The 64,321-nt window shown below is 47.4% G+C and overlaps 2 protein-coding genes and 1 pseudogene across 2 annotated transcripts in view; 2 read left to right on the plus strand and 1 right to left on the minus strand.

The window, feature by feature from the left end:
- The first annotated feature begins 1,496 nt into the window (after positions 1 to 1,496).
- Positions 1,497 to 1,597, plus strand: LOC126007494 (uncharacterized; annotated as a pseudogene).
- Positions 1,598 to 17,804: 16,207 nt separating this feature from the next.
- Positions 17,805 to 38,746, plus strand: CSF2RB (colony stimulating factor 2 receptor subunit beta). The gene is made up of 14 exons (XM_049772462.1): positions 17,805 to 17,880; positions 20,411 to 20,588; positions 22,313 to 22,503; positions 24,381 to 24,520; positions 24,613 to 24,781; positions 25,135 to 25,270; positions 25,366 to 25,520; positions 27,450 to 27,586; positions 28,261 to 28,420; positions 30,873 to 30,963; positions 31,117 to 31,174; positions 31,429 to 31,532; positions 32,140 to 33,100; positions 38,696 to 38,746. The coding sequence occupies exons 1-14, from the start codon at positions 17,805 to 17,807 to the stop codon at positions 38,744 to 38,746; spliced, it is 2,607 nt and encodes an 868-aa protein (XP_049628419.1).
- Positions 38,747 to 63,725: 24,979 nt separating this feature from the next.
- TEX33 (testis expressed 33) overlaps positions 63,726 to 64,321 on the minus strand; it is a 20,902-nt gene continuing 20,306 nt past the window's right edge. The window contains exons 3-4 of the mRNA XM_049772463.1: positions 64,136 to 64,246; positions 63,726 to 63,987 (exon numbers count right to left, since the gene is read on the minus strand). Coding sequence (XP_049628420.1) covers positions 63,893 to 63,987; positions 64,136 to 64,246 — 206 coding nt within the window. The 3' untranslated portion in view covers positions 63,726 to 63,892. The remainder of the gene's footprint in view (positions 63,988 to 64,135; positions 64,247 to 64,321) is intronic.

Below are 64,321 nucleotides of genomic sequence, written 5' to 3' on the forward strand. Positions count from 1 at the left end.
CTCCTGAGTACAAAGTCCAGGAGTAACCCCTGAACATCACTGAGTGTGACTCCCCCAAAAAACAATAAAAAGAAACAAAACTGATATCCGATAGGGTCCCCCAAGCTCACCAGGATCAATTTCTGAGAAGTGATTCCTGAGCAGAGCCAGGAGTAATCCTGAGTAATACCATTGGGTTGTGGCTCAAGAAAAAAAATAACATAAAATAAAGTAAAGGAATTCTAAGATAAAACCAAAGAAGTATTCCAGACTATTATGCAAAGGGGAAGCAGTTGGAGAATATGCATATGAAGATCAGATATATAGATGTGAGAACCATTTTTTAAAATGATCAGAATCTCAGAAAAAAATAGAAAGAGGCAGAGGAAGCATTTAAATAGAAGGCAAATGCAATATCTGAAAACAGGGGAAGGAGTCAAATCTATAATAGAATAAAGAAAAAAGAATCCACAATGACTCTGGCATTTTCAAACTCCACAGTCTCCAAATTGAAGAGAAAAATTTCAGAAGCATCAAAGAATCAGAGAAACTGACATCACATGATGTCATGTTATAACATGACAAGTATAGTCCTTTTTTCTCTTTATGGGTGTACTCTCTGAGAGATAGTATAGTGAGCAGAGCAGTTGCCTTGCATCCAGATGAGCTGAGCTAACTTTCTGACACCCCCTTGGGTCTCCCAAGCCCTCCAGAAATGATCCTTGAGCATAGAATCAGGTAGAAACACTGAGTACTGGCAGATGTGGACCCCCAAACCAAAGTTTATCATCATAATTTTTGTCGTCATTGTTGTCATCATCTTCATCATTATTATTGCCATACAACAATAATAACAGATTTCTTACTAGAGCTCATGGAAGTTGAAGTCAATATAATTATAGCTTTAAATTAAAAAAAAAAATCCAGGAGCTGAAGTGGTGGCACATGCGGTAGGGCGTTTGCCTTGCATGCCCTAACCTAGAACGGACCACGGTTGGATTCCCGGCGTCCCATATGGTTCCCCCAAGGCAGGAGAGATTTCTGAGCTCATAGCCAGGAGTAACTCCTGAGCGGCACTGGGTATGGCCCCAAAACAAAACAAAACAAAAAATTAAAACTTTTACTCAGGAGTTACATGAGCCAAACAGCAGGTTTTTCCATGGTGGAAATAAAATTGGATATATGCCACTTAGATCCCTAAACTAGAAGTATTTTTTTTCTTTTCTTTTTGATTTTAGTTTTGGTTTCTGGGCCACACCCAGAGACGCTCAGGTTACTCCTGACTATGTGCTCAGAAATCGCTCCTGTCTTGGGAACCCTCTGGGATGCTGGGGATCGAACCAGGTCTGTCCTGGGTCAGCCTCATGCAAGACAAATGCCCTACTGCTGCTCTATCACTCCAACCTCTGGAACTATTTTCTAACTATGCTTTTTGTAGCTGCCTTTTAAGACAGGTTTAGGTGCAAGAACAAATGATAAGCACAAAAGTCCAAGACAACGTCTTCAGTCAGATGAATGCTTGCTTTGTCAGCACATATAAATTGGAAGGATACAGAGAAAATTAGCATGGCCCCTGCGCAAGGATGACATGCAAATTTGTAAAACTTTCCATATTAAAAAAAACAAAACAACAACAAAAACAAACCAAAAAAAGCCACATGAGATTAAAACCAACTAGACAGAGCAGCACCAGCAAAGCTGATTGTTAGGATCTAGAGTTCTTAGAAGGATGAGATCGCACAATTGAAATAAAGCAAAGCTTTATTCCATCTACCAACAAGCTACAAACTGATGGCAAGGGTCACCTCCCAGAGAGGTGACCCCCTGGGTGAGGGGAACTCCACAAATCAGGTTATATAGGACTAGAAGCAGGAAGTCTTGACCTTTAAGTTGACTGGCTATTGTCTAGGGTTTATCTAGGGTATTTCATCATGTCCTTTCATGACTAGATGTCTGTGGTGGTATATTGGGGTTTAGAGGGCCTTGGAGTATGTATTATTATTGTTGGGATAGAAACTTAGCCCTTAAATAGAAAACTTAGTCTCATTAGCCATAATGGAAACTTAACATTGGTTTGACAAAATGGAGTCCCTTCTGCTCTAGGATTCGCAATGTCCAGACATCTTGGTTACATACACAGCCAGGGCACAACTCCTGGAAATCACCTCCCCTGGGCCAGCAGTGTTGAGTGCCATAATCTAACACACCCGATTCTTCTGCAGGTTTCCTTCTAGGATACTGTGGGTGAGTGACATAGTGTCATCATGGCCTAGGGTTGAATTTATATAAGTGCATATACTTGCCCCACTTCTCCCACATCAAAGTGTCTTTTCTATTTATTTATTTGTTTATCTATCTATCTATCTATCTATCTATCTATCTATCTATCTATCTATCTATCTATTTATCTATTTAGGCTTGGGCCCATACTCAAAGTTGTTCAGAAGTTACTCCTGGCTCTGCATTTAGGAATCAATCCTGGTAGTGTTTCAAGAACCCTGTGTGATGCTGGGGATTGAACTCAGGTCAGCTACATCCAAGGCAAATGTTCTACCCACTGTGTGATAGCACACAGGGCCTTGGGGTCTGCATCTGCATCTGACACCACCCACTCTCTTTTAGTGCTGATTGCTTGGAAAACTTGAAGCAAATGCCATCTCACCACATAATAGAAAGAGGAAACAGCTCCACAACCTAGGAAGGTTGAACTTTCTAAATAACTTTCTCATTAGACTGGAGCCACAGTGCAGAAATTAAGACATTTGCCTGCAGCTGTGGCTGTAATAATTATTTGGATCTGTATATCCCCAGGTATGACCTCTGAGCACTGCCAGGTGTGGTATACACACACACACACACACACACACACACACACACACATGCAGACTAATAAAAGACAACAAAAACCCTCATTGTATGTTTCCGAATGATACCTCTTCTTTGATTGAAACCTGACTGCTATAAATTCAAATAACATTTCTCAGTATAAAGTAATAATGAGGTTTAACTTTCAGAGTTTCATAAAAAGATAGAGCTAGGGTGCTGTATGCATGTCAAGAGAGGTGGAAAAAAGTGTTTTGAGGTGCCTATGCTATTCATAAAGAAGTAAAAAAATGTTACAGTCAAGGGCCAGAGTCAGAGCACAATGGGTAGGGCATTTGCCTTCTACACAGTCAACCTGGGTTCAGTCCCTGACATCCCATGAGGTTCCCTAAGCCTGCCAGGAGTAATTCCTGAGCTTTGCCTGGTGTGGCCCCAAAACAAAACAAAACAAAAGGAATTGTTAAAAAGAGGGGAAAACTCACATTTGAAAGACAAGTTGGCAAGCATAAATTTCAATACATTAATAATTTTGACATTGTAAGTAGATTGAACTCAATGGCTAATTAATATTGTCAGGTGGATTTTAGATAAAATAAACTCCAGCCTGTATCCAAGACACGTGAGGTTTCCATCAAATGCAAACTATACGAAAATATTAAAAACACAGGAAAATTAATCTGGCTGGTGTCAGACTCACAACCTATTTTTTGAGTCAACTTGGTACATTGAACAAGATTTAGTGGCAAATCTTGACCCCTGGCGTAGCTATTGTTTCTTTATATTTTGTTGGGGGTGAGAAGTGATGGCATTTGATTTTTTGTCTAACAGCAGAAAGAACATGTCAAAAGCCAGAAGTTTGCAAATTAAAAGTAAGAAAACAAAACAAAACAAAACACTTCTGCTGATTGCAAAGTTCCTGAAAATGGCTTCCGTGGCCTTGCTGTATTATTGCCTGATGAAAATATTAACCCTGAGCTTGATTTAATAATAGATATCCAGCTGAAGAAGGTTGAGAGGGGACAGAAATTGGTCATCTCTCTTGACTGTTCTGGGCTTGATTGTTCTAAGTCCACGGGGGAACAGCTGAAAGTCAATGAGAAAGAAAAAAGTCAATATCTACCTCTTTGAGTGGCGGAAGTCTTATGCAAATAAGGCAGTTCCAGCCATCAGAAAAAATGACCACTGAGGCCAATGGGACAGACACCTGATTACCGTTATGGACTTGGAAAGGGCAATTTAAAGATGTTTTCCGCCTTTCTGTAAAACTACTGCCCACAGCTATTTCCTGAAGTTTTTGGGAAGGGTTGAATTGAATAGTTTTATAGCCCTAGTGGGATTGGGGTATGACAGCCTCTCATAATCATTGTAAAACAAAGGACCAACGTTTTTTTTTTTTTAGACTGCGTTCCTGTAGGGTCTGAGAATCCAAGATAGCAAGATGCCTTCAAGAACTTTTTGTTTGTTTGTTTGTTTGTTTTGGAAGATGCTGTTTACTTAAATGCCAGTCAAGGTTTGGAATGACTTGGATAAATTTGCCTTCACCAAGGCTTGACCCAGACTCTCTATTGTGGTGTTGAAAACAGAAACTTGCCCATATTATTTTGAAGATGCTTTGCTGATGAGTGAGATGATATTCAATTTTATTCTTTTGTCGGGGACCACATCTAGGAATGCTCAGGGGTTACTATTACTCCTGGCAGGCTAAGGGGTGCATAGACGCTATCACTCTGGTTCTTAAGATTTTTATTCTTGTGCCAAATCTTTGCCCACTGTGTCAGAGAGATAGATAGTAATAGCATGTAGGACACTTGCTTTGCATGCAACCCACCAAGGTTTGGTCCCCTTTATTTCTTAGGGTTTCTGAGCACCACAACGAGTGATTGCTGAGTGCAGAATCAGGAGTAATCCTTGAGCACGGCCAGGTGTGGCCCCAAAACAAAGAAAAAAGAATGAGAAAAAAATCAAGCCTCAAAAAATGTGCATCATTTTTAGTGTTTGTCTCAACGTCCCTTGTGAGGTGAGGTGACTTGAAGACAATGGCACTAACTTTCAGGACTTTGCTGAGCAAAAGTTTCACAACTTCTTCTCCACCAGTGTCCCATATCCCCCACAACTGCCCTTAAGTCACTTCAAGTCCGCCTCCTCCTTCCTTTTCTCCTACTTCCAGTCCTCATGCTCCTTATAAACTCTTTTGTTCTGAGATTACTCAAAACATCGGCAAAGGCTGGTCCTTATTTGATATTTTCTAGCCTCTTGTTTTCCTTCTCTATACATCATGAGATGTATGGGTGAGGGTGAGATCTGGTATTTATTTGTCCTTCTCCCTCTGATTCATGCCACTTATCAAGACACCCTCCAGTTCTACCCTGACTGCAGCAAACTGCAAGGTTTCCTCTTTTCTTACAGCTACTCAGATCCCATCACGTAAAAATACCACAAAGTCCTTATCCAAGCATCAGTTGTTGGATATTTGGCCTGTTTCCAAGGCCTGACTATTGTACTTGGTGCTGCTATTAAGTTGGGTTTGTCATATGTATGTAAAATTTGGAGTTAGTGTTTTTTGAGTTCTCAAAGATTAATGCCAAGAAGTGGATTTACTGGGTTCTGTGGAAACTTTAGTTTTTTGAGAAGTGTTCATACTGTTTTCCATAGAAACTTTTTTTTTCTTTTTTGGTTTTTGGGCCACACCCAGCGGTGCTCAGGGGTTACTCCTGGCTGTCTGCTCAGAAATAGCTCCTGGCAGGCACAGGGGACCATATGGGACACCAGGATTTGAACCAACCATCTTTGGTCCTGGATCGGCTGCTTGCAAGGCAAACGCCGCTGTGCTATCTCTCCATGCCCCCATAGAAACTTTTAAACTAGATGGCATTCCCACAAAGGCTCCTTTTCCTCACATCTCTGTTAATACTAGTTGTTTCCAGTCTTTTTGATCTCTACCATTCTCACTAGTGCGAGATGATATCTCATTGTTGTTTTGATTTGCATTTCCCTGTTAACAAGTGACAACAGATGCTTTTCATATTTCTTCTGGCTGACTCTACGTCATCTTTGGGGCATTGTCTGTCCATCTATCTCCTCTCTCCACTTTTCAAAGAGATCATTAGTTTTGTTGAGCATTGGGGGTGCTTTATATTTGTTGGATATTAGTCCTTTATCTGGTGGATGGTAAATATTTTATCTCCCACTCAGTAGGGTGACCTTTTATTTTAGTCCTCATTTCTTTTGTCATGCAAGAACACTTTTTGTTTGATACATTTTTCATTTTTAAAAACTCAAAACCTAAGAACAAAATAATAGCAATAATTGGGGGTCCAGAGCAATAGTACAGCTGAGAGGGTGCTTGTCTTGCATGCAGCTGACCCAGGCTTGATCCTGGCATCTCAAATGGTCTCATGAGCTCACCGGGAGTGATTCTTGAACTTAGAGCCAGTAGTAACCCTTAAGCATTGCTGAATATAACCCCAAAATTAAAAAAAAAAAAGTCTAAAATTCAGAGTAGAGTTTCCTTCTGGGAGGAGGAGGGAATGATGAGGGTAGAGAGGATGAGTTGACAAATGTTTCAGCTCTTGAATTTGGTGGCAGGTCCACACCCACCTCTCTGACTTTATTCTTTTCTAGGTATCAAATGTGACATTGCTGAAGTTGGTGTCCAGGGAAGATTCTTCCACTGACAGCCTTCCTATACATGAATTCTTGCACTGACGGTCTTCCCGTACATAAATTAGCTACCTTCCTCCCTTCTACAAAGAAGAAACATAGAGTCCCTCCTGGCTTGGAATCATTTTGCAGATTTAATGGATAGAAGGGGGTGCTCAGCGCTTTCTCCTGGCTCGGTGCTCAGAAATCTCTGCTGGCAGTGCTCAGGTGATCACACACACACACACACACACACACACACACACACACACACGCACACACGCACACGCACACGCATACTCACACACAAACACAAACACATAATGTCAGGGGTAAACCAGAGCTGCTCACATGCAAGGTCAGTGCCTTATCCCTACGTGATCTCTGGTTTTCTTGACTCTCTTTGACTACAGATGTGGTGGAAAGGGACTTTCCCGAAAGACGGGGTGATATGAAGTGTTGACTTATGAGTCCAAATGGAGAAGAAAGATTAACCAAGCAGGATCCAAGGTGGTGTGGCCTGGGGGAGAGGGGACCTGGGATCACTTTTTCTGGGCTAAAATCTTTGGGACTTTTGCCACCATTGGTTAATGCTTCTTTGTTCTACAACCAAGAGCAGTACACTGGCAGAAGAGCTTTGATTTGGGGGTTTGTCTGTAGGGTAAAGCAGGAAGAAGGGGTGTAGCTGGGCATGTAGTAGAGGAAACATGTGCTTACTAGACAGGAAAGGAGGTGTCTGTGAAGTTGGAGTAGCCATGGGGCCTTTGGCAGACTCTGGCACCCCATTTCATCAATGAATGCCCAGTGGGTTCACTTCAGGATAAAAGTAAATTTCCTTCTGCAAAATTGTAGATTAAAGAGAACAACAAGTTCCTTCCCCTCTAAGGCTCTGTTTGTTTGATGTGGGGCCTGGAGAACATACCACAGAGTGTTCAGGGGTTACTCCTGGCTCTGTGCTCAGGAATCACTCCTGGCAGTGCTTGGGGGAACCATTCACAGTGAGTGGATATAAATCGGAAACCCAGGCTCCAAAATGGAGGATCTGGTAAGACTCAGGTCTGGAAGCAAATGTTGATGCAGGAAATAATCCACATAGTGAAAGGGTACAAGAATGGGTTCAGAAAATTCAACACCTAAGCCAGGAATCCCATCACAAGAGCCTTCTGCTCTTAAGAAGGAAAGCAGCATAGTGGAGAAAGACCCAAAAATGAGCATCAGGCTTCCACAGACCCTGACTTTTATTGACAAGTACCAGGCCACACCCTAGGATGGAGGAGGAGTACCAAGGAGGGGAAATCCAGTAATCTTATATATAACCAGACCACATCCTAGGGTGGAGTATAAATATTGATTAAGGTAGGATCAGTAATCCAACAGGTGGGAATGGAATCCAGGTCAAGTGGACACAGGCATATGTCTCACCCTGATACTCTGTTACTTGTTCCTGCCATCAGGTTTTGTAAAAATTGGAAAGTGGACCTGGAACATTGACAAAGAGCATTTATCCCATAAACACGGGCTTTATAAAAGAAAAGAAAGCTGAAGAAATATCCTTGGCTTCCTCAAGAAGCAGATCCCCTGAGCTAGGGGTGTGGACGCTGAGAGTGAGGGCTGCCTGTGCATTTCCATCTAACTCTCTCTCTCTCTCTCTCTCTCTCTCTCTCTCTCTCTCTCTCTCTCTCTCTCTCTCTCTCTCTCTCTCTCTCTCTCTCTCCCTCTCTCCCTCCCACCCTCCCTCTCTGAAACCCCCAGGTGGTGGCAGCAGGCCTCGGGCACCATGAGGAATAAAAAATATACTTAGGGCTGGAGTGATAACACAGTCCTAGTAGGGTGTTTGCCTTGCACACAGCTGACCCTGGACAGACGGACAGACCTGGGTTTGATCCCCAGCATCCCACACGGTCCCAGAGCCTGTTAGGAGTGATTTCTGTGCTCAGAGCCAAGGAGTAACCTCTGAATGCTGCCCAAAACAAACAAACAGAAAACCAAATTTAGTATACTTAGTTTCTTCTCTTCTCTCTCCATCCCTGGTGGGCAGCTTCTATGTGTTAGCATCCCTGGGTGGGCACGAGGCCTCACCAGGCAACTGGGCCTCATGAGCCCCCGAGGGCCTGGCAGCCTTGGTTGGGCCTCTTCAGCCCGTAGTCCTGGAAGACTTGGACTTCTGCAGACAGGGAACTTTCAAGGTTGCAGTGAATCTTTAGGATGCAAGGCAATCGCTTCTTCTTGTCCCTGTCAGAGGGACATGCACCGTGGGTCAAGACCACTGTAGATACCAACAGATGCATTTTGGGTTCATGTGATTGTTTCCACGACCAGCCGGTCAACAAGTTGATTGTGCCTTACGGGAAAGCATTACCGAGTTCTTGTAAGGCAGAGAGGAAAAATCCACTGAGTTGCCATGACAGCGCAGTTCCTGGATGTTTCGTGACTTCGGGATCAGCTTTCTGCCTCGAAGAAATTGTGCCAGGATGGGGGCAGGCAGGATGGTTGAGCAGGGAGAAGGTCTGATCCAAGGTTCTGGCAGGCTCAGGGGACCATATGGGATAGCAGAGATTGAATCTGGGTCAGCTGCATGCAAGGCAAATGCTCTACCCACTGTACTATCACTTTGGTCCTGTCTTCTTTTCTTCCTTTCTTTCCTTCTTTTTTCCTTTTCTTTTCTTCTTTCTTTCTGTCCTTCCTTCCTCTTCTTCCTTTTTCTTCTTCCTTCTTTCTTTCTTTCTTTCTTTCTTTTTTCTCGTTTTTCTTTTTTCTTTTTCTTTCTTTCTTTCTTTCTCTCTTTTTTTCTCTCTCTCTTTCTTTCCTTCTTTCTTTCTTTCTCTTTCTTTCTTCTTTCTTTCTTTCTTTCTCTCTCTTTCTTTCCTTCCTTCCTTCTTTTTCTTTCTTTCTTTCTTTCTTTCTTTCTTTCTTTCTTTCTTTCTTTCTTTCTTTCTTTCTTTCTTTCTTTCTTTCTTTCTCTCCCTCTCTTTCTTTCTCTCCCTCTCTTTCTTTCTTTCTTTCTCTCTCTTTCTTTCTTTCTCTCCCTCTCTCTTTCTTTCTTTCTTTCTCTCTCTTTCTTTCTTTCTCTCTCTCCCTCCCTCCCTCCCTCCTTTCTTTCTCTTTCTTTTCTTTCTTTTCTTTCTTTTCTTTCTTTCTTTCTTTCTTTCTTTCTTCCTCTCTTTCTTTCTCTCTTTCTTTCTTTCTCTCTCTCTCTCTCTCTCTCTCTTTCTTTCTTTCTTTCTTTCTTTCTTTCTTTCTTTCTTTCTTTCTTTCTTTCTTTCTTTCTTTCTTTCTTTCTTTCTTTCTTTCTTTCTTTCTTTCTTTCTCTTTTTTTCTTTCTTTTTTTTTCTTTTTTCCAGCCCCTGAGTTTGGTCTCCTAGCCAGCTGGTACTAGCTGGGAAAGAATAATTCCGCCCCCCCCCAAAAGGCAGCTTCAGGAAACTGGTGGGAGGGAGAGGGTGTCCAGGAAAGGCACAAGACAGACTTCACAAGTACCTCCTGGAAAGGACAAGAACCAGGCGCTCCCCAAAATATGTTGCCAGTGTGCAGCACAGGGCTAAGAGGGACATGAGCAGCGTGGGTTGACCCCTGCGTCAGGGACGCCTACATCATCTCCTGCTTTCAGAAACAACATCACTCAGGGGGAAGCTTGCTCTGACGTGGCCTCTCCCGGTTCCCCTTCTTGGCCTCCCGTTCTTGGAAGGGAGCAAAAGAGCCCCTCTAAACTGGGAATTGAAGGCACGCGGTGGTGGGGGTGGAGAAAAGCACCTGGCAGGTCACAGCTGGTCTCAAGGATAGTCACACCCAAAGGTCAACACCCAGCCGATCATGGCAATCAGTCTGTCTGCGAAATGTGGCTCGTCTGTAACTTCTCCCAAGCTAGGGCTCCACAGGGGAGGGAGTGTTCAGGTGGCAAAGCCCCTCCTTCAGGGTTCAGGAGAGAGTGTGGGAAGTACTGGACAGCCTGGGGAACATTGCCAGGTCACTCCACCCACAGTGCAAAGCAGCTCAGACTCAGAGGCTTGGGGGTGCCCCAACACCATATCTGCAAGGCTTGGCGGCTGGTGATAGTAATGCTGAGACCCCAATGATGTAATATGTGTGCTTCAGCCCCTTGGAGACCCCACATACACACCACCTTTTTTTAAATTTTATTGTGGGGTTCACACGAGGTGGCATTCAGTTTGGTTTATGTAGTAGCAAGGATCAAATTCAGAGTCTTCTGGGACATGGGAGATAGTGCAGGGTTGAAAGCACTTTGTCCAGGACTGGAGCAATAGCACAGAGAGGAGGGCGTTTGCCTTGCACGTGGCTGACCCAGGTTTGATCCCTGGCATCCCATATGGTTCCCAGAGCTGGGAGTGATTCCTGAGCACCACCGATGTGGCCCCAAACAAAACAAAACAAAAAGTGGTTGGGGTGATAAGCACAGTGAGTAGGGCACTTGCCTTGCAAGCTGCTGACCCAAATTCGGTCCCTGGCATCCCATATGGCCCCCTGCATCCCACCAGGAGTGTGATTCCTGAGTGCAGAGACAAGAGTAATCTATGACAATTGCCAGGTTCGGGCCCCCCAAACCAAAAACTGAATAGCTAAAATAAATAGATAAATAATCAAAATGCTTTTCCTGCGCATGGTCCAGCCTATCTCTGATCCCCTGAGCACTACCGAGAATGACTCCTGAGCACTGAGCATGGAGCCAGGAGTAAGCCCTGAGCACCGGGGGTGGCCCCTAAACAAAAGAAACAAAACATACCCCCCTAAGCCACACAAGGCAGGTCATGTGGTTCCCACACTTGAATCAGATGCCTGCCCTGAACATCTTTCTGGGAGTTCTGGGGTTTACTTTGAACTGCGCTCTTCTAAGAAATGTGTCTCTAGCGTGTCTGCGGTGTTGCCTGTGTTCAGCCTATCTGCACCACAATGCCTCAGCTGACCAGGGACAGCTGCCCTTCTGCCCAGGGAGAGAAAGTTCTGGAACAGCCCCACCCCCTCCCAGGACAGTGATCAAGCTTCTCCTTTGAACAACAACCACGTCTCATCCAGGGACCACAAAAGAACAGCTTTGCAGGCACACTCCAGAACCTCACTGAAAAGCTTTCCCTGCACCCCACCAGACATTGCGAGGGGCTGCAAGTCAACCTGCAATCCTGGGGTACCACCTCTGGCAAGCCATGGAGAAGACAGGGGAACATTGCAGAGGTGCCATCAGCCCGCCCCTCTCTCCGCTATCAGAGACTCAACAGACAAAACCAATGAGGAAGTGGGGAGTGACGTGGAGAACTAGAGAAGATGTTTATCAGAAAGGGCCTGAGAGACCCCCACGATCAGAGGGGTAGCCCCTGCCTCCACGTCTTCTGCTATTTCTCCCCCACACACACAACCCCAGGACTCAGGCCTAAGACATCGGGATAAATGGTACAATCTCCCCCTTGCTCAGAGCTGAGTAATATTCCAGCATTTCTTTGTCTGCTCCCCCTGGGCATGGACAATTAGGGGGTCTCTCTCCCCCCCCTCTGCAGCATCTGATGGCACTGCATCTTAGGTCCTGGGATCCCCACCCTCTTTCTGTGTGGGAGCTCGTCTTTGCATGACGCTTTCTGGTGAGAAAATTAAGGAAAAATCTGAGGTTCTCCTGGCAGACAGAGTCACCCCTCAACACACACACACACACACACACACACACACACACACACACACACACACACATAGATACACCTTCAACTGATTGATTTCAGCACACCCTGGATCCTGAGAGTCACGGGGACACATCCAGAGTCCCGGACCCACATTGTTAGGAACCCAGATGTTTGGAACGACCGAGTCAGCCTCTGTTTGCACCCAGAGAACAGAAGGAATTCTGCAGCACCTGTTTGCCTGAGGCTCAGATGCCAGAACCTCATGTTTTGCTGATTTTCAGTTTGGGTTTCAGTTTAGTTTGTTTGTTTGCCTTTGTGTGTGTGTGTGTGTGTGTGTGTGTGTGTGTGTGTGTGTGTGTGTGTGTGTGTGTGTGTGGAGGGTTCCTTGACTTCTTCTTGAGCCCAATAATGTGTTCACAGACTCGTGGGGCTGGGGTTTCCCCGAGGAAAAAAGAAGGGACTCTCAGTATCTTAGCGCATCACCCATAAATGACGCCAGGGGTTCAAAAGAGCAGAAACTCATCCAGGTCTTGCAATAATACATAATGGTATGTACATGCTTCTATGGAGAACATCTGTAGATGTTTCCATGGGGTCCCATGTGTAGTTGCTTCCCTGGGGTCCCAAAGAGAAGCAGTATCAGGACTTTTGCCCCCACCCTGACCCCCAACCCTCTCTGAGCAGGGGTGGAGTTGGGGGTCCAGCACACTGACTGCCCTCATCCTCCCTCACCTCTCCAGACCCAGACAGGAGCAGAGAGAAGAAGGAACAGAGGGACCATGCGCAGAGCCGAGAGGAGCAATCTTCGGTGGAGGGCTGATGAACTTCTCAGTGTCCCCGGTTTTAAGTGTCCTGGCAGCTTCGTGAAATCTCTCTGAACAGAAATGAACCAGGTCGTGTCACTTCCTCTTCGCATTTCCCAAGAGGGGGTGCAGCGGCAGATATAGGAAGCAGCGGGGCTCCGCACCCCACACTCCTGCAGGAAAGTGGCAGCTTCGCACCAGAGAGGTGAGGCAGGGACAGGCCGGGGTGCGGTGGGAAGAATAGGGCATGTGGGGATCTTGTGGGATGTCGGGAGTGAAGTAGGTCAGGGGTGCCTCCAGGGAATCTGGGGGTTCAGGTCTGGCCTCTCAGGAGTAAAGGGAAGTGAAGGGAAGGACGGAGCATGAGTCCCCTGTGTCCAGACCAGAGTCCCCTTTATCCAGCTCAGCCCCTGCCTGAGGCTTCTGATTTCCAGAGTCAAAGGTCAAAGCAGAAAGAGTGTCAGAGGTGCTGGGGGAGAGAAAGAGAGAGAGTGAGAGAGAGAGAGTGAAAGAGAGAGAGACCACAGAACTAGAGAGAGAATGTGTATGTCTATGCACCTAGAATTACGTGTGTGTGTCTGTCCATAGGACCTGTAATTAGAGAAAGAAAGAGAACATGTCTTTGGAGTGCTAGGCCCAGTGGACAGGGACAGAGGGCCCCTAAGCCTCATGGGCACTTCGGGGTGTTTGGGAACAGAACACAAACAGTCCTGAGGCAGTTTGTCCTCCCTAGAAGAATGTTTCCTTCAGCTTCACTTTTGGCCTGTATTGGGGGTGCAGGCAGATATCACAGGTGTGCACAGGTGTTTGTGGAGAGGGCACTGGTGATAAGGACAGGAACAGGTGTGCGTGCTCTCCCCAGGGCGGAGGAGGCTGGTGTTTGGGGGGGGGGTCCACATTAGGGTACAGTGGGAGTCATAGGATAGACCTCCCTGGTACACTTCTGCCATTTTCCATCTCCAGGCCGGCTGTTCAGGTTCTGGGCATCAGAGATCTAGATCCTTTGGGCTTTTACTTCCCACCCCCGAGAGTTTCAAGCCTGCAGGGGTCCTCAAACTTTTTCAACAGGGGGCCAGTTCACTGTCCCTCAGACCATTGGAGGGTCTGACTATAGTAAAAACAAAACTTATGAACGAATTCTTATGCACACTGCATAGATCTTATTTTGCAATAAAGAAACAAAACAGATACAAATACAATATGTGGCCTGCGGGCCATAGTTTGAGGACCACTGGAAGGGGAGCAAAACTGTCCCTGGGGATGAAGGCATAGAACAATGGGGGAAGGTGTTTGCATGCACGTGGCCAACCGGGGTTTGGGTTCGACATCCCATATGGCCCCCAAGGACCACTGGGAGTAATTCCTGAGTGCAGAGCCAGGAGAAATCCCTGAGCATCGATGGATGTGACCCCCGAAAAATAAATACTAGTCTCTGTACTTTTCCCATCTCGGTGTTTGTTATGTTTGTTATGTTGAGCTCACCAGGGCTCTGGGCCTATTGAGGAACAGATCATATGATCCAGACGGATCCCTAGAGAGCACCCGGTCCAGATGTCACTCTCACTGGGGGGCCAACCACAATGCGCTCTCTCTCTCTCTCTCTCTCTCTCTCTCTCTGTCTCTGTCTCTCTCTCTGTCTCTCTGTCTCTGTCTCTCTCTGTCTCTCTCTGTCTCTGTCTCTCTCTGTCTCTGTCTCTCTCTGTCTCTCTCTCTCTCTCTCTCTCCCCCCATATTTGAACCATAACAGTCATTCTGGTTGCAGGGATAGGTCCCGGGTCTGTTCTGGGCATCAAGAAAGCGCAGCTAAAGGCCGAGCATCTGTCTCAGGGATCAGGACAGCCTTTCCGTCCTCAACCTGCCCTGTTCTCGGGTCTCAGCTGCTGGAGCCTTCATTATCCTTCCTCAGCCCCAGCTTACCTAGCTCTGGGCTTTCCTTCTCTGTCCGTTCATGTGCCTGCAGTCGATGCTGCCTCTTGATTATTCCATAATGAACCATTTTGTTTGATTTTGTTTATGGTTTAGTTTGGTTTGGGGGGGGGGGGACCATACCTGGTGGCACTCAGGAGTTACTCCTGGCTCTGAGCTCAGAAATTACTCCTGACAGGCTCAGAGGGACCATATGAAATACCAGGGATGAAACCTGGGTTAGCCAGGTACAAGGCAAATATTTGCCCTTGCCTTCGTGCCAGCACTCCGGCCCCAACGGCTTTTTGTTGTTGTTGTTGTTGTTGTTTGGTTGGTTGGTTTTGTTTTTAAACAATCTCCGACTTTCCCTGTGTTCTATTGACTTGTACCCTGCACTGTTCTTTCCCCAGGTGATAATACACCAGCCAGCTTCCAAGGCTGTCCTTTTGAGCTCAGAAATTACTCCTGGCAGGCTCAGGGATGCTGGAGAGCAGATACAGGTTGGCCATGTGCAAGGCAGACGCTGTGCTATCACTCTGGCCCACTTTCTGTGTATTTTATTTGTTTTTTATGCAGCCAGCAGTGCTCAGGACTCTGGGCACCTGGCTCTGTGCTAAGATCTCTACTGGCAGAGCTCAGGAGACCAGCTCTGGGGTGCCAGGATCAAACCAGGTTCTGCTGCATGCCAGGGCCAGCATTTTCCCCTGAGTCTATGTCTCCATTTAAAGCTGTGCCTAGTTCTTTCTGCATCTGTGCATACCTGTGTGAGTTGGATCTCATGTCAGATGTTCATGATGTCAAGGATCACCAAACACTGCCATGGGGGACAAAGTGGGGAAGAATGCAAACAGGAGAGGTCACTTGCTATGGGCGACCCTCTCTGCCAACCTGTCCCTTATGAGCCATGATACTGAGAAGTGAAAGGCTTGGGTCGAAGAGGGGGCACTGATGTTTTGCTCTCGGCAAAGCTTGTTGAACAAAGGGTTTCTGGGTGAGCATTTTGCCATCATCAAACACAAAAGCAAGCTTGAAGAGCTTGTGAATCATGAGGGTCCTTTAATGCCATTGTTTGCACCGTTTTCATGGAAAGACAATGATCTGTGGGGCCAGAGGGATAGCACAGCAGGAGGGTGTTTGCTTTGCACAAGACTAACTGACTAACCTGGATTCAATTCCCGGCATCCCATATGGTCCCCCAAGCCCACCAGGAGTAGTTTCTGAGCAGAGTCAGGAATAACCTCTGAGTGCCACTGGGTATGGCCTCAAAACAAAACAAAACAAAAAGACAGTGATCTGATTCTTAGAGATCTGGACACATACAGTTTGGGGGTTTGCTCCTACTCTGGTTATTCATTTCCTAATAAGCATGTAACTGTCTGCATCTGTCTGCTCTGTCTCAATTCTATTTCAGTCTTTTTCTCCTATGTATGCTCTTCCATAGCTTGTAGGTTGAAAGGGGCCTGGCTTCTTCCACTGACTTTTTATTTTTAAACCTGACATCTGGAAAATAGGGCATAATAGGGATTCGGGTTGGTGAGTTTTTGTGTTGTGGCTCTATTTATTAGCATTAAAAAAATTTTTTTTTGTGGTTTTTGGCCATGCCCAGTGATGCTCAGGGGTCACTCCTGGCTGAGCCTGCCAGGAACAATTTCTGAGCATAGAGCCAGGAGTAGCCCCTGAGCACTGCCGAATGTGACCCAAAAACAAAAAAGAAAAGAAAAGAAAAGAAAAGAAAAGAAAAAAGAAAAGAAAAGAAAAGAAAAGAAAAGAAAAGAAAAGAAAAGAAAAGAAAAGAAAAGAAAAGAAAAGAAAAAGAAAGTGCTCCTGGCTTGGGGGACTATCCCATATGATCAAATCGCTATCCTAGGTCAGCCTCGTTCGGCAAATGCCCTACCTCTTGCGCCACCACTCTGGCCACAATTTCTTAACATTTTCATGATTTCATCTTATTGATTCAAGATTCATCCATCTTATAGAGCATTCTGGGTAAAAGTTTACAGGGGCTGGAGAGGTGGCACAAGCAGTAGGGCGTTTGCCTTGCACACGCTAACCTAGGACAAACCAGGGTTCAATCCCCCGATGTCCCATATGGTCCCCCAAGCCAGAAGCGATTTCTGAGTGCATAGCCAGGAGTGACCCAGGGGTGTCACCAGGTGTGGCCCAAAAACCAAAAGAGAGAGAGAGAGAGAGAGAGAGAGAGAGAGAGAGATAGATTACAGGTTGGCATTGATCTGGTGTGTGTGTGTGTGTGTGTGTGTGTAGAGGTGTGCCACATCACATATGATTGTGAGTGTATAGATTTGTGAATGTGTGGACACATGCGACTGTAAGTATGTGAGTGTGCGTGACAGCATGAGCCTGTGCGAATATGAAAATGAGTGTGAGTAGATGAGTGTAAGAGTGAGCTCCTGAGCGTGTCTGTGTGCGTGTGTAAATGTGTCTAAGTTTGTATGAGTGTGGTTGTGTGTGAATGTGTGAGTTTCTCTGAGTGTGTCTGTTTATGTGTGTCTAAGTCTATGAGGTTGTGTCTGAATCTGTGTGTGTCTGTATGCATGTGTGAGAGTCTGTGTTTGTGTGTGTGTCTGAATGTGTGTGAGCGTGTGTCTGTGAGTGGTTTTTGTATGTGTTTGTCTCTGTGTGCTTGTGTGTGTGCTTGCGGGTACTTCCCAGGCCTGAGGAAGGAGGCTTTGGCTGCTCCAGAGAAACAGGAAGTGGAACTGGGGAAGGAGTCATCGTGCATTGTGCTGGCAGTACATGTGTTCAGCTCCCAAAGGATTCTGGGGTGCCCACTCCCCAGTTCTGCAGAGCACTCCTCCCCGGGCCAATCAGGACAGTCCCCTCCGGCTAAGGCCCCCCTCCTGGCCCCAAGGCCTGTTCTGGGGCTGCAGCTGACCTTTCTCTGTTTCTCTGACAGGCTGAGGAAGCGGGTACTAGGGCGATTCACAGCACCCCGACATGGCTCAGACCTGGCTCTCAGTGCTAGAGGAAGAGTGAGAACCCTACGACGCCCCCGTGTGACTCCTACTCACCTGAGATGACCCTGAGTGAGATGCTGCTGCTCTGCATCCTACTGGCCTGGTGCTGGGGGCCCAGACTGGCCAGCACCCAAGGTGAACCCCACAGTCCCTCCCTCAAGAAGCTCCTAGAATCCAGTGCTTTCTCTGCACCCCCTCGTCCTCCCCTTCCTCTCCTGCCAATCCCACTGTCTCCCCTGTCCCATGACCCTCTCCTCTTGTGTAGCATTCAAAGACTCTAAGCCCAGCCTAATTCTTCCAGAACCTTCTCTGTGCCCCCACCCCATTTCATTCATGACCCTGACCTCCCTGCCCAACACACTCCTTTGCTTGGTGGCTGGGCTGGGTACCCCGGAGTGCTCCTGAGGTACTGAGTCTCCTTCCCTAGGGCCCCCAGAAAATCTGGATTCTCGGGTCCCCTGGGATCATGTTCTCCTTCTCACCACCCATGGTCACACAGAACAGAGACTCAGAGGTGCCTCCCCGCTGCTCTGCTGGGCCCAACGGGTTTGGGGACATGCTGAAAACATTTTAGAAGCCTATGTGTGTCTATCAGGAGGGGCATCTAACCTGGGACCCCAATGTACCCTGGGACTCCCTAGTAACTCTAGCCCAGACCCTGGGGAGTCTACCCAACAGGTAGTGGTCTGCTAGGACCAGGAGGGATGGGGAAGGGGCAAGGAAGGGACAGGGGCGGGGCCATGGCTGGAAGGGGAGGGAGCAGGGGTAGAGATAGGGAGGCAGTCCGGCAAATCTGGGTGGAGTCAAGGTGGCTCTAGGTCGGGCCAGGTAAATATGGACTGGGTTGAGGTGGGGTCATGGCAGAAGGGGCAGGAATGGGGGGGGGGGGAGTCAGGGAGAATCTGGGGCAGAATCATGCTGATCTGGGCAGGGGCAGGGTCAATAGTGATCTGGCCTGTGCAGACAGGCCTGTCCCTTCTTTTTATTTATTTTTTTAATAATTTTTAATAAGACCAACGTGAATTATAGGTTTTTCACAGTTTTATATTTAAGGGTACATAGTGACAGAGAATCAGGGCTATTCTGCGGCAGGTGTCTTGCGTCTCAGCAATTCTAGTGGGACGGAATCCTTCACGGAGGAGAACGGGCAACACGAATGGATGGATATGAAATATGAAATAATTGAGACCACACAAAATGCATTGTATGGGGACCCACGTCTATTAGACAAGAGACAAACTTTACTTTTTCAGCTGATCTTTTAACTCTGGTATGCAAGGTATTTCCGTGGAAACAAAGGGCAGAGAATCTTAGGAGAAGGAAGACAATGATACCAAGCCCTAGAATATACATATCAAAAGAACTAGCCTATATAGGTAAAAAGAAATCCTTAGCAAAAGGGAGGAAGTTCTGGTTTAGAAAGTAGGTGTTCTGGTTTTGCAAGAAGCTTCTAATAGCAAGAGAAGAGAAACTGCTATTAAAGTTTGCAGCCTGCTGGAAAGTAGAATTCAAGAAAGGCAGAAGCTATAGTTTACCACCATGAAGCTGAGAAAAACAAGTTGCTGGGAACTGGCTGAACTCAACCTTTGAGTTGCAAATATACTAGCCAGTGGGGAACTTAGAGCTTTCTTTGGTACTGAAATTTCTTTTGACTGCAGGAAAACTGAGGCCGAATATCTGTAGTTTTGTAAGGGAGACAAAGTCAAATAAAAGGAAAAGAGAAATATAATGTCACAGCCATGTCAAAAATATAGCCAGTAATCCACGCAGGAGTTATGATTGACTTCTCCAACAGGCCTCTGGCTGTTATATTTCTTGGGGGGAAATCAAGCACTTCATCAGGAAAGCCAATGGACACATCTAGAGTGTGCTTTCCTTATAATGTAGACATTCATGTTACATGCAGTGACACACTATTCCTAACCATCAGTGTTGACCTCCCTCCGCCACTGTTCCCCAAATGTATCCCATACCTCCACCCTGAGCCCCCCTGGACTGCTAGTGTGACAGTATAGCTTGTTGTTGTTTGGGTCTCTTCTATTGTTGCCAACTTTGGGTTGGGTATTTAAGTCTGATCATTTTTATTTCCACTCAATGCTCATGAGACTGCTTTGCTCCTGGTACTATCACTTTTTTTTTCTCAGTTTGTAGGAAGACATAGAAATATAAGGCAGAACAAGATGATTCATGTTCTATGATTCTGTTAAAAAAAAAAAAAAAGAAAGCAAGCAGGTGGGAGCCCCTGTCTAAAGCTATACATATAAATTTAAAAGAGGGGCACTGGTGTGGCAAGGTGTTGGTTTGTTTTTTGTTTGTTTGGCATAGGCACAGTAACTATTGGGGAAATTAGAAAGGAGATTCTCTTGGCCTAAGAGATATAGGGTGTCTCCACCGTTGAAGCATACTGTCATGAGACCAACTACAGGCTCCGAATCTGTTCATTGTCGAACCCTAAGGTCTTTCTTTATGGTGGCAAGAAATGTTTCACTCCATTGTGGTTGTCAAAGTCAGTCCTCTGTAGTTAGAGATCTTGGTTTTTTGGACAGATCCTGGGACGAAGTTTAGGATAGAGTCTTTCTTTATGGTTCCAGATGTTTTGCTTAGTCACGGTTGTTGTAGTCAGTCTTCTGTAATTAGTGATTAGTAATTAGTAATTAGTGATTTTGTACAGGTCAAAGGTCGAAGTGTCCTCTGATTTCATCTGCAGAGTCTCCGCTGCAGAGTCTTCTTCTCCAGAACCTCAGCTGCTACAATGATTACGAAAGCCTCATCCAGTGCCGCTGGACTCTGCCCCCCAAGACCCAGCGCCTCCTCAACCTCACCCTCCTGCACAGGGACAATGAGTGAGTTGACGCCCTGGAGGAGGGGTGGGCCATGGTAGGAACAGAGGCCAGAAGTGTGCGAAGGGAGGATGCCCCTTTTCTGCCCTCTGACACTCAGCAGAAGGTGCTCTCAGTGCTCTCTACTGCCCAGCCCTGCCTCCATTTTCCCTAGTAGTTGGTCCTCTGCAGCCCCAAATATTCGAACCCAGGTTTCCATGCTGCTCCTGCAGTCCCACCTCCCTCCACTAAGAGTGTTCTGCATGATTCAGATCAAATATTGCCCAGGTTTGGGTCTCATCCACCACCCCTCCTCACCGCAGACCCCCCATGCATCAGCAAACTGCCCCTTAGCCCAGAGTATAGTCTTTCCAGGGTTAGTACCCCTGCTTCATGGGATGTTCTAGAAACATCCTCTGTCCCTTGGGCTGCTCTATTGCCCCACCAAAACCCTCCAATCTGCTTACAACCCAGCCTCGCTCCCCTGGGCTTTGGACCAAATATGAGAGCTCTGTGCCCCCGTCCCTACTTACAGTGAGACCCAATTCCTTAAAATTCTCCCAAGCTCAACCATACATCTCCCACCCACTTCTGCACACTTCCTGGCTTCTGCCTCCTGTCACCCAAGAATCCAACACTGCCAGCCCCAAAGCAAATGCTTTGACCGGAAATGACTGAAAATACCCTTTGCCTGAATCCTGGTGCTCTCCCTCTCTCCCCTCCTTCACATTTCCACTAAAATATCCTGGTTTCCACACACCTTCCTGCCCTCACCCCATGTCACATTTCACCAGGCCCCATGGTGGTCCTCTTCACACAATATTTTTGTTTGCTTGTTTTGGGGCCCACATCTAGAAGCACTCAGGGCTTACTTCTGGCTCTGTGCTCAGAAATCACTCCTGGCATAGGAACCAGAACAATAGCACTGTGGGTAGGGTGTTTGCCTTGCAGCTGGCCAACCTGGGTTCAATCTCTGGTATCCCATATGTTCCCTGAAGCCTGCCGGAGCAATTTCTGAATGCAGAGTCAGGAATAGCCCCTGAGTACCATGGGGTGTGGCCCTCATAAAAAGACCCCCCAAAATCACTCCTGGCAGGCTCAGGGTACCATATGGCATGCCAGGGCTCAAACCTGGGTCAGCCGCATGCAAGGCAAATGCCTTACTCACTGTGCTATCACTCTGGCCTCACACAAAAATTTTTAGCCATACCCAGCAATGCTCAGGGGTCTTTCCCGGCAGTCCTGGGGGATCCAGCTGTGCAGGGTATTGAATCTGGACTTCCAGCAAGAAAAGCCAGTGTACTCGCCCCTATTGCCCTCTACCAGTCTCTCTCATGCTGTATTCTTTTTTTTTTTTTTTTTTTTTTTGGGGTTTTGGTTTTTGGGTCACACCTGGTGACTCTCAGGGGTTACTCCTGACTATGCATTCAGAATCAACCCTGACTTGGGGGACCACATGGGATGCTGGGGGATCAAACCGCTGTTTGGTCTGTCCTAGGTTAGCGCACACAAGGCAAACGCCTTACCACTTGCACCACCTCTCCTGCCCCACCATGCTGTGTTCTTGTTGGTGGTGGTGATGATGGTCTGGGAGTCTCATCTGCAGTGTTCAGGACATGCCCAGGGACCATCCCAGGGTTGGCTGCATACAATGCCAGGACCCCCAGAGCTCTCTGACTCACCTCTCAGGGGTGTGTGGGCTGGTTTCAAGCTCGTGACTCCGGTGTCCTAACCCTGCCTTCCCCCAGCAGCAAACCCCCACAGCCTGTGTCCTGTGAGCTCATCAATCATTCGTTCCGGCTGGAGACGCCCTGCCCTGGCTGTGTGTCCAGGTGTGACATTCCCTACAAGGGCTTCGCCTTGGGTAGCTACGACTACTTCTCCTTCCAAGCCAACAGATCTCTGGGTGCTCAGCTCAACGTGACCCTGGCTCTGCACGGTGAGGTTGGGGGCCCCAAGAAAAGGGGTCTGGGAACAGAGGTGTGAGGTCTTCTCAGGCAAGGCAAGTATCCCTAAAGCTAGTCTCCCTGGATCAAAGCAAGGGGGGGAATTCTTCAGCTATAACCTCAGGCCCAACTGCTTTAGTTTTTCTCCCCCCCCCCCTCCACGTTTTACTGAGTGGAGGTGGAGGAGAGTAGAGGCAAAAGTGAAGTTGAAAAAAATAAGTTTTGGGGCCAGTGAGGTGGCACTAGAGGTCAGATGTCTGCCTTGGAAGCGCTAGCCAAGGAAGGACCGTGGTTCAATCCCCCGTGTCCCATATGGTTCCCCCAAGCCAGGGGCAATTTCTGAGCGCTTAGCCAGGAGTAACCCCTGAGCATCAAACGGGTGTGGCCAAAAAAAAATAAATAAGTTGCAAAATGTTTTGATTGATGAAAAGATTCAACCGGGCACTCAACCAGCTCCTCCCCAGGTAGGGGACAGGAAAAGAAGCTAAGGAGAGACTAGAGCACTGTACTAGATAGCACAGCAGGGAGGGTGTTTGCCTTGCATGTGGAAGACCGGGTTCAATACTTGGCATCCCATATGGTTCCCAGGAGTAATTCCTGAATGCAGAGCTGTAAAATAAATCCGCTTGTGAGATCACTCCACTCACCACATTTCGTTCTTCTTCTTTTCTTTTTCTGCTTTTTGAGCCACACTCTGCAGCGCTCAGGAGTTACTCCTGGCTCTCCACTCAGAAATTGCTCCTGGCAGGCTCAGGGGACTGTATGAGATGCTGGGAATCGAACCTGGGTCTGTCCCAGGTGGGCAGCGTGCAAGGCAAATGCCCTGCTGCTGTGATTCTTGTCCCGCTACCCAAGCACAGTATTTCTACCCCTAGGCAGATGAATCTGAAGAAGCAGGGTAGTGGCCAAGGATTACTAAACCAAGCTAGTCAGGAGACAGTCATGGGGTCAATGGCTTTTTGCCTTGGGGTATGTCTGAGCGCCAAGCCAAAAAAAGGCTTTTTCTTTATGAACCCATTCCTAATTCACTAGCAGGGGGAAGGTGGAGAGAGGCAAAAGTACCTATCCAGCCGGAGAGATAGCACAGTGGTAGAGCATTTGCCTTGCATGTAGCTAACCCATGACCTAAGTTCAAATCCCCCAGGCCTGCCAGGAGTGATTTTTGAGAGCAGAACCAGGCAGGAGTACCCCTGAGCGCTACTGGGTGTGGCCCAAAAACCAATAACAATAATAATAATAATAATAATAATAATAATAATAATAAAGTACCTATTTAGGTGGGCTTCTGCATATCAAAGGAGAGATTTAACAAAAAGAGGAAGATGGGGGAATGCCTTCGCTTTGGGTGACATCTTACACAGCACCTTTGGGTATGGCCCTAAAATACACACACCCCCAAAATAAAAAGAAAGATAAGGAACCTGCCTTGAGTGACAGTTCTAGAAGGTTCTAGAGAGGACAGGAGCAAAGTCCCAGGGTGGAAAATAGAGAGAGGTAGATGCTGACAGATGCACAAGGGAAGAAACATGAGTCACGGCACCCTCTGCTGGCAGGAGGCTACAAGGCAGCATCCCTCACTGAACAGAAGAGGTTGTCCTGGGGCTGGAGAGATAGCACAGCGGGTAGGGCATTTGCCTTGCATGCAGCCGACCCAGAACATACCTGGGTTCAATCCCTGGCATCCCATAAGGTCCCCCGAGCCTGCCAGGAGCGATTTCTAAGCACACAGCCAGGAGTAACCCCTGAGTCATAGTGGGGATATGGCCCCAAAACAAAACAAAAAGAGGGTTCCCTGAGGCTGCGATTGGAGTGCTTAGTGGTCCCCTGGAGCTCCAACCCCTCATGATCTCTCTTTCTCTCCCCAATGCAGTGCAGCCTCCTGCACCCACCAACCTCCAGGTCAATGGATCTGGGAACAATATCTTGCTCACCTGGACCTTTGAGCCCAGTCCCTGGCTGTCAAAGCTGGAATTTGAGGTGGCATATCGGCGCCTCCAGGATTCCTGGGAGGTAGGGACCCCCAACACCACTCCTGCCACCCTGAGCTGAACCCCCCACCCCCGCAGGTGGCACCTACTCCAGCTGCCCTCTCCCCCATTCAGGATGCTTTCACCATCTACTCCAGCTCCTCCCAAGTGGTCTTGGAGCACCGGCACCTCCTGCCTAGGAGCACCTACGTGGCCCGGGTGCGAGCACGGCCAGTCCCGGGCATGGGGTTCTTGGGACAACCCAGCTCGTGGAGCACTGAGGAGCGCTGGGTCTCTGCAGCTGGTAAGAAGGCTGCTGGACAGAGCCCCCACCCCAGGGAGGGTCCCTCCTACTCCTAGCAGCCCCCATGAGCATGCAGTAGCCCTGCATTCTGCATTCCAGACCCTTCCATGCTGTCTGTAATCCCCATCCCTGGTCGAGGTGACCTGGAGAGGCAGCAGCCAGGCTCTGACCTTGACTTTGACCCTGTCGCTCCCATGATGATCACAAACCATTGCATTAGGGTCGCCTTGTCCTGTTGGGCCCCCAGCACTGGCACCCAGGGTCCAGTCAGGCTGCTCTGGAAAGTCCTTTGCCTGGATGCACCTGGCCAGTGGTGGGAAGCGGGGGTGAAGGCTGGCTGGTCCCCCCTGCAGGTGATGAGGCGCAGCCCCACAATCTCCAGTGCCTCTTCGACGGGGTGCACACGCTTCGGTGTTCCTGGGAAGTGAGGACGGACGTGGCCCGTGCCCTGCCCTTCTCCCTCTTCTTCAAGGCCAGTCCTGGGACCGGGTGAGTGTCGGGGAGAAAGGGCAGGGATCGGGGGTCTTCAAGCAAGCCAGGCTCCTGGAAGCACCCCCTCCCGGGCTCACGGCTCCCCTCCACAGGGAGGAGGAGTGCTCTTCGGTGCGTCTGGAGCAGTGCCACGACTATACCCGACATCACTGCGACATCTCGGTGCCCGAGGCCACACAGCCCAGCAGCGTCACCGTTTCGGTGCGGCCCAAGGCCCTGGAGAAGCTCATCAAAACCTCGGACAACAGTGAGTGGGGCACCCCCGGGTCTGGAAGGGGGGCTTGCCAGGGTCTGTGCGTATATATGTTGCATGTAATAGGAATATAGTTACTTATCAATCTTAGTGATTTATAGATCTATGTAACAACCTATTTGGTCAATAGAAATTTTATAGATATGGGGCCGGAGAGATAGCATAGAGGTAAGGTGTTTGCCTTGCATGCAGAAGGATGGTGATTTGAATCCCGGCATCCCATATGGTCCCCCGAGCCTGCCAGGAGGGATTTCTGAGTGTAGAGCCAGGAGGAACCCCTGAGCGCTGCTGGGTGTGACCCCCCAAAAATTTTATAAATATATTTCATAGAGATATATTTTATGACTACCTATAAAGTAGGATTCTATATAGTTATGCAAATATGTTTATATCCATCATAATTATATTGCATATTCTAGATCAGTGGTTCTCGAACTATGGCCCGCGGGCCACATATTGTATTTGTATCTGTTTTGTTTCTTCATTGCAAAATAAGATATATGCAGTGTGCATAAGAATTCGTTCATAAGTTTTGTTTTTACTATAGTCAGACCCTCCAATGGTCTGAGGGACAGTGAACTGGCCCCCTGTTCAAAAAGTTTGAGGACCCCTGTTCTAGATATTATTAACATAGTTATAAAAATATATAATGCAAATGTGTGTCCGGTATGGAGGCCTGTGTCCATTCATGTGCCTTTGTATTGTGCGTCCATATGTATAGGAAAATACATATCTCAGTATTGCTGTGTGGATATATGTGTGCTAGTGTAGGAAATTGAAAATGTACAAAATAGAACTTTAACCCTAACTCTAACCCATATGGAAATACATGCAACATGTGTTCAGGCATATGTGGTAAGTGTATTAGCATGTATATGTGTTTATATGCAGGTGTGTATGCAATGTGCGTCTGCATATATGCACAGGTGCGCTCGTGTACATGTGTTCATGTGGTGTTTTATGTAACCCATGTAAACTTAGATTCTCACAGCCCAGACTCCACATATGTCCCATCCAACAACACAGTCCATGAGCAGATGGGGTCTCAGGGGTTCCTCAGAAGCGCCTCTTTCAAGTACCTTTCCGTATCCCATTCTCTGCTTTCCCGAGTCTGCTGGGCCACTGCTCTACACACCCCAGGGCCTCACAGAAACTTCCAGTCCTGCCCTGACCAATGTTTCCTGCCATCAGAAAAGCTGGAGGACTGGGGTGGGACCAGACTTTCCCTGCAGTGCCCACTTGGCTTTCTGCTCTGGAGTCAAGAGCCCTGGCGAGGGCCTCCAACCTAGCTCATGCTGACCAAGCACACAGTGGGTCTGAGCATACAGTGGGGTCCCAGCACATAGCATTTCTGAACACATAGTGGATCTGAGCACACAGAGAGTCTGAGCACACAATGGATCTGAGAACACAGTGTCTTGACCTTGGTCCGGGGGGCTAGATGCCTCCTTCCTCAGGGGGGATCTGCAGGGTCCCCCACACTGCCTGACTGCAGCCATGCTGGTCACCTCAGCTTCCATTTCCCAATCAGAACCCAGGAGTCTGCCCACAGATGCCTCAATTTTCCCATTCTACCCCAAAATCCAGAACTGACTCTGGGCTTCTGATCTGGGTTCTAAAGTCAATAAAATCGAGAGAAACATCCAGAAGGGCACCCAATGATGCTGCAGCACAGACAGAAGAGCTAGTGGGCACTTTCCTGAGTGTCAAAACAGGGCGGGGGGGGGGGACACACCATGCCCCAACCTCCCGAGTTCTCAGCCAAGTGTATCTTCGCTCCTCCCAAGAGCAGCTGTGCAGGGCAGAGAGGGGCTGTGGGGTAACAGGGGCCACAGACTCTACCATGTTGAAGGGACGGTCTGGGGTCTGTGGGGATGTTCTGGGGTAGGAAGTCTGAGAACAAACCTCTGAATGCCCTTCCAGTTCAGTTGGCGCCCCCAACCCTGAATGGCACCAAGACGGGGGACAGCTACAGTCTGAGCTGGAAAACCAAGAAAATGACCTTCAACATCGCTTACACCTTCCAGGTCCAGTACAAGAGTGAAGCTGTCTCTTGGGAGGTGAGAGCCTGGGGAGGGTTGCAGAGCTGGGGTGGCAGAGAGCACCCAGGAGAGAGTTCTTCAGGGACTTGGGGAGCCCGACTCTGTATGATGAGTGAAGGTTCTGAAGTTAAGATGGTCAAGGAAGACCCCAAAGGGCAAAGGGTCACAGATGTCGGGTGGCCAGAGTTGCGGGCTGAAGGGTCTGCAACGCAGGAGAAATTTCCAGAAACATCTACTGGGGTCTCCCTCACACAATCACAGAACAGACTTGTTCTCAGCAGAGCCCTGGTCTGGATCTGAGGTCCCCTCTTCCAGGTTGCCCACGGGGCTGGCAAACACACCAAGGAGCCCAGATCAGAAACCCAGAGGCAGTCCCAGAGATTTGGGCATAGGAATGGGTAAACTGAGGCAGGGTGCAGCTATGAGGGCACCACAGGCTCCAGCACCAGTGTGGCTAAAGGACAAGGTTAGGAGTCCTTTCCTGATTTCCTGGGTGGGCAGAACTGGGTCCCAGCTGCCCCCTAGGAAGGTCAGAGGATGAAACAGCCACGGCCCACAATGTGGTGTCACGTCATTTGGCACATTGCAGGCTGGTCCTAGCTGCCCACTGGACAGCTCATGGAGTGGGTCCCCAGGAGAGTGGTATTGGGCAGATCTCAGGTGCTGAGAGGGGCTGTGTCCTGTGCCCACAGACGACCAAGATGGAATCCTTGCTGAATGCACACAGCATGTCCCTGCCGCGCCTAGAACCTTCCACCCGGTACCAGGCCAGGGTGAGAGTCAAGCCCCAGAAGGGCTATAATGGAACCTGGAGTGAGTGGAGCCAGGAGTATGAGTGGAGCACGGAATGGGGTGAGTCTTCCCGGGGACACAGCCCAGCAAGTGGAGCACAGGGGAGGTTGGAGGTAGAAACAGAACCAGACAGGGTCGTGGGCTCGTGGAGGGAGTCCTGGGGAGCCAGAATTGGAGGGTGTGGGCTTGTTTAGCTCCTAAACCCTCCCCTTCCTCCAGGCACAGTGGATGTGCGGCCTCCTGTGGGAAGTCCCTACATTGCCTCAGGCTGCAGCCAGTGATCACTCATTCTTTTTATATATATCTTTGTTTAAACAGCTTGATTACAGATATGATTGTAGTTGGGTTTCGGTCATGCCAAGAATAACCCCCTTCACCAGTGCAACATTCCCACCACCAATGTCCCAAATCTTCCTCCTCCCCACCCCACCCCGCCTGTACTCTAGACAGGCTTCTACTTCCCTCGTTCATTCACATTGTTATGATAGTTCTCAATGTAGTTATTTCTCTAACAACACTCATCACTCCTTGTGGTGAGCTTCATGTAGTGAGCTGGACCTTCCAGCTCTCCTCTTTTTCACCTCTGAGAATTATTGCAAGAATGTCTTTTATTTTTCTTAAAACCCACAGATGAGTGAGACTATTCTGCATTTTTTTTCTCTCCCTCTGACTTATTTCCATGTACATCCATGTATAGGAAAATTTCATGACTTCATCTCTCCTGACGGCTGCATAATATTCCATTGTGTATATGTACCAGTTTCTTTAGCCATTCGTCTGTTGAAAGGCATCTTGGTGGTTTCCAGAGTCTGGCTATTGTAAATAATGCTGCAACGAATATAGGTGTGAGGAAGGGATTTTTGTGTTGTATTTTTATGTTCCTAGGGTATATCCCTAGGAGTGGTATAGCTGGATTGTATGGGAGCTCAATTTCCAGTTTTTGGTGGACTCTCCATATTGCTTTCCATAAAGGTTAGACTAGACTATATTCCCACCAGCAGTGAACGAGTTCCTTTCTCTCCACATTCCCACCAGCACTGCTTATTGTCATTCTTTGTGATGTGTGCCAATCTCTGTGGCATAAGATGGTACCTCATAGTTGTTTTGATTTGCATCTCCCTGATGATGAATGAACTCGACCCATTTTCAAGGCTGGTTTCCTTCTCGCCATTCTGATTCATTCCTGGGTGAAGCTGTAATGTTTTCTTGTTTTTTGTTTTGTTTTGTTTTGTTTTTGTTTTGTTTTTTTGGGTCACACCCGGTAGCGCTCAAGGGTTCCTCCTGGCTCTATGCTCAGAAATCACTCCTGGCAGGCTCAGGTGACCATATGGGATGCTGGGATTCAAACCACCATTCTTCTGCATGCAAGGCAAACACCTTACCTCCATGCTATCTTTCTGGCCCCTGAGGAAGGGATTTTTGTATTGTATTTTTATGTTCTTAGAGTATATCCCCAGGAGTGGTATAGCTGGATCATATGGGAGCTCGATTTCCAGTTTTTGGAGGAATCTCCATATCGCTTTCCATAAAGGTTGGACTAGACGGCATTCCCACCACCAGTGGATAAGAGTTCCTTTCTCTCCACATCCCCGCCAAGTGCTCACTCATTCTGCCCTCAGCCTGCACACACTTGTGTGTCCATGTGTGCACAGCCATACATGTGCTTTCATTGGACACATGCTCATAATTCATACACACACACGAATGTGTACATAGAATACACTCCCATGCTTTCATATGTACAATACACCTGTACAGAATCATACACAAACTCGCGTTGTGTGTATACTCATGCATAAAATGCAGACATACATAGTCATATGTGGGCACCACTCAGATAGACATTTGTTTGCACATATTCTCACACACTCTCCCCCATTCACACGCACACCTCGCCCACATGCACAAGAACATATGAGAACATATGTAGTATAAAAAAATACAGAGGCCCTTTGGATGGAGCTGGATGGTGATGGGATGAGACGGCCTTTCTCTGCCTTCCCAGGCTTTGTGGCTTCAACCCCCACCAGCCGGCGGGTCTGCAAGATCAGGAGAGCAGCGGGTAGAAAACTCACAGGCAGGCTTCTTCAGGAGATAACATCTTTATTTGCCCTGGCCAACATGGGTGGCCTATATCATAAACCTATTTAAGCACATGCTATCCTCAGCTTGCCCTACGTCTTAGCTTCTTTCAGCCATCTCTCCTCCAGCCCTTTCTCCAACCTCCATCCATGCAAATCCCCTTTTGCCCCTAAGGCCAAACCTCAGACATGGGCAGGTCTTTCTTGTAGGTAAGGTTACACAGGAGGAATGATAGATTCTAAGCCCTGTGCCTCTCCCACTCTCAGGCTTGACGGGGTCTCAGATCACTGCTCAAAGCCCCCCACAGCTCCTCCCCTGCACCCCAAGGCAGTGTGTCTGGCGCTGATGGAAGTGCTCCCCACCAAGTGAGGTGCTCCTCCAGCCTCAGTCACACCCCCAGACACTAACAACTTTCCCCCACCGACCACAGAGATGCCCACGTGGGGCCTGATCCTCATCCTGGTCTTCACCACCCTGGCCTTGGTGCCCGTCCTGCGCTTCTGCTGCATCTACGGGTACAGGTAACAGTGGGGTTACCCAGGGGGATAGGGATGCCACTGGCTGCCCCTTCCATCTCAGCTTGCCCCCTTCCCTGTGGGGCTTGGGACCCTCATCCTGCCCCTCCTGAGCCTCAGTTTCCCCTCTGTGCATGACCCTGTCCTGCCCTTCTGCAGGCTAAACCGGAAGTGGGAGGAGAAGATCCCCAACCCCAGCAAGAGCCGTCTGTTTCAGGTAGGGGGGACAGCAGGATGTGGGGTTCCCCCAGCCCCTCCTGGGGTCTTCCATCATGGGGATGGGGCAGGATGGATTGGAGGAGTCAGGCCTGTCCCCCCAGACTGCCAGATTGTCCAGGACCCCCACATGCCTATACATAATACCCCACTTGGGGGCTCTTGGGGAGTGGCCCCAGGAGCTGCTGCTTCCTTGAGAGTTCACAGCACCCCTCTTCAGGAACCCCACAGACACAAACGTTCTTTCCTTTCCAGAATGGGAGCTCCGGGCTGCGGCTTCCAGACAGCTGGTCTGCCCTGGACACCCGAAGCCATCCCAACAAGGAACTAGGGAGCAGCCTCCTGTCTGAGCTGCAGGGGTGAGTGGGGGGGCTCTGAGGGGATATGGGTGCTGGGAGGGCACCTGGAGTCATGGGGGTGGGGTGTCTTCTGACCCCCTAATGGGGTCTGCACTGAACCAAAGGGCCCTCCAATCTATTTACAGCAGTGGGGGGGGTGTCACACCTGCCCCTTGGCCAACAGCAGGGCTGGGGCACTCGGCTTCCCCAGTCTGCCAGCTATGCCTTGGGTGCTCTGGGGTGGGGGCAGACTGGGAGCAGCAGCCTTCAGGGGAGATCATCATAGTGGGTGGGAGCAGGAGGCGGTGTGGACAGGCCCTCAGGGCTGTAGTGGGGACACAGGAGCTTCAGGGGCATAGACGCCTGGGATCCCCTGCCTGCCCCCAAGCTCCTTTGCCCCCCAAACAGGCCCTCAAGGAGCCATCGAGATGGCTGAGTCGCACTGTTTGGGGACCCCAAAAAAACTGGAGAATTCTTAGGCTCCTTAGGGATACAGGGCCAATGTCGGCTCCTGCTCAGAACTCCCTCTGCCCCAGTCCTCACCACCCACTGCATCCAGGAGCCCAGAAACCACCCCCTGCACCCCCAGCTGGGGACAGGTCCTACTCTGCCCCTTCCTTCTCCACAGGGTGGTCCCCAGAGACTTTGGGCACAGCAAAGTGTCACTTGTCACCACCGAGGACCCGGGATGGGATCGAGAAGCACCTGCAGAGGCTGACCTGACTCCCACCTCCTCGGAGAAGCCCCCCTCGTGCCCACCCCCGGGGTCCCCGGAGAACCTGCACCCCGGTTTGCACTTCAATGGCCCCTATCTGGGACTGTCCCACAGCCACTCGATGCCAAATCTCGGGGAGCTACAGAAACATCCCCCGGCTGACACCGACCCCCAGCCTCTCCCTCCAGGGTCCCTGGATTACCTGTGTCTCCCCCCAGGTGGGCAGAGACAGCTGGTCCCCCTGAAGTGGGCAAAGGCCTCCCCAGGGGCTGAGGCCCCCTCGCTGGTGTCAGGACCTCCCGATCTCTCAGAGACTAGTCAGGAGGCAAAAGACAGCTCCTCTGGGCAGGCCACCAGTTCTGGGGACCCAGGGAAAAGGAGTCCCACTTTAGACTACATCACTGCTGCGCACCTGAACTTCTGTCCTCCCCAGTTGGACCCCAGCCTCTGTCCTGGCCTGCCTGAGGGACCCCAGGGGGCTCTGATCCCCTCAAAGCCTCAGTTCGGGGACTATGTGGAGCTCCCTCCCACATCGGGCCACAATCCCCCAGCCCCCTTGATCAGTCAGGCTCCTCCAGCCACCAGCAGCACCCCCACAAGCCCTGAGGAGCCCAGCCCAGCACCCTCACACCCCGAGGAGCTTCTGGTGCTCCAGCAGGTGGGTGATTACTGCTTCCTGCCCGGCCTGGCCCCGGGTTCTTCCTCCTCACCCGGCAAATGCCCCCCAGTGCTCAGTTCCGACATGGGGGACCACCAGGTTCTCCAGAGCAAGAAACCCCCAGGTCCGGCTGCACCCCAGCTACCGGCCATTCAGCTCTTCAAAGCGCTGAAGCAGCAGGATTACTTGGCTCTGCCCACCTGGGATGGCAGCAGACTGGAGGGGGCGCGCTAAAAACCCCCAGATCAGAGACCCAGCTTCCCTCAGGTTGCCCCTCTCTTCACAGTCCAGATGCAAAGCCAAGGACAAGAGGTCCAGGGTCAGTCCAGCTGCCTGTCCATCAGCAAACTCCTCTCTTTACTACTTTTTTGTTTTGTTTTGTTTTGTTTTGGTTTTGGTTTTGGTTTGTTTTGTTTTGTCTCTCTACTACATCTTTGTTTTTGAGTCACTCAAACCCTGCGGTGCTCAGGGCTTACTCCTGGTTCTGCGCTCAGAAATTGCTTCTGGCGGACACGGTGGACCATAGGGGATGCCGAGATTCAAACCAATGCCTGTCCTGGGTCGGCCGCTTGCAAGGCAAACATCCTACCGCTGTGCTATCTCTCCGCCCCTCCCTTCTCTCTCTTTTATCTCTTTCTCTTCCTTCTTTGTCTTCTCTCTCTACTCCTCTCCTCTCCTTTCTTATCTTCTTTATCCACTTACTTCCCCTTAGTCCTCTCTTTCTATTTTCTCTCCTCTCTTTTATTTGGAGGGGGGGAACCACACCTTCCACTACTCAGGGGTTAATTCTGACTTTGCTACACTCAGAAATTACTCCTAGCAGTGCTCAAACCGGGGATCAAACCTCGATTGGCCTTGTTCAAGAAAAGCTCCCTACCACTGAACTCTCATTCTAGCCCCTTCTCTCTCTTTTCTTATATTCTCTCTCCATTTCTCTATCCCCCCACCTCTTACACACACACACACACACACACACACACACACACACACCCTCCCTACCACTGAACTCTCATTCTAGCCCCTTCTCTCTCTTTTCTTATATTCTCTCTCCATTTCTCTATCCCCCCACCTCTTACACACACACACACACACACACACACACACACACACACACACCCCTCTCCAAATTCCCCTTTTCTCAAGTTTGACCTTTTAGAACCTTCTAGACTTCCTCATCACCTTGCTTTCATCTCCCTCACCAGCCGCCCTTCCCTTCCGTCTTGTCCATGAATGTGTTCATCCTCTGACTTTGCCTCAGCGGGGGGGCACAGGGGAGGAGCTTTGGACTTCAAGGTTGGATGAGCATAACCCACCCTGCCAGGCCAGCCTTGGTGCCATAACCTGATGGGGCTTCTAGATAGACTCAGGGGCTACCTCCGAACCTCCTGCTCCTGAGAAAAAGGGGGCCTGGGAGACGGTTTGGTGGTTGGGGAGTGTGCAGGGACCAGATTCTGTCCCAACCCATTTGATGTGGCCATAAATGCTTCAGAGATTGTGGGTACAGCCAGGACCCCTTCCAGCAACGCTAGGGTGGCCTAGGTCCCCCAACACTGGTCTGAATAGCACCACATACTGAGATGTTCTGATCTGCAGACCCAATTGGCCAAGAACCACTTGGATTCTGGACCTGTTTGGGGGGCTCTAGAACCCACCCTGTCCCTCCAAAATGAGAAAAGGACACTGAACAGAGGAATGCTCTTTCATCACATGGAAGCTACTTCACCCAGAAAGACCCACACACACTCCCTCCTGTCCCCAAGGAGGCAGTTGGCTCCTGATCTCCTTCCCCTGGACCCCAGAACAGGGCCCAGTTTCCATCTCTGCCTTTCGGACTTCCCCAAAAACATGAACCCTCTGGACTCTGCATCATTGGTCAAGGTTCTCGCATTCTGGTGCCCATCTGCGAGCCCACAAAAAGCTGGACTTGAGAGGTGTCACCTTCTCCCCTTCCCTTCTGTTGCTGAGACTTCAGGGTGCCACCTATACACTCTGCAGTGTGGTTGAATAAAATACAGGCTCCCCTCGGAGCACTCTGCTGACAAAGCAGGGGAGGGTACCCCTGAGAAATTGTGTGTCTTCCCTGCGCTCCTATGGGCCCTGAGGGGTGCAGGAATGAGCTTTGGGAAGGGGATACTCCTTCTGTGTGCATACCTGACAAAGCCTTCTCTCCTCTAGCTTCAAGATGGGAACCCTTCTCTATCCTCATGACTTCTACATTTAATTCAGGGGGGGCGGGGTGGGCTGGTAAGGAATGTCAGGAATAACAAATCCAAGTTCCTAGGAAGAGAAGTTTCACTGTCCAGAACTGAAGCAATAGCACAGCAGCTACCCTGAATTTGATCCCTGGCATCCCTTATAGTCCCCTGAGCCTGCCAGGAATGATTTCTGAGTGCAGAGTCAGGAGCATCGCCCGCTCTACCCAAAAAAGTTTTTTTATTTGTTTGTTTGTTCTTTGGGCCACACCCTGCAGTGCTCAGGAGTTACTCCTGGCAGACTGGGGGACCATATTCCCATATGCTAGGAATCGAACCCGGGTCCATTTGGGGTCTGCTATGTGCAAGGTACATGCCCTACCGCTGTGCTATCACTCTGACCCAAAGATTGCCGAGAAGAGCCAGGAAAGAAGGGAAGGAGTAAGGAGTGTGGGGCCACTTAGGTCTGAGCCTGATTGGCTCTAAAGTGACAAGAGGGCTGAGCCTGTGTGTATGGGAATGAGGCAGATATTACAGGAGACTAGACCTGGGGCCCAGAGCAGGCTTTGCATGTTTGAGTCCTGGCTTCCATCCTCCACACCACTTGTCCTCCTGAGCACTGCCAACAGAACTCCCCCAGCACTGAGCCTGAGCACTGCTGCTACTGATCCTCTGGGAAAGTGAGGGGGTGAAAGGAGAGGCCTCTGTATTAGGAAGAGGGATGAGATAAGGTACCCAGGATTGGGTGAGAGATGGCGAGAGAGTCAAGAATATCCATAAATAATGTTTAAGGAGTTACATAAGTTTATGTCTTTAGATTGTTTTGTGTGCTGCTAAGAAATATTATGTACTACAATCTGGGGACTTGAGGGACAAAGTAATTGTACATGGGTTCTGTTTTTATTTTTCTTAATGTTCTTTGGCTGAAAGTTCAAAGTTAAGATATCAGCAATGGGACTACTGAGAATTTTGTTTATGGGTGATTGTCCTTCCACTGTAACTTTACCTTGTCCTCTTTCTTTACATCTTTGTTCTCATAATTAAAAATAAAAAAAATTAATAAAATAAAAAAATATTTTTCTTCATAAAAAAGAATACCCATAAATAATGCCAGAGCCCCCTAAGTTAAGAGCTCATGGAGAAAGTGTGTGGGGAAGGGGGAGTTTACAAAAGAAACTTAAATAGCCAATCAATGAAAGGAAACCCCACAGCTCCTCCCTCCATTGATGATGAAAATGGCATTTGCGTCCTTTAAGAGCATCATCTCCAGATGCACAGATACAAAGCGGTACCCAATCGAGTTACAGTCATACAATGGCCAACACCCTTCACCAAGGCACACTTCTTGCCACCTAAGTCCCCAGAGTCCCTCCTGCCCTCCCCACTGGCCTCTCCCTTGCCTGTCTCTGGAGAAGACATCTCTCTCTCCTCTCTCTTTTTCTCTGTCTTGTCTCTTTCTGTCTCTTTCTGCCTCTGTGTGCGTGTGCGCGCGCGTGCGTGCTCGCGCGTGTGTATATGTGTGTGTGTGTCTGTCTGTCTGTCTGTCTGTCTCTGTCTCTGTCTCTCTCTGTGCTTTGCAATACTGTTCCTCAGGGGTATCATCATGCCCATTACTTTATCTCCTTTGAGCATCCTCCACCTCGCTTTGAGAAAGTAGCTTTGGGGGAAAAGAGTTTGCAAGCAACCCAGGTGCGACTCCTTCTGGGCTATAAATAAACTGATCCCTGAAGAACTAGAACTTTCTCACCAGTTTCCTAGACAGTCTCTAGATAGTCTCTGAGTTCTCGCCCTCTTTTTCGTGTCCCAAGGGCCCTGAATGTTTGTCTTCACCCTAGGAGTCACGACAAAGGAAGGAATGAATGGAGGGGGGGGTGGTTTGTGGGATGATTTAAAGGGGCAAAATATTCCCCCTCTCCACCTCAGCCCCACTAACCCCTGCTGCAGGGGTCTACACAGGCAGAACAGCATGCCACTTCCTAGAATTTTCTAGAAATTTCTAGGAATCTGATGATTCTTTGACTCCAGTGGTACAGGGGTCTTTGACCAAGACCAAGTTTCCTTCTTTGGACTAAGCTTCCAGCCAGCTTCTTCTGTTTTTCTATTTTTTTGTTTTGTTTTGTTTTGTTTTGTTTTTTGTTTTGGGGACACACCCGGTGGTGCTCAGGACTCAGTGCTGGCTTTGTGCTCAGGGAATACACTCTTGGTCAGTCTCAGGGAACTCTAGGAGATTATTGGGGATCGAACCCAGGTCAGCACTTTGCAAAACATGTGTCCCACCTGCTGTACTATGCGCTAGACCACCGTTGTAAGTAAAGTTCACCTTTTAGCTTTACCTTCCAGGGCGGGGAGATGTGGGAGGCCAAGGTAAAAATAAAATAGTTAGCAAGTACCTCTTTACATTTTGCACCAAGAGCTTAGGAAAAGCTGTCAGCTAGCATGTATTTTAAGTATCTCACCATTCCACTGGCAGAGCTAGCCGGGTGCTTAAAATATCATGTATTTTAAAATTCTGGTACAGTCAAAACGAGACAGGAATGTGTGTCTCAGGCTTCTGCACCACCGAGCAAAGAGGGTTTGGAGCCTGGAGCTTGCAGCTGGAGCTCTTAGAAACACAGACATCATTTACAATCATTGTCATTGTGTCTGAATGAATTCATTTCACCAAAGTTCCACAAACATTTGGGAGAGGAAAAAAAAAAGTCTTTCTTCCAAGAGTCTTGATATGAGTAGCAAAGAATAAATAAACATTCTAAAGAGAGTGGAGGGAAGTCACAGTTCAGATAAAGACAAACACACACACACACACACACACACACACACACACACACAGCTTTGATTTTCAGGTTTTATCTGTCATTTAAGTTTTCATCTACAATTCTCTTCCTGGTTAGCAGCATGCAAATCTCCATTCTTTAACTGTTTTAAATTTTTTAACAAGTCTTTCACAGTTGTATTTCAGGCATTTAGTGACAGTGATTTCAGGCCATTCCCACCACCTCTCTTCACTATAGTTCCCCTCAGGCATCCCATAACTCCACTCATAGCCCCCAAGACTACCAGTGTAACAGGTCCATATTAAGTTTAGATTGTTATAGTTTGGGTCTCTTGATTCTGTTGTCATTGACTTTGGCTTAGGTGTTTAGATCTAACCTTATTTTTTCCCCACTCATTGTTCCCAAGACCAGTTGGCCCCTGGGTCCCATTCACTTTTTTTTCCCCCAGTTTGTAGAAAGACATAGAAATGATTCAAGTTCTACAGAAAAGGTGGGAGCTCCTTTCTAGAATGTAAGTAAAATTAAAAGAATAAAGAAGGAAAGGGGGAAGAGGGACAGATGTGGTGTTGTTTTGTTTTGCATAGACACTGCAAATGTTGGGGAAATTAGAAAGAAAACTCCATTGACCTAAGAGATCCAGGGTATCTTCACCCATAAAGCATACTGTCAAAAGACTGACTACAGGTTCCAGGCATATTGGTTGTCTAATCCCAATGTCTTTCTTTATGGTATCAGAGAAAGTTCTGCTCAGTCGCAGTTGCCCAAGTCAGTCTTCTGTAGTTGGCAATCTTGGTTTTTGCACAGGTCCTAAGATGAAGCCTAGGATAAAGTCTTCCTGTGTGGTCCCAGGGCAAATCTGCTTTGTCGTGGTTGTTGTAGTCAGTCTTCTGTACTGAGAGATCTTGCCAACCTTCATCCTAAAAGGACCTTTGTCCACTAAGATCCTTTCATGCCTGGGATCCAAACCACAAACTCACCTAGGCAAGATCTGTGCTCTATCCCTGACCTACCTCCCCAACCTTTGCCTGTTCTTGGGGGCGAAACGTATTTCTTTGCTTCCATTTCAGGGATGCTATTAGCCTCACAGAATGAATGAGCTGGTCTCTCCTTGGTCCTTTGTTTTCTATGGCATTATTCAAATAGCATGGAGATGGTTTGTTTTAAAATCACACCTTTGGTCAGGGGTGCAGGGGGACCAGAGGGCATGCAATTGGTGGTGTCTTAAACCAAGCAGAGAGCCTCATTCTCTGCTTGGAAGCAGGACTCTTCACCATCACCCCCAACTGGGACAGTCCTTGAGTCTGACAAGCAGTCCTCCTTGGCTGCTTTCTTAGCATTGGGTTTAATTGGCCATTGTTTTTGTAATCAGGGGATGATTGTACCCAGATATCATGTATTTGGTATGTCTTTGCCACTGAGGTCCACACTGGTTCTCCCTGATGGTGGAATATCAGTGGGGTACACCCAACACCCCAAATCTACTGCCCAAATCCACAGGCAGAAACAGTTCCAGGGCACAGGGTGAGAAATCAGTGGGACCCCCCCCTCTGGTCACCACTGCCTTTTGTTCACTGGGGATCCTGATACACTCACTTTGCTGCTCTTCAGAAGGGAGGTTGCAACTGGATGTGGTGGGCAGATAGCTGCACCTCCTCCACCCCCAAAGTTACTTTCAGAACTGTCTCACTCTGAGATGGATTTGGACAAAAAGTTTGCACAAGTCCTTCTAGGATAGAAATAAGCTGCCTATAAGGTCAAGAACCCCACCCACCATAACTGTTAAGGAAAATAGACAAGGGGTCCCACAAGAGAAAGGTGAACCAGGGGATCCCACAAGAGAAAGGTGAAGCCCCTCTTGCCAAGAAAACAGGATTGTCTTGGTGCTGGCTCATGGGGGTTTTGGGGCTCATGCAGAGAACTTTCCCTAAGGACATGTCAATGTCATTGGACAGAACCAGGAATTTCCAACTTCCAAGTTAAGGCCTGGAGAGAAAGAACAGGGGTTAAGGGGCTTGTATGGCATGAGGTAGACCTGAGTTCAATCCCAGGCACCATCCTATGGTCCCCAGAACCTACCTGAGCACAGAGCCAGGATTAAGCCCTGACACCACTATCAGGGGCACAAAAATAAAACCAAAAATAAAGACCAGCCGGGTCATTTATCCCCTTAGCAGGGGTCTTGTGCAAGAAATGGCCTTCCTTTCCTGGACATTCCCTTTGGAGAAAGTCAGGAAACTGTGACGATATAGTGTTAAAATGTTGCAAGTCAGCCCCTGAAGAGGTTGACTGATGGAGGGATGGAGGATGAGGTCTTTCCCCTCCAGCTCTGAGCACGCATCTGCCACCCTGTCCAGCTGACGGTTCTAAGGTGAAACGGCAGGTAAACAGCTCGCAGACAGTCAGGCTTGTGGAAATATTAGCTTTATTCGGTGGTCAAGACTGAAGTCCAAGGTCTCAGCCTCAGTTCCAGCCAACCACCCCTCGCCTTCCACAGACCCTTGTTTTTATCCCCCAGAATCAGGTACCACCCAATGGTGGGATCAGATACCACCCAATGGTGGAAGGAGAATCAGGTACTACCCTAGGGTGGGGGCAGAATGCCAGGTCTCACCCTAGGGTAGGGCACAATCACCGATCAGGGGAGGGTCAGTAACATAATAATCCCAAAAATATTTGCATACACAACATCAAAAGAGTGTCAATCTAGTGTCAAAAGAGTCTTCCTGCAGGGGACCAGCCCTTTTGTTCATCTGTGCGTGTGAGCGGTCTCTGCTCTGATTGAATGAGGCATACACATTTTTCTGGTGTGATGATCCAACTCATCTCTCTGCTCACTACGAATTTTCACATATGTGTAAGTAAAAACTCGATGAACTGGCCCAACATTTTCAGCTCCAGGTCAGCTCATCTGCATGAACTTCTCATACACATCTCTGGGGTCAAACCATCCTTGGCCTGCATCACTTCTCCCTTCCCAGGTGACCATGCACGCTCTTGTAGCTTTTGTTCTTGACCTACATCTGAATAGCATCACGTAACAACCCCCTATAAATTCAGGGACCCATCCCTCCTCTCATCCAGGATCATCACAGAGTCTTTCAAGGAGGTGGAAATTTCCATCTCTGCTGAAGTAGGAACTAATAATATTTCCCTCAGAAGTGTCGAAGAGATTTGAGGGAATTAAAGTGCTTTCCTTGCACACTTATGACCCTTGTTTGGTTCCCCAGTCCCTGCCAGGAGTGGTTCCTGAGCACAGAACCAGGAATCAGCCCTGAACACAGTTGGGTGTGACCCAAAAACCAGAAACCAAAGCTTTCATTGGCCTGCTGTTTATTTGATGAAAAATGATGGGCATGGATTAAAGTGTGGAGGGTATGAGGAGATGCTCGGGCTAAGTGTGGGGTCTCTCCTGTCTTCAGAGAGTAAATCTCCCTTCCCACCACAGAGACTGCTGCAAAACCTCGCTGGCTCTATCTTTGCCAAGTGCCGTGCGTCATTCCAGATGGGGTCCCATTAGAAACTTGTTCTAATGGTGCTGCTCTCCATGCTCCTTGGAGAATATTTTTGTCTTATGCAGCTGTGCCGCACTGCAGATCCTTGTCCCCAGATAACCAACTTCTCCCTCCTCATTTGATCTCACTGGGTCTCATTCCAGCAAAGCGTTTTCTTTTTTTTTTTTTTTTTTTTTTCTGCAGCTTTTCTAAGTTTTGATGGTTAAGAAAAAGGGTTGGAGTTTGCCTATTGGAATTTTGTTTTGGGAACTATACCCAGATGTGCTCAGGGGTTACTTCTGGCTCTGTGCTCAGAGATCACTCCTGGCAGTGCTCGGGGGACTATGTGGGATGCCAGGAATTAAACCTGGGTTGACTGTGTACAAGGCAAATGTCCTCCCCACTCTGCTATGGCTCCAGCCCCTTGAAAAAAATTTTGAGTGGTACAATGGGATGACTTGATATGTGATAAGAATCACCCTCAAGGACCAAAGAGATCGTGCAATAGGCCAGGCATTTAGCCTTTAACCAACTTAAATTCCATCCCTGACACCCCAAATGGTTCTCTGAGTTCCACCACGTATGATCCCTGAGTGCAGAGCCAAGATTAAGTCCTGAACACAGCTGATTGTGGCCCAAAAACAAAACTGTAAGATGGGTATAGGTTGCCCAGTGGAATTTTTATTTTCGAATGGTAGAATGGGATGAGTTGATATTTGTGCACAGGTTAAAGGACTGCTCCAGGGGCCAGAATAATAGTATAGCAGGGAAGAAAAATGTTGCATTAAGCCCTTAGGATGGGCTTGGATGGTGGACGGATGGATGGAGAGACCTTTCTCTGCCATCCCAGACCACATGGCTCTGCAACCCCCTTTAACCAGAGGGTCTGGGTCCAGGAAATTGGCGGGTTATAGAACTGACTCACAGGCAGGCTTCCAGAGAGATAACATCTTTATTGGCCCTGGCCCACGTGTGTGGCCTATATCATAACCAATTAAGCACATGCCAATCTTAGCTTGCCCTGCGTCTTAACTTCTTTCAGCCATCTTTCCTCTTACCTCCATGCTGGCAAAGACCCTAATCCCTTGAGTCAAAGACCTTATCTAGCCTACCCAAGACACCACCCAGAGATGGGCAGGTTCTTGCAGGTAGTTCCGAGTAAATCTGGGGTGGAGTCACAGGAAATTACCTTATACAGGCCCAAACCAAATTCAATCTCTGGCACCTACATGGTCCCCTAAACCCTGCCAGGAGAGATCTCAGAATGCAGAGACAGAAATAATCCCTAGCCCCCAATGACCCCCCCAAAAAATTCTGAAACAACCCAAGTGCTCAATAATAGGTCAATGAATAAAGAAACTTTGATACACCTACACAACGGAATATTATGCAGCTGTTAGTAAAAATGCAGTCATGAAATTTGTTTATACATGGATAGACAAAGAGGGTATCATGCTGAGTAAAATGAGTCAGAGGGAGAAAGACAGACATAGAATGGTCACACTTATTTGCAAGGGTTTTTTTTTGTTTTTTTGTTTTGTTTTTTTTTTTTTTTTTTTGGTTTTTGGGCCACACCCAGCGGTGCTCAGGGGTTACTCCTGGCTGTCTGCTCAGAAATAGCTCCTGGCAGGCACCGGGGACCATATGGGACGCCGGGATTCAAACCAACCACCTTTGGTCCTGGATCGGCTGCTTGCAAAGCAAATGCCGCTGTGCTATCTCTCCGGGCCCTATTTGCAAAATTTTTAAGAAAACATTTTATGAAAAGAATAGCCAAAGACAATGAAAAATGGGGAGGAGTGCAGTTAGGACAGAAAAGGGACCATAATAAGTAAAAAGGATCATTCTGGATAAGAATTGGGTGCTGAATTGATATGCATGAAACCCTTTTACTTACAGTATTACAAACCATTATACCTAAAAAGGAAAAAAAGGGGAGAAGGAAAAGAAGAGATGAAGAAAAAAGGTATCTACCATAGAGGCAGGCTGGGGATGGGAGGCAGGGAGGAGAGAGAGAAACTAGGGAAATTGGTGGCAGAAATAAACACTTGTGAGAAGGTCGTGGGTGTTGGAATATTGCATGACTGAAACTCAGCCATAAACCACTGTTTAATTCTGTTCCTCATGGTGATTCAATTAAAAAATATTTTTAATGCTTGAAGGAGAGGAAGAAAGAGCTGGACAGAGGAACTGAAGAAAGGGTACACAGTTAGAATGATTGTTGGGGGGGCGGAGCTATAGCACAGTGGTAAGGCGTTTGCCTTGCACGGGGTCATAACAGGATGGATGGTGGTTCGAATCCCAGCATCCCATATGGTCCCCTGAGCCTGCCAGGAGTGACTTCTGAGTGCAGAGTCAGGAGTGACCCCTGAGTACTGCCGGGTGTGATCCAAAAACCAAAAAAAAAAAAAAAAAAGGAATGATTATTGGGGATCTGATAGCAGAGGAGCTGGCCCCCAGACAGGAGGAAGGAGAGAGAGCACAGCTGATGAAAGTCAGGGAAGGTGGGAAAGTTGCTACTTCCAGCTGCCATTCCCAAATCTCGGCCCATCCAGAAGGCACCTTCAGGGGCCAGAGCGGTGGTACAAATGGTAGGGCGTCTGCCTTGCATGCGCTAACCTAGGACAGACTGCGGTTCAACCCCTGGCTTCCCATATGGTCCCCCAAGCCAGGAGCAATTTCTGAGTGCATAGACAGGTGTAACCCCTCAGTGTCACCAAGTGTGGGCCCCCCAAAAATTTTTTTTAAAAAAAATTAAAAAAAAAAACCTTCGGAAGAGCTTTCCCACAGTGGTTTGAATCCCGGTATCCCATATGGTCCCCCATGCCTGCCAGGGATATTTCTGAGCATAGAGCCAGGAGTAACCCCTGAGCACTGCTGGGTGTGACCCAAAAACAAAACAAACAAACAAACAAAAAATAAAGAGCCTTCCCAAGGCTGAAAAGACCAGACAGGGCCTGTGAGAGAGCTCAGAAGCTCTGTGTCTGACTGTGCTTGAGGAAGGCCAAGAGCCAAGCCCTGGAGCATCATGGGACCACCCCCCCCCCCAGCAAGGCTGGAAGCAACCTCTGAGCACTGAACTGGGAGTAGTTCCTGAACACAACCAGGTGTGGCCAAACACCAGAATCAACCAAAACCCAAGCAGGACTCTTTAACACAAACCCGAACAAGAATATGCCCATTGAAGACTGTGGGAAGGAGTAAGTTCAAGGGAAGGGCATGAAACACTGTATTGTGTGTGTATTTATTTGAATTCATTAAAAATAGGTGTTTAAAAAAAGGAACCCAAAAGTGTCATTCGAGGATGGATGGTTTGCACTTGGGGCATGAGCTGTTTTCTATAATAAAGCGATTTGCAGGCAGCATGAGGAAATTTCCAGAGACGGAAAGAGAAAACGATGAAATTTTCTAGAATTTTTTTTCTAGAAAATTTTCTAGAGAAAACTAGGAAATGAGTTGGCAGAAAATCTGGGGACAGAAAGTCCAGAATTCTGGATCCATCCATCACCCCTAGGAGAAGGACCAAGGGCTTGGGTTCTCAGCCCGGCCAGGTGCTGCTCTCTAGTGGTCCAGAGAGGACATTACGTCTGCTCCAGCTGCAATGGCCGCCTTGGTGGCTGCAAGTTTCTGTCACCATTCAGCACAGATGTCCCAAGGCTGAGTCTTGTCGGGTCTTTTATTTGGGGTGAAGGGTTGATTCACACCAGGGACTCACACCAAGGCGCCCAGGAGCTACTTCTGGTTCTGCTCTCAGAAGTCGCTCCTGTAAGCTCTGTGAAACATATGGGATGCCAGGATGTGTGCAAGGCAAACATCCTACCCAGGTACTATCCCTCTGGTTCTTGTCTGATCTTTTAACCCAGGTCCCTGGAGGAAGGGGGACCGTAGGTGATGGGCAGGGAGCTAAGGGGACCAGCCCCTTCTCCACCTGCATTTAGTGCTCTCCTGATATTTATGTACCTCTCCTCTTTGCCGGACTTTCCCTGACACACTTATTCCAGCGAGGGACACTTTTTATTTGGAGGGGGAGGTTAGGCGCACACCTGACTGTGTTTAGGGAGGACTCTAAGCTCTGTGCTCAGGAATCATCCTAGAGGGACTGGATGGGAGAGGGGCTATACATGGTGTTGAGGATCAAACCCAGGTTGGCCACATGCAAGGCAAGTGCTGCTACCCGAAGTACTATCACACCAGCCCCTTGAAGAACGTTTAACTCTGCTACCACCTGCACAGAAGGTTCGAGAATAAATTGACAGAGAGGAGTCTCAGAGTAGATTCCAGAAGCAGTTTGGTGGCATTCTCAGAGGTGGACAGTTCTCTGAGTCCTACATCTCAGCTCTACCCACTGGAGCTGAGATAACGAGAACCTGGGGCTGGGGACATTCTATGGCACACAGTGTCTTCCTCTGTTTCCCCACTTGCAAAATAAGGAGGGGCTCTTGGGCTCATCTGTGGGGTTGGAATGCATAGCCTGGAGACCACTTGCTGCCCACAGGTCATGACCCTTGCCCATGTCTACAATGACATTACCTACCAGGTCCAGGTCTCTGCGGTTCTCCAACCCAACTATGGAAAATATCCTGGATAGTACAGAGGGGAAGGCATTTCTTTGCACATCACAGACTTGGGTTCAATCCTCAACACTGCCTTGGGTTCCACAGGTTCTGGCAGGAGTTAATCCCTGAACACAGGCTGACTGTGACCTTCCAAAAAGACAAAAGAAAAACTATGGGCGGGAGAGATAGCACAGTGGTAAGGCATTTGCCTTGCATGCGGCCAACCTGGTTCAAGTCCTGGCATCTCATATGGTCCCCCGAGCTTGCCAGGAGTGATTTCCGAGCACAGAGCCAGGAGTAACCCATGATCATAGCCGGGTGTGGCCCCCAAACCAATTAATAATAAATAAATAAACTGTTTAGAAAAACTAATAAAAATGAAAACATCACCAGCATTTTCATATCAAACAGCCGGGAGGGAAGAGCATGAAAATCTCTGTGGGAACTTCCTCCTCTGCATTCTTCCAGCAAACACTCCAGACACCACGCCCCACACTTGCCAGCTCCTGAGAAAAGCAGTTTATGTTCCTCCAGATTCATAGAACTGCCTGGTGAGGGACATGAACTCCAGAGCTCATGCCCCTCGTGGATTCAAATCTCAGCCACTGTGTGACCCAGGGCAGGTCACTGGACCTCTGAGCCTCTGTGTCATATAACAGTACATGTAACAGACATGTAAACGGGGCTAGAAAGACCACCCTGGGTGTCATTATTGAATTCATAAGCAGGAAGCTCTCTCTGGATGAGTTTTCTTCTCTTTGCTTTTTGTTTTGTTTTGTTTTGTTTTTGGGTCACAACCGGTGTTGCTCAGGGGTTACTCCTGGCTGTCTGTTCAGAAATAGCTCCTGGCAGGCAAGGAGAACCATATGGAACACTGGGATTTGAACCAACCACCTTTGGTCCTGGACCGGCTGCTTGCAAGGCAAGCACCATTATGCTATCTCTCCAGCCCCTGCTTCTTATTTTTTTATTTTTATTTATTTATTTATTTGGTTTTTGGGTCACACCCAGCAGCGCTCAGGAGTTACTCCTGGCTCTACGCTCAGAAATCGCTTCTGGCAGGCTCGGGGTTACCATACGGGATGCCAGGATTTGAACCACCATCCTTCTACATGCAAGACAAACACCCTACCTCCATGCTATCTCTCCAGCCCACCTTGCCTCTTGATTGTTTGTTTGTTTGTTTGTTTTTGGGTCACATTCGGTGACACTCAGGGATTACACCTGGCTATGAGCTCAAAAATCACTCCTGGCTTGGGGTACCATATGGGACGCCAGGGGATAGAACTGCTGTCCGCCCTGCGTCAGCCGCATGCAAGGCAAATGCCCTACCAATGCAACACTGCTCTGCCCCCTCTCCTTGCTTCTTTTTGGTAGGGACTAGAGTTGGACCATCAGACCATCTTTAGAGGTGCTTGAGGCTACTCCAGCTTCCAGTCACTCCTGGTGGTGCTCAATGGTAGGAAGGGGGGATATCAATGATCAAACCAGAATCAGCTTCTTGCAAGGCGAGTGACACCAGAACTGTCTTTGGCCCCAGTGTGATTTTTTTTTCCTCTTTTGGGCCACATCCAGAGGCACTCAGTGGTTAGTCCTGGCTCTGTGCTCAGAAATTATTCCTGGCAGGCTCATGAGTCCATAGGGAGTGTTAGAGATTAAACTCAAGCGGGCCATATGCAAGGCAAATGCCCTGCCCATTATGCAACCACTCTGGCGGCTAATTTTTCCCCAGTTTTTATTTTTTTATTTTATTATAACACCATGATTTACCAAGTTGTTCATAATACAGTTGTTTTAGGCATTAAGTGTTCCAACACCAATCCCAATGTTGACACTAATGTGTCATCTCTTCACCAGTGTCCCCAATCTCCCACCCATGACCCTAGCCTGCCTCCATGCAGGCACAAATAAATTTACTTCCCATTGCTTGCTACAACGCAAAGACAAATGGGATGATAAAAACTTAGATCCACAGGGTCCATTTGAAATGACTGATCTATCTCTCCATGGTGTAACCACAGTCAATGTCTAAGGATTCACTGGACTGTGATAGGTGCGAGTTCAGACATCCATGTTACTGTTTGGATTCACTGAGCTTAATAGATTTCTATGTAAGTTTTCCATCAAATTTCCTGTGATACTACTGGTCAGACACTATTATAAAAAAGAGCTGTCACGCAGCCATGTCTGGCCCCCCAGTCCAGGATTTATAGGTTTAAAACAAATTTGAAGGCTGGAAATTTTGATAAGATTAACTTGTGGGGTTGGGCCATTTCTGTTGGAAGTGTATAGGGTGTGGCACTGGGCTACTGTAGTTTGTTCCAAAGGGGGAATACCCAACCCCCTTTCTGAGAAGTCCACAGAGTTATCAGCCTATTCGGGTAACCTGGAAAAGTGTAATTTTTCTTAATACCAACGGATCCCTGGGATACCCATGTTTCAAATCCTGGAAGCTGAGACAGTCATTTGGGATATGTTAAGGGAACCAGTAGGGAAACAAGTGGGCAATTGTGGAACACTTCATTTCTGCTATCTAAAAGACCCACAATCCCACATTTCCTTCCCCCATATCTAAAATGTTCCACTCCACATCTGGGCCCCAACTGCCTAAGAATTCCAGCCACCGTCCCTCTGAATCATCCATGACCTGGGGCAGGGATTTGGTGATGCAGCATATTCTAAGATTCCCACCAGAGAGTCCTCAGACCTCATTCTCTACCTTGGCTTCCCTTCTCCCTACTCATTCATCAGTGACCCCCAGGCTACCTCCCAACCTAGGAGGGCCTCACTCTCTCTCTCCTCCTGGTTTCACACATCCACTCATAAGAGGTATCCATGGAAAGAACATGATTAAATATCTAGTTTCTGCCTCTTGGCCACTACCCTGGATAGCTCATCCTCTTTGCTTGTAAACTGAGGGGTCCAAAGCACAGAGAAGCAAGCAGGAGGCGGGCTGCCCTCTTCCCACCCTGATTCCTGAAGAACTTGCCATGAAACCATCTCTTTGTGCTGTCAGACCCAGGACTCCAGTATTCCCACCTTCAACTCATTGACCTCAACAACACAGGACAGAGTGGGGGGGGGGGGTAAGTGGACAAATCTTTGAGCAGCCACAGATCTCTAAAAGCCTTCGTCTCATATTTCTGTCCATGAACCACCCACAAAATCTGGGCTACTCACCTTTCTGGGATGACAAACCAGGCCCCCAGACCTGCTATTGTTATTAAACTTGTATTGCTGGCACAGTTACTGGTGCCCTGCTCTGTCAGAGCCAGGCACAGAGGGGAAACCAGAGAAGCCAATGCACTTGGGGAAATCACAAATTTCCTTATAGTCCAGATTTTCAGAAGTCTTGTGCAACAGAATCTTGTCCAGTATTATTTAAAGCAGCCTGATCTAAATTCATCTGGCAATGAGACAGTTTTTGACATAACACCTATTCACATGTCAACACGCTTCTCAAGACATATTAGGAAAATTGAACCTGAGGCATGCAAAAATTAGCATTTATTACCCAGAGAGCTATACTGTCCAAAAGAAAATAATGGCTACTGATATTTTCTGCCTGATCTCTCTGTGGCATCCTCAGAAAAGGAACGAAGGTAGATTCCCTTTTCTGCATGAACAACAAGCAGTCCAAAGCCACCCCCTACACCCTCCGACAGAAATAGCCAAGCTCCATGACTTAACCTTATCAAACTTCCAAGCCACCAAACTTGTTTCAGATCTATAAATCCCGGACGATGACACCTCAATATTTCATGGTAGTGTCAACCCAGTAGGATCACAGGAAATCTGAAGGGAAAGTTCCATAGAAATCTACCAATCTCAGTGAACCTAAATAGTAATATAGAAATTTTAACCAGCACCAACCACAGCCTAGCATGTATTTAGACACTGACTGTGGTAAAACTATGGAGAGACAGAACAATCATTTCATATTGACCCTTGTGTTGGGCTGAAGCATAGCATAGTGGGGAGGGCGTTTGTCTTGCATGCAGCCAACCCAGGTTCAATCCCCGGCATCCCATGTAGTCCCTCGAGCCTGCCAGGAGTTATTTCTGAATGTAAATTCGGTAGTAACCCCTGAGTGCCTCCGAGTGTAATAAAAAAATAATAATAGGGCACGGAGAGATAGCACAGCAGCGTTTGCCTTGCAAGCAGCCGATCCAGGACCAAAGGTGGTTGGTTCGAGTCCTGGTGTCCCATATGGTCCCCCGAGCCTGCCAGGAGCTATTTCTGAGCAGACAGCCAGGAGTAATCCCTGAGCACCGCCAGGTGTGGCCCAAAAACCAATAATAATAATAATAATAATAAAATAATAATAATAATAATAATAATAAATTGACCCTTGTGGATCTAAGTTTTGATCTTTCCATCTGTCTTTTGCATTGTAGCAAGCACTAGCAAGCACTATGAAGTAAATTTGTTTATGGAGGCAGGGTAGAGTGGTGGATAGGATATTGGGGACACTGGTGAAGGGGTATCATATTGGTGGTGGAATTGGTGTTGAAACACTTGATGCCTGAAACAACCATATTATGAACCTGATAAATCGCGGTGTTGTGATAAAAATTAAAACAAAAGACTGAACACTGTTCAGTCCTGAAAGTGTACTGTTACTCTTGTTTGGCAGGTTTATTTAAGGGAGGTGTGGGAGAGTTCATGTTTACAGTTGCAGGGTCAAGTCTTTCTGAGCTAAGTCTTTAGCTATGTCCAGAGGTTCCAAGTTCTTGACTTCGCTACAGGAAAGAATTCAAGAGCAAACCAAAGCACTAAAGTGGAGTGAGTAGTTTGTCAGAGCATAAAGAATCAGCATATAGGTGCAACCAAATGTTTCTAAGATAAGCTACTTAAACAGAAGTTTAAAGTTAGGGGTCAGAGAGATAGGGGTCCTCAAACTTTTTAGACAGGGTACCACACCAGTGCACTGTACCTCAGACCATTGGAGGGCTGGATTATAGTTTTAAAAATTATGAACAAATTCTTATGCATACTGCACATATCTTATTTTGAAGTAAAAAATCAAAATGGGAAAAATGCCATATTAAAAATGAAGAACAAGTAAAGTTAAACCAAAAAACTTATCAGTAGTTCAATGGGAACTATGAGCCTGATGGCTATAATTTGAGGACCCCTGATTGAGACTGAGAGGAGGGGTGAGAGAGAGAGAAGGAGGAGGAGGAAAAGGAAGAGGAGGAAGAAGAGAAGAAGTAAAAAGGAAGAACAAAGGAGGAGAAGGAGAAAAAGAAAAAAGAATAAGTAAAAAGAAAGGAGGAGGAAGAGGAGGAGAAGGAGGAAGAAGAACGAGAAGAACAAGAAGAAAAAGAAGAAAAGAAAAAGGAAGGAGGAGGAGGGAGAAAGAAGAAAAGAGAAGGAAGAAGAACAAAGAAAAAGAACGAAGAAGAAAAGAAAGGAGGAAGAAAGAAGAAAAGAGAAGGAAGAAGGAAGAAGAAAAGAAGAAGAGGAAGAGGAGAAGAAGAAAGAAGAAGAAAGAAGAAGGAAGAAGAAAAAGAAGAAGAAGAAGAAGAAGAAGAAGAAGAAGAAGAAGAAGAAGAAGAAGAAGAAGAAGAAGAAGAAGAAGAAGAAAATTTAGCACACATCCCACATGCGCACTGCAGCCAGGGACGAGTCATCTGCTAAGCAGTGCAGGTGGCAGCAGCAAAAACACCCAGTAGGCAGCAGTTAGTTTAGGAAACCCTGTTCTACATTTTAGGACATTTCTCTTGCCTATAGTTGATCCCGTTTTGTTCCCCACATCACATGTGATACCCTGAGTACCACCAGGAGTGACTCCCTAAGCACAGAGCCAGGAGTAAGTCCTGAGCACTGTTAGGTATGGCCCCCCATAACATAACAAAACAAAACAAAACATTTTTGTAAACACTTTTCTGTCATATAGGTATAGAAACATGGCATAATAAAGAATGGCATTAGGGTATATAGTAGGGTATAGTTTATATACTATATACTAAATAAGGATTGCTTTATATACGGTAATTCAGACATGAGAAAGAAGGGCAGGATTCAATGGAGGGTCTGTGAAAATGTGACCAATTATTTTTTGTTTGGGGACCACACCAGCTGTACTCAGGGCTTACTCCTGCTCTGTGTCAAGAATCCCTCCTGCTCTGTGGTGCTGGGGATCTAACCTGGGTAGCCACAATGCCAGGCAAGCACCTTGCCTGCAGTACTATATCTCTCTGGCCCCCACAAGACAAAAGTTTAGCGTGGATATGAGAATTTATAAAAAAGGTTTAATGACAAGAAAGTAAGCAAAAGCAGCTGGCAGCATCTTCAGACATGTGTATTAGAACACACACTTCCTCCAGGAGGAGGAAAGTCTCAGTAAGAATTTCAAGATGTTGGGCCTGGAGAGAGCACAGCGGTGTTTGCCTTGCAAGCAGCTGATCCAGGACCAAAGGTGGTTGGTTCGAATCCAGGTGTCCCATATGGTCCCCCGTGCCTGCCAGGAGCTATTTCTGAGCAAACAGCCAGGAGTAACCCCTGAGCATCACCAGGTGTGGCCCAAAAACCAAAAAAAAAAAAAAAAAGAATTTCAAGGTGTCAGTCAACTGCAACTTTCATAATCCGATATCCCCTGGGGAAAATAATACTGAATGCTTGCTATAAGGGAGGACAACTCAGCAAAAGTTAATGACCATGAAGGACCAGCAGAAGAAGGTTTAGATGGACATTTGTTTCTCCACAATCCCCCTGATCACACAGATAAGGGGGCCCTGGGCAGTGATGAGTGAGTGCTGTAGTGATTGACTCATAAAGGGCCAGATGTTTGTGAAAAAATTGCTCCTGGGAAAACCATCTGCTGGAGGAAGGAAAGGTCTCACAGCAAGTCAGTTGTCTGCAGGTGGAAGTTCGGGGAGGACCACTTGAAAAAGATCTCCCTCTTCCTACTGCCTAAAACTCACCGGCCCATGCCACATCTGTTCTTTCTTTCTACCCAGAAGCATCCCATCAACGGATGCACCTCAGGATCTTCCACCTACACGTTCATTGGTCAGGCTACCTGCCAATATTCATGGTCTCTACCAATCACCTCTTTGAGCTGAAGATGGAAGGGCCACGTGGGCGGATGCTGAGCTTTATTAAACCAACGGCTCCCCTGGGCGGCCCAGCCATTTCAACAGTCTCCCAGTCATGGAAGGAAAATTTGATGAGTCCTGCGCCTTCCTTCTTCTTCTCTTCCTGTTTAAGAAGCCCTTGTACAAGGAAGAACCTTGTACAAACTACCAGCTAATTGGCCAAGAAGTATCTTCAACAAAGAATATCAGGAAAATCATAAAGGACCATAGCTATAGTACAGAGGGCAGTGCGGAATGAGTGCTGCAGTGAACGGTAGATTGACTCATCTGGGCCAGCTGTTGGTGAGAAAAATGCTCACTGGGAAGATCATTCCAGGAAGAAGGAAAGGTCTAAAAGCAAGGGAGTCAGTCAAATTCTAACCCCAAAACATAGCCTGTGTGTCTTAGAAGCAAGTTAGTATTTGCTAACTGTTCTCCAGGGGAAGAGATTGGGCAAAGGAAGGGGGCTGGAAAATTCATGGGAGATTCTACTGTGATTAGTCAGTCTTAGAATCAAGTCTACACTAGAGGAAAAGGCCCAACTCCATTCAACCAAGGGATTGGCAAATATGAGGAAGGTCAACATGGCTAGGTCAAGCATTCCCCAGTGAAAGAACCCTCATTATTGGCCCTCATCTCCTCCTCTTGCCACCTCCCAAAGCTCAGAGAAAAGCTCAACTTTGGGCACAGAGTGACTTAATGGGGGAAGATTTAGTGCTGTCCTAAGTTCCTACCCCAGGTGGGGCCTTATTCTCTCCTACTTTTCATTGACCTTTGCTTGGGGGAGGTAGTTAACACACCTAGGCAAAATTAGGCAATTTTCCTCAATGTCTCTGCAACCTCATTGTTCTGTCCTTATCATTTCCCCCAGAATACGAAGAGTTTTAGAGTCTGTGTCCCAACTACTTCTTGTTATAGACAACGAGCTGCATCAAGGCAAACACAAAGCATTAATTAATCATCGCTTTGTCAGTACAAGCTAGGTTTCGGCATGTTTGAGAAAAGGGTGCATTCTGGGAGAGAAGCATAGATCTGAGGACAGCAGAATCTACCAAATTGTTAGCGATGGGCCTCATTCCCTCCCTGGAAGAGCTCGGCCTCTCACATGTGTGCCAACATACAGATCACCATGTCTGCAGACTCAAGTCAGATGGCAAAACTCAACCCAAACTAGGAGCAGAGAATTCCCCCTCCCCACCTCACCCCTGAGAATCTAGCCAAGATATTTCTGGAAGAATTGAATCCGTTTCCACTGAATTTATAACCAATACTGGGTGTAGTATAAATACAATTAATATAAGTCCTTGATGTTGCTGGATGGTGGTGGATCCTTTCTCGGCCAGCCCGGGCACCTGCAACCCCTTCCAGCCTGTGGGTCTGTGGGTTCAGGGTGTGGTGAGGAAATGATCTACAAGCAGTCAGTAGAAGTCAGGAGACATGAAGCTTTAAAAGACCCTCAACACCATGCTTGTATCTTACATGGCAACTAAACTAACCATTCAAGCAGCCTCTCTGCAGCTGCCCTGTATCTAAAACCTGTCTTATCCCAAAATCCTGCTTCCTCCTTTGGCTTCTTGCTGAATCCCCTCTCTGAATCCCCTTACACCCCCTCAGGCAACCCTTTTGTTCCCTTCCATATATCCCTCCCAGAAGTGGGCTGGTCTGAGCCTCAGGAAATATTAGCATTTAGCCTAGGGAGCGGTGACAACTGGGCACCCCAAATCCCAAGTCAAGCCATCTCTAAAGTGCCTGAAGTCGTTGGTCAAAGACCAGCAAAACTTTTGATGATGTGATTTGGGGTTGGGGAGGGGGAAGTAACTCAAGAGTCTTCTGCTGGGAATCAAGTTGGATAAACTCTGCATTGTCACCAACCCACAACAGACAAGTTTGTTTTTTGTTTTGTTTTTGTTTTGTTTTTGGAGGGATGTGCATACTTAGCAGAGCTCAGAACTTCCTTTTGGCTTTATTTTAGGGATCACTCTTAAAGGAGTGCAGGGAATGTTCAAGAAGTGGGTGTTGTTGGGTACAGTAATTGAATCTAGGTTGACCACTTTCAAGCTCAAGGGCATCATTACCCCACTATACTCTCTCTCCAGCCCCCATAAGAAAATATTTAGTCTGTAACAATACACAAGAGCAGTGAAGGCTCACTGAAAATACAGAAGCAAAGGAGGCTGGTTGTTCATTTAGACACGCTTACAACACATATTTTCTCATGACAGAGGAAAGTCTCTTAGTAAGGATTTCTCAATGTCAGTAAACCACCACCTTCATGTGGAGGAAATATTCTGAATGCTCTCTCCTGTGGACACCCCAACAAAAGATGATGGTGGTAAGAGACATGCTGAGTAGTGTGAGAAGCAAAAGCCCATCTTTGAAGAGGGGGGGAGAATTTTACTTCTAAGTTTCTAGAATAACATTTCCAAACTCAGCAGAAGACATTTTCGCTCCTATACCTTGTTAGCTTCGATAACTCCTGTTTATCACTTGTTTTCTATCACTTTAATCATCTTTCCACTTCATACAAAAAATAGTATGGTCAACCATAGACATAATTTTGAAAACATTTTTTTCATTTTAAAGATAAAGTACTCCCTTTTTCTATAACTTAAAAGTTGAAATGAATGATATAAATGATATGAACTGGGGAGAGAAGGAAAAGTGACCCCCCCAGATAAATCAATGCTTACCGAGCTAATATTGCTAAGACTGGTATAGACACTAGACATCCATGACTGTGCTTTATTCCCAAAACTTCTCGTAGGTTAGACAAGTGAACCAACCCTCTGAGGAGTCACAAAACTCTTGAGCATATGCTGAGTGGGGTCTCCCACAGGTGTGGCCTCTTGAAGCCCAGATGAGGATCCAGGGGACCTGTTTATATTCAACAAAAAGATGTTCAGCTTGGGGTTCAAGTAAAGGATGACATCCAGTTTAACTTCCAAGCCTTTGGATGCACCAACTGCCAAGCATCTAAGTGTTCTAACTGCCCAACTGTGTCCCTGGTGAGGATGGCATGAGTGCATCTGACTCACAATCTGGCTAAGCACCATCGAGTGAATATAGGGCTGGGGCAATTCAGGATACTGGTCATGATTTCAGGACTGATGCTTTGCAGGAGCTTCCTGGGAAGGGGCAGGAGAACAGTGGTCTCTGTCTCTGAAATTGTCTGTGGGTACTTGGACAATTGTGGGTACTTGACCATTGATGCCATCAACCAGAAAAAAACAAGAAATGTTGCCTGAGATGGAAGAAAAAGCAAGGTCCAAAACCATCCAGCTTCTGTTGACTTTTAATACCATTGCAGGGGGGTGGTCTTGTGTGTGTGTATGTGTGTTTGTGTGTATCACTGACTTCAGAGCCATGTGTGCTTGAAACGACACACTTTTATTTCCCACTTCTCCTGACGAGGAGACCAGGCTTCGACTCACAAACTGTGCAAAAAGCATAAGTGGGGCTATAGTCTCATTTTGAAGACTTAAGAGGGGAAGGTCCACTTCAAATTGTATTCAGGTTACTGGCAGAATTCAATGCCTTTGCAGCTGTGTGATCCCCACAAGTTCACACGGATTGCCAGTAGTGGACAACTCTCAGATCAAGCCCTTGTGATTTTCTGATTTCCTCAGAATCAGAAAATTATCTTTGACACTACTCTGCTATCATCAAATTGAAGTTGTTATTGTACGTAGCCCTAAGGTGACCAGAACACACACTGGAACTAAGGCTTGATAAGAGAAGCTCCAGAAGGGACAAAGGCCGGGAAAGGTCAAAAATAATCAACTACTCCTAACTGACCTTTCCCCAGGCAACCCAACCATGTGGGGGGCAGGTTGGGAGAAACCCTTTATAAGCTAACTTCCAATTTGTTTATTTTATAAATTTTATTTAATAAATTTAATCATTTAAATTTTTCTAGAGCATGTGCTTCTCCCCCTTTTGGGTTTGGGGGGAAACTGGGGGTATCGGTGGATGCCTTCTCTGGTTTCTTAGGCGGTGCGGGCCGGGGCAGAGCTCTCATCAGCCTCGGCCGTGTCCTCGGCTATTTTGGCAGCCGCAGCCAATGCTGCTGCTTGTGTCTTGGCCGCATCTCGATAAAGTTCGGACACAGCCTCCGATGCTGCTTCCAGACTGGACGCTAGGTCTGATGCTGCCTCCGCAGCCGTAGACAGTGTGCTTTCCAACTGTCCAGCAGCCCCCGCAGCCGCGGACACTGAGGCTGACGCCTTTGAAGCCCTCGCCATGGTCCAGGCTGCTGCTGTCACCATGTGGCCAGCGCTGCTGAGGCAGTTGGCGTCGCGTCTGCCTCCTCCTCTGGATCCACCCGCCTGGCCTCCTCCTCTGCCTCCTCTCTTGGATCTGCTGCCTCCGGCCTTGGAGTCGCCTCCTCTTCCTGCTCCTCCATCTGCCTACAGGCGCTGGTACTCACTCCGGGCGTGTCTGTCCTGTGAATGCCCATTTTTCCAATTTTTATGCTAGGTTGTATACCAGGGCTCTCTTTGCACCTTTGGAGAAATCTGTGTCCTCTCGAGTCGAAAGTGTCACGGCTTTCTTATCCTCTTCTTTCCCTTGCTCAGCATCTCCCATAAAGCCTGTTTTACTTTAAAAAAGAAAAAAGCTTGAGAAAAGGAATATGGGAGGCATTACTTTCCCCAATTTTAAATGGTATTACAAGGCAATAGCTATCAAAACAGCACGGTATTGGATTAAAGACAGATCCTCAGACCAGTGGAATAGACTTGAGTATTCAGAGAATGTTCCCCAGACATACAATCAACTACTCTTTGATAAAGAGCCAAGAATACCAAAAAAAAAAAAAAAATGCAAGGAAAGCCTCCAACAAGTGGAGTCGGCACAACTGGTTAGCCACTTGCAGAAAAGCGAACTCAGACCCCCATCCACCACCATGCACAAAGACCAAATCCAAATGGATTAAGACCTTGATATCAGAAAAAGGAGTGGCCATGTTTGAATAAGACCAGCTTCATAAAGTCTATTCTCGAGATGTAAAATTCTACCCCAAAACATAGCCTGTGTGGCTTAGAAGCAAGCTAGCATTTGCTAACTGTTCTCCAGGGGAAGAGACTGGGCAAAGGAAGGGGGGCTGAAAAACCATTGAAGATTCTACTGTGATTAGCAGTCAGTCTTAGAATCAAGGCTACACCAGAGGAAAAGGCCCTACTCCAATGAAACAAGGGATTGGCAAATAATAGGAAGGTCAACATGGCTAGACCAATAAAAGAACCCTCATTGTTCACCCTCCTCTCTTCTTCTTGCCACCTCCCACATCTCAGAGAAAAGCTCAACTTTGGATACAGAGTGACTTAATTGGGGAAGACAGTGCTCTCCTAAGTTCCTACCCAAGGTGGGGCCTTATTATCTCCTACTTTTCATTGAACTTTGCTAGGAAAAATTAGGCCTCAATTAGGCCTCAACATCCCTGCAACCTCAGAAAAATTAGACCTAAAAAATTAGGATTCAATGCCTGCAACCTCATTGTTGTGTCCTTATCAATGTCCCCAGAATACGAGGAGCTTTAGTGTCTGTGTCCCAACCACTTCGTATTATAGACAATAAGATGCATCAAGGGAATCCCAAAGCATTAATCAATCATCGCTTTGTCAGTACAAGCTAGGTTTCGGCATGTCTGAGAAAAGGGTGCATTCTGGGAGAGAAGCATAGATCTGAGGACAGCAGAATCTACCAAGTTGTGAGGATGGGCCTCATTCCCTCCCTGGAAGAGCTCAGCGTCTCACTTGTGTGCCAACATACAGATCACCGTGTCTGCAGACTCAAGTCAGGTGGCTAGACTCAGCCCAAACTAGAAGCAGAGAAACCCCCCTCCCCACCTCACCCCCTGAGAATCCAGCCAAGATATTGCTGGAAGAAATGGATCCTTTCCACTGAATTTATAACCAATATTGGGCATCTCAAATCCCAAGTCAAGACATCTCTAAAATGCCTGTAGTTGTTGGTCAAAGATGAGCAAAACTTCCTGATGTGATGATTCAGGGGTTTGGTGGGGTCACTCATGAATGTTTTTAAAAACATGGACCACATTCCTCTGATAGGAATGCTATTACGTGGGCCAAAATAAGCAAGTGTCGTGGATATTTCCATGGCATTCAAAATGTTGGTGGTGGGGATCACATACGTTGTGGTACGTCCATTGTTTTGTTCACTCCTGACCAGGTACAGCTTTAGGGAAGTAAACTGTTGGCCCTGAATATTCCAGAACCCTTAGGCAAACACTTGGGAATATGATCTCACTGAGACTTGTGCTCAGCTCAGGTATGGATCTGACTCCCCTCAAGATTACCAGCAGATCATTGTCTCTTAAAGACACCTGAGTCTCTGGCCATCCCCTGGTGCTGGCCTCCCTCTCTGCCTTTTGCCTTCCTGAGATGGATGAACCCTGTCTTTGTTCCTACTTCCTTAAGCCCTCATGACTTTTTTGCCCTTTGATTTTATATATAATTCCTTTTTTGATGAACCTCTGTAGACATGAGATACGGAGTGGTCACACAGGCCATGCACAATAGATTAAAAACAAGTAACCTGACGTTACACCATAAACTTGCTATTAGACCATCAGTCAAGTCTGGGCTGGTCAACTCATTTTTTAGAAGAGACCATGGAGTAGAGAGGTCTGTGGTCCATCCAGTTTCTTTAGGCTCCAAGTACCAGGTGTTAAGGGAAAATTTATGAAAATAGATGTGTGAGCTTTTGAAAGGGGGAATGTTAAGGGAAAATTCATGAAAATAGATGCTAGAAGCCTTTCTCCACCCCCACCTTGTCTTTCCTCTTGCTCTGGAATTTCATCTTGAGATGATTATAATGGCTCAGATAAGTGATCAGATATAGATGCCTGTTAAGCCTTTCTCCACCCCCACCTGGTCTTTTCTTACTCTGGAGTTGCACCTTAAGACGTCAATGGCCTGCTGCCCCGGTAACCTATTAGCCAACTCTCCTCCTAAGGGAAACCTGACATCTTTGGGTAAAAGAATGGACTTCTGCTTGCCCCTCCAAAAGGTCTCACCATCTGATTGGACACTCTGTTTGAACCTGGACTATGGATTGGTGCATTCTACAAGCCCTACTTTCCATATTGGCCCTCCTCCTAAAGTTACTAAACCTTCTGGCTTCAGTCTGCAGGACTGATCTGGTCACCCCAGCTAGCTGGAATGCATAAACCTGTTTGCTATTGCATTTTCTGAAGTTTGTGGTCTTTATTTGAGGTGATGGGCTTTCTTGGACCCTGGACACCAGATAGCCCATGTACCCCGGAATACATATAATGCATGAAAATAAAACCAAATCACAGATCTCTTCCTAAGTAGTAATTTGATTTGGCACTAGCCAGAGAGAGCAGTGTGGGCATCTGAAATCTTTAGGGGAATGAAGCTGACAACAGGATAGGGCTCTGATGGCAAGGAGTTATTGGGATGAAATAAAAGTTTTTGGAAGAGACAAACCAAGAGATGACGTTGAAAATATTTATTGTAACTAGCCCTAATGCAGCCAGGACACACACTGGAACTAAGGCCTGATAAGAGAAGCTCCAGAAGGGATAAAGGCCGGAAAAGGTCAAAGATGATCATCTGCTCCTGACTGACCTTTTCCCGGGCAGCCCACCCATGAGGGGCAGGTTGGGAGAAACCCTTTATAAGCCAACTTGGAACAAAGCAGACATGAACGTGCCATGCATGTATATGGCTCCCGGTGGACATGTGTTTAGCACCTCCCTTGAGAAGTGCACTTTCCAACTTTTTTTGGGGGGGGCCACACCCATTTGACACTCAGGGGTTACTCCTGGTTACTCCTGGCTATGCGCTCAGAAATTGCCCCTGGCTTGGGGGGACCATATGGGACACCGGGGGATCGAACCGCGGTCCATCCTACGCTAGCGCTTGCAAGGCAGACACCTTACCTCTAGCGCCACCTTCCTGGCCCCGCACTTTCCAAATTTTATGCTTGGTTGTATACCAGGGCTCCCCGCACCTTTGGAGAAATCTGTGTCTTCTCTTGAGCCTAGGCTGTCTCCTTTTCTTATCCTCTTTCCCTTCCTCAGCACCTTCCAATAAAACTTGTTTTACTTTAAAAAAGAAAAAGGAGTTGCCATGTTTGAACAGTACCAGCTTCATAGACTCTTTTATCCAATGAGATGTAAAATGAGCCATGAAAGACTATGGCTACAGCTTCTTGGGTAGCACAAAATGGCTATCTCAGGAGGAGAAAGTGGTCCACACCCCTACCCTGCCGAAGCCATGCTTGCTGACTCTACCACCCAGAATCACCATTTTCCTGATGGACTGCCTCCTCACTGACCTCTACGATTCTCTGCCGATATGACCACACTTCAGGTATAACAATTGTTGCAACACCAAGACTTTTTTGAGCAAGCGTGGGCACTCCCATATGTTCTTCTTCCAGGAAATCTGAGCAGCTGAATATATGCCCATAAAATTTGTAATATTGTGGCTTTGAATTTCTGGACAATTTCATTTATTTTATGCTGTCATACCTAACAAAACACCCAATTTAATGAACTGGACATAAAACAAAAAGAGCTTATTAAACCTTCTGCCACTGTATTTTTATTTATTTTTTTATTTATTTATTTTGGTTTTTGGGTCACACTGGGCAGCACTCAGGGTTTACTCCTGGCTCTACACTTAGAAATCACTCCTGGGAGGCTTAGGGGACCATATGGGATGTCAGGATTTGAACTGCTGTCCTTCTGCATGCAAGGCAAATGCCTTACCTCCATTTTCTCTCTCTCTCTCTCTCTCTCTCTCTCTCTCTCTCTCTCTCTCTCTCTCTCTCTCTCTCTCTCGTCCCTCTGCCACTGTATTAATGGCTTTGTGACACAGTAACTTTCACAGATAAGCTTGCTATGGTACTTTTTTTTTTCTTTTTATCTTTTTTTTTTTTTTTTTTTTTTGGTTTTTGGGCCACACCCGGCAGTGCTCAGGGGTTACTCCTGGCTGTCTGCTCAGAAATAGCTCCTGGCAGGCACGGGGGACCATATGGGACACCGGGATTCGAACCAACCACCTTTGGTCCTGGATCGGCTGCTTGCAAGGCAAATGCTGCTGTGCTATCTCTCCGGGCCCTTTCCTTTTTTTTTTTTTTTTTTAAGAATTGCATTCACTTATCTGGAAACAAGTGTATTAGGATTCACTATGTCAACTATGTAATGCATTATCTTTAAATAAATAAAATAATTTGTAAATGTAAATAAAAGAACAAGCAGCAGCATGGTACTTTTTTTTCTTTTTATCTTTTCTAATTTTTTCTTTCCTTTTTTTTTTAAGAATTGCATTCACTTATCTGGAAACAAGTGTATTAGGATTCACTATGTCAACTATGTGATGCATTATCTTTAAATAAATAAAATAACTTGTAAATGTAAGTAAAAGAACAAGCAGCAGCATGGATCAATCCATCTAGTGCAGTTTCTACCCTCCCTGAAGATGATCAGAGTTGATGGAAGCTGGAAGGAAAGAGAAAGATGCCGTCAGAATGTGAGTGGAATTGCCGAGAGCTCGAAGCCTGTCTGAAAAGGTTGTTCAGGGGGCTGGAGCAATAGCACAGCAGGGAGGGCGCTTGATTTGCATGCGATCCACTCAGATTCTATCCTTATCATTACAGATAGTTTCCCAAATCCTGCCAGGAGTAATCCCTGGGCCACACTGGGTATGGCACCAAAAATACAAACAATGATGACGATAAGAAGTAGCAGTAGTAGTAGTAAGTAGTGAGGGTGGTGATGATGGCAGTGGTGGTAGTAGTAAAAGTATAGTAGCAGTTCTGTTTTCAATACAAAATGAGCACTAGATTCCATGTCTTTCTACCTAACCTCATAGCAAGTTCACAGCCCTTGCCAGCAGTGATTCCTCTGTACATGTTCTGGCCTAGGATAAAGCTGCTGACCTATGGATAGGCCCATTCTTTTTTCATTTTAAGTTAAAAAAACTTATTTGGAGAAACTATGCTCACAGACACAGTTGCCATGTCTGCATTCAGCCAGCTCCACAGTCACTCTCTTCTCAAAAGAGATGTGAAACAGGCCATGAAAAAGAATGTATATATCAGCCACACAGCTAAAATCTGGCCATTTCAGGAGGAGAGGGTGAGCTAAGTTCCCGCCCTGCCAAAGTCACACCTACTAAACCCATCACCCACAATCACTGCTTTGCCAATGGCCCAGCATCACCACTCAATCATAAAACACTGCCGAGATACCAATCTGATCAAAATTTCAGGGATGCCTGTATTTGGTCTGATATCACCATGATATCAGCTGGGTGTGGTCATCCTCTATCTGCCTTCTCATACTTCTGGCAGCCCTGAAAGCCCTGACAGCTAAACCATGCCCCCCAAAAGCCACAGTATCAGCCACAGAGCTTGGAATTTCTAGATTGTGCCCAGTCTCCAGCCTGTCCAACTGACTCTAGAAATCCCACTGGGCACCCCCACCTACAGCCCTATATGCCCAATATCTGTACAAACTTGTTTTACCCCACCCAAATACACACATCGTACCACCCATCCCAGTCATTTTGTATCTCCCAGGAAACTAGGCATAATAAACCTTTTACATTTCCAAGTTCCCTGATGGTTATTGATAAGTGGGTCACATCTGTAGCAAGAACCATAGAGTGGGTCCACTGGTATAGGCCGGCTCAGCAGAAGTAACTGGCTGCATGCTGCTGGCCTGAAGGCCAATGGCAATGCTATCAGTAGGCTGAGAAAGAAAATATAGACTAGTTGGGTTCCAGAGCCTATCAGGCTCAGCTTGGGCAGAGTTTGCAGGCCACATGAAGATAGCTCAAGCAGAGGAAAAGTTCCTGAGTGTGCTTGTCTTTTATTAGCACTGTCTCTGCATGCAGAGCGTCTCTTCCGGGATGGCTCTAGCTCTTGAAGTCCCTCTTGCTTTTTTCTCCAAATTTCTCATCCAGCGCCTTCTGCAAGCTCATGTTCAGGGCATTTTTCTGGTGCCAACGTCCTGCAGAGATCAGGAAAGAAGTCTTGGGTCCCCACATCCAACCATCTTCCAGGACCACTGCAGAGTATGTCTCTGGCTCCTCTCTAGGCTTGGGGTTGGGGTGGAGTGGGAGAATCTACCCTGCTCTCACCCCTTTTACCCCACCTACCCAGTTCATCCGTCTTCCTGCCATGCCAGTGTTCGATGTCCCTCACGGATTTTTCAATCACCTCTGGGGTGTAGGAGGCCTTCATGAGGCTCACTGTCTCCTGTGCGGCCCCTGTAGAACCCCATAAGAAGTTGACAAATACTCCAACAGTGAATGGGTATTCCAGGCTTCATCCCTCTGCCGCAC

Source organism: Suncus etruscus, chromosome 4 (genome assembly GCF_024139225.1).
Source record: "Suncus etruscus isolate mSunEtr1 chromosome 4, mSunEtr1.pri.cur, whole genome shotgun sequence".
NCBI classification, from domain to species: Eukaryota; Metazoa; Chordata; class Mammalia; order Eulipotyphla; family Soricidae; genus Suncus; species Suncus etruscus.

Coding starts and splice junctions, on each gene's coding strand:
- CSF2RB (XM_049772462.1), top strand. CDS start 17,805: ATGACCCTGAGTGAGATGCTGCTGCTCTGCATCCTACTGGCCTGGTGC. Junction 30,964..31,116: donor TGCTGCATCTACGGGTACAG/GTAACAGTGGGG, acceptor GCCCTTCTGCAG/GCTAAACCGGAAGTGGGAGG. Junction 31,175..31,428: donor GCAAGAGCCGTCTGTTTCAG/GTAGGGGGGACA, acceptor TTTCCTTTCCAG/AATGGGAGCTCCGGGCTGCG.